The following is a 60948-nucleotide window of genomic DNA, read 5'->3' as shown; positions in this document are numbered from 1 at the left end:
TGATCCGATTAAATGTATGATTATGGATGGTATTATATTTTTCTGTAATTTTACAAAAATACGTCACTATATTTCGGTCGATGTATTTTAATCAACTAATGTGAGAGTAAAACAAACCAAAAACAAAACATAAGCAACTGCATGGATTAACCACAAAATACGTAATGGAAAATCACACAACACATTTATAATATATTTTACAACTCACGGCAATGCATGAATTGATTTGTTATTTTTAATTTTTATACCAGATTCTGTTATTTTTTTTTGGTCAAATATTTAAAATGTTTGTGATATTTTCACATATGCAAATATATCTCTTGTTCTTCATCTATAGCGCAATCTGTATCATTTTTTTTTTCATTCAATAATCCAACGTAAATAAAATAAAGTAGGGTAAACGTAGGTATTTACATACAAGTGACATAATGATATAATTTATTTTGAGACATACTCTAAAACACGGCCAGGCCCCATAGCTTGGCCTGAGGTTGGCCTTGATTTAATCATCAATTTTCGCTTGATCCGACCTGGCCATATAATTGGTAAAGCCTTAACAACTATTGTCTTTGCTTTTTGGTCTGCTTTAAAAAAAAAGACAATATAGGACTTAAAATACAGTTTATAACTTTTTCTTATTTAGCGAATATTTTGTTTTGATTTCTGTTTGTATCATCAAAATTACCTTTCCAAAGTTAATGTCTATGTAAATTTATTTTTTGCTTATTTTTGTACTGGGTACAAAATATTTTGATTTATCCTGCAATGAGGTTATTTGTTAAACGAATAAAGGTATACGGTTACTTTTTTTGCTGTATCCGTACATTAGCAGGTTATCGACTTTCTGGCTCCTTCCACTCACGTGATCGGCGGAACTACTTTTTCTGGTATGCATAAATTAATCATGGCCGCCACCATAGATACGATATAAAAAATTGGGATTGCATATCCGGTTAATCTTTTTTTCGCTGTTTTGTTTCGTTTTCACTTTTTTTAGCTGAATGAAATAAAAAAGATTTTATGTAAACCAAATAATGACTTTGTTTGTATTTTTTTCACCGTCATATATATATGGCAAATCCCAAATCTCGTTCAGATTTGATTCATTATCAGTTTGCAGACGATTTCCCCTGTCATTTCAGTCATGTCGGACTCGGAGCCAGAGTATCCGTCACAATTTAACATAAACTGGTCCCCACTTAAAGAAATTGAAGCATGACAATATGATAAAACTCTTGAAGAGACAAATGACCAGGAAACTGTTATGGTCTTGGATTTATTACTGCCTAAACCCCAAGATAACGAATCAGAGGAACACTACATTATAGATCTATCCATACAACTGCCTCCTCTTCTTCCAAAATCTCAAACAAATATTTCAAATCCCAAAGAAACTAGTGCACAAATTTCACCCCTGAAATCTACTGCCATATACTAAACAGAAACAGAAACTTCCACCTTCCGCGCGAAATTTAAACCTTTAATGTTATTAAAATCGACTTTACAACATTCAAAATTTGTATTTATTGTTCATTTTACTTATTTATCTCTTGGAATTAAATAAATTTTGATACATTGCTTATTTTCTTCAAACAGCTTTGACGGATTATATAGTGCGGATTGAATTTTAATGTTTACTGAGTCATGCGCCATGCGTATTAATTTTTTTCTTCCGGTTTAACGATCGGGGCTCCTCAGGGGATATGCATTTTAAAATTTTATTTTAAAAATGTACACAAGCACAAAACTATTAATATAACAGGATAAAAACAATATAGGTACATTGTCGAAAATTATTGAAGATATGTGTATTCGGCTTGGAACGGGGGAAATAGCTCGGCGGAGCCTCGCATTTCCTACCCGTTCCGTCGTTTGGGTTTGAGTACACCATATTTCGACAGATGTTAATAAACGGTAAATCGCCATATACATGCGTAAAGTTTGGCATCAGTCAAATGGAAAAATACCATTTGTTACAAAAATGATATACATATTAAATAAATTAATCACATGGTTTCAAGCACCAGAGGTGGTCATAGAAATTTCCACCTGTTTCATTGTTCATTATACTAGTTACAAATCATGTCCATCAGTGGAGGGGGGTGTTAGATATGCACTAAGGATTGTTTAAAGTTCCCTATAGACGAAGTGATCTATACTTATAGATTATGCCTGTACGTCTATCCAAAACTTTTTCAAAAGTCTGTTGAATAATTTGCAGTCTTTTTCCTTGATTATATAATATGTAATGAAACACCAGCTAACTGTTTTGTCCAAACATAGTATTCTTTACCTGCATAACCAAAAACAAGACTTAATCTCTCCGCTGTTTTTTAAACATTAAAATGTTGCTTGAAATGCGACTTCTCCTGTTTCAATTGATTAACCTTTAATACTTCCAAATTAGCTGGACACTTTGAAGGTATACTGGATACATTTAATCAGTTGACAAATTTGCATTAAAAGACGTTTAAGCTATTTTAATCACTGATTGTAGGACATATATACCGTATTTGATAAAGAAAACACTATACAAATGTTGTTAAATCCCCATGTGCCAAGAGATGTGTCGGGGTTACATATTATTTTAAGTCATGAAAATTTGCATCAATTTTCTGCGTACTCAATGAAAAATCTTTTAAAACCAGAACTTCTATTAAATTGTTCAAATTACGCTGTTCACTTCCGGTTTTATTAATAAATGCATATTGTGGTAGATGAAATTCTCTTAGGAACGATATTAAAACAATAAAACAAGAAGCATAAATTTAAAAAAAAAGATCATGATTTGATAAAATCGAGCTGATATAATTGCGCTGTTTCTGAGTTGCAGTATGCAGTTTTTGTATTTTTATTTCTCTGAATACAACAATAAATACAATGATTCATTTTAGTATTAAATTTTTCATTTTGTTTGTGTCAACAGACGTTAGATAGTTTCCAGGGCTTTCTCATTAGATACTAACTACTTTGCACTACGCTAAACTTCCTGATGTAGTACTTTACTAATAGTTTTGTTATAGCATGTTATGTACCAAATTCGAGGTTGTGTGAGTAATTGTTAACGAGTAATATGGAATGTTTATCGCATTATGTATTCTTTTTACCTTATATTTAACAAGATGTTTGAGTTTTCTTTATTGAACAGCTGTTCTTAATTTCCACTCTACTCACCTTCTTCACACAAACGTGATAATCTTTTCGCAGATGATTTAACTAACATTTGTTATGTGCATAAAAATATCTTTAATGCGTTCATATAAAAGTACCTAGTTTTCTTAGAGAAATTTTGAGTGAGTGTTGTATGAATTTATCTTCTTAAACATTTGAAAATAGATGAATGAATGCTACACCAATGTCATACTAGTAAATATTAAACTCCATCAAATGGCATCACATTTGTGTCCGAGGGAATTTTAACGTTACAACACCCATATATTGGCATATTACAGGGACAACTATCACATATCCCGCTTGTCCAAAAATTGGTCTCTGGATCATATTTTAACAAATTTGGTTTTTCTGACTCCGGCTGATTTTCTCGATAATTAACAACGTAAATAAAATTTTCCGAAGCAAACATTTCGAAATTGAAAAAAATAACAGGATGATTTGAGCACAAAACAAAAGTGCCTGACAGTATATCAAACTTAAACAATGCCCTTTCGTTATTACTCGCAGCAATAAATATACAGCAACCATGAACCACAGCTTTGCAATTGTCAAACCTCTGCGGAAGTTGGCAAACTACTTTGAATTGTTTTTCTTCTGGTTGAAAGCTCAATATTCCTGTTTTAACATCATTATTAATTAATATATCTCCGATTATGTATATTTTGTCTTCATATGAGATGCATGCTGCATTGTTAAGATTAACTTCCTCCGGTAAATTCACTACAACTTTCCATGATTTCTTAATGTGGAGAACATTTTTCTGATGCTTCGCGTCAAGTTCTTCTACTTCGAGTACTTTCTGGTTCCCATGACTGCCACCAAGCACGTAAATATGATCCCCAATGGAAACAAGGGATGCACCAGAACGAGAATGGGTTAAGGAATGACACGATTCGTGACGATTGAGAATCGGGTCATAACGGATAACATGCTTCCCAGAGACAATATAAATATAGGGGGCTTCTGTGTGATCTTTTTGTACACACACAGCAGAAAATCCATCTTTAATATCAGTGCTCTGAAAAAGTTTTCGGTTGCAGACAAACTCTCCTTTGCTGCCAAACACAATGGAAGTAACCCAATGTTTATGGAAACCAGAAGTTAAGAGTAGCGCATGGTATATTCTAAAACTTTCATTTGTTTCATTCTTTGAGTTCAGCTCTTTTGTTCTATTTCTTGTAATTATTTGCAGAAGACTTTGATACGCGTCTGTTCTTTTTGAAGAATTCCAATGGAGCCATTTTTCTAAAGCCAAGTATATGTCTTCATGTTTTGCTACCTTTTCTCTTTTACACAGCTCTTCCATATGCTTAAACTGAATTAACACGAACGCATCGGAATCTTTTACAGTACTTAGATTATCTCCAATGACATTCAGTGCTAAGTCTTTGAGGTGCATCAAAGCGTATTTTTCCCCGATCTCTAAGGCATCAATGCAGTTATAATTGTTCAAGGTTTCAACCAGTAACTCTTCGCAAGCATTTTTCAACGGTTGAGACATCGAGCATACTTCTAAATAACACAGCATGTGCTCGTTGATAAGATACTCTTTCTTAACATTACCGGTTTTCAATATTTCCACTATTTGTTTTCTTACTTGCTCAGGGTAAAAATGCACTAACTCTGGTTTATCCATCGCACCACCATTATCCATCTTAAATCTAGTAAGAACATGAGTTATATTACATTCCATCCAGGAGTGATTGAAGAATGACATATAATATGCCTTTCAGCAATATATATACTTTGCATTACAATAAACACAACAAAATTTGTTTTGGTGACACGTATGCGCATTTAAAAATTTAATGAATTTTAAGTAAATATTTATAGAAGTTCGAAAAAATAGTTATACTATAAGACTGTACAGTGTCAATATAAATATGAAATTATAAGGTACTTACCTTTCTTAACATTTATCAAATAAATGGACACTTAGCCAACAACGTATGCATCAAAGATCTTTTCTCTTATTTTTTTACAATTAAAGTTTTGTAAGGCTATAAGAAAAACGCAATTAACATCGTAAACATAACATTAAAACGGCATGCTTGTGTACTTGATATTTAAATGAAATAAAAAAAAATTAACTTGTGAATGTCTATTGATTCAAGGGTTATTGTACTCTTTGTTTCCTGCTATATCATAAACCCACTTGATTTTAAATTGAAAAGCTGTTTTACGCCGTTTAAATCCGTTAACCGGAACCATGAACCTATATCACTATAGCACATTAACTTAAATCGTTCCTTAAACCGGACTATTTCCTTTTCATGTCCTTTACCACGGTATTTCAATTACGTCGTGGTTAATTCAACTTGAACAAACTTTTATTATGAATGTAACTATCAAATATGATTCTTATACTGGTTGATATTTAATCACTTGTAATCCAAATTTAATGTTCATGCATGCTACTTGTCAGCCCATAATAAAATCGCTCGCAGCAAGACATATGTATTATACTAAAATGTCAAACAATGATTTGCAATGTTTTTAGCGATATCATGACGTCGTATGGCAAACTGTTTTTACAGTTATACTTATTTTAGGATATTTCATATGTTTATATACGTTAAATTAATTATATTAATAATATAGATTCACCTATGAGATAAATATAAGGAAAATGGATATGGTGAATGCATCTCATTGATCTCTCAATACTTAATTCAAGACATGTGACATATCATATGAAAAAGCTGATATCTTATATAATATATACGTTGAATTCATATAAGATATTATATAATTCCATAATTCAACATACATCCGAATAAGCCATCTTAGCATTAGTATATCTTATATTAAGGCATGATCTATCTTAATGAAACTACTATGATACTTATTTCATAAGTTGCGAATACCACAAATGGTTCATCTGTTATATGGTTCTCCTTACAGAATTATATAAAAGGGTTAGATGGCTAGTCCGTCCGGTAATTTGAAGGAATAAAACATGTTTTTGTTTTGCAGTGAAAATGTGATTTTAAAGAACCTAGAAAATACACATCTACATTCCATACCACCACTACATGTTTATTAATAGAAGACAGAGTCCTCATAACGATAATCGATACGAATTTAACAATGGACCGATTTCAGTCTGGCGGAAATTTAACATATCATACCGATTAAGGATCTTTACTAGTCTCGTATCTTTGACAAAAACAAAATGTTCGTCTGTTCGTAGCCCACTTCTTAAAGTTATGTTAAGGAAGTAGACCTAGGGTAAGGGACACAACTCTTAAAATCACTCAAACGTTTGTATTCAGGATTTTACATCAATCCTACGTAAGCACCTAATTGGATTCATTTTATTTTGCTTCAAACAAAAGCTTGAGAGGCTTTAGTGAAATTGAATATGATACAAACATATCACTGATTTCATGAGTTATGTTCCGTACCCTAGGTCTAGTTCTTTAAATTATGAAAAAACGTAGTTGATGTGAAATGTAAAAGGCATGATAAAATAAATATGCATAATCATGCTCGACCACTTACATGTTACACCTCCAAATATGTTATCTCATATTATCCCTGATCTAGGTTTGAGGTTAGTCTTATGAGTCGAGGTGGCTGTATCAATATGACGGATCAACAATTCATAACAAAGGCAATATGGAATTACCTATCTATTCACCGTCTAAACAAAATACATGCCCAACAGTTATTGCAATTTTTTTTAAAGGAGTAATCTCTTTCAGCAGCATAGGAAGAAATAAATCCTAAAAAAATAATTGTACACAAAGAATATTCAAAACCAAAGATATCGAAATAGAAGCCCAAACCTGTCGTATAACAGACACTCCCAGCTTTGTATTCGTCAATTGACATAGGCAAAGATTGTCATCGTTGCCATGCAACCAAAAATTATAGATACACAATACCATATATCATGGATAATTTTATATACATTTAATTCACACCTGGTAATATGTAGCATGCATTTCATTATGTGAAGGAATAGACTGCTTTTAGTAAATATATACATATATATCATATATTTCGATAAAAATAAAAACTTTTTTGTAAATGCATTATAAGTGTTTGTTTAAACCCGATATCGTATACCCTATATCGCATACCCTATATCACACCCCTAGACCTATATCGCATACCTTATATCATACCCCTTCACAGACTATACTTGAAGTATGTTAAAAATATATGATATAGTGAACATGACATGTTAAAATCTGTATCACATGCTTTATCAACCCTCGACCTATTTCAATCTGCGGGCTGGTGGCCCTTGGGATGATATAGAAGTCTCAGGTTGATACAGCATGTGATACAGATTTTGACATGTAATATTCAGTATTTATTACGCATAATACACATACATACAGTTCGTTTCCCTGTACTTGATATTTTAATCACTTTGTCCGAATTCTATCATATTAATTAACAGTCTTCATAAAATCAGATAGGTAGTGCTTCTAGCAGGTAAAAAAACCTAGGTATTTTTTGCACCATGGAATACCTCTATAACTGGCAATGTTTAAATTTTATTCCAATTGGTACTTAAAGCTCTTTTCGCTCGTACGTGAATTATATTTAAATATAGGTACTCTCCACTGACTTTTGATGTAATGTTTGTAGCTTAATCCATTAAACAGTCGTACTACAATGTAGAGCAGGAAAGTGGTGTTTAGTTCGTGGCAGCTAACGGAATTTGTGATTTTTTTTTCTAAATTTATTTTCATAATTTCATATATAACTTTACGAAAACGAACATCCTTTTTATTGGGCTGTAGATAAGCATATATTGAAATACAAAAAAGAAGATGTCAATTGACGGCAGAGAAAACTCACACAGACGTTCAAAGGAAATATCTGATATGCGAACTCACAATTATAGTTTTCCCGATAGTCATGCCATGTGTTTCAAAGTAAAATGCTAATCTTAAATACTATTGTTTGTTTAGTTTGCTTGAATATATTCTCCTCATGTTGACAGTAAAATGTGCTTTTGTCAAAAACATATAAACTGCGCGAAATCGTACTTCGAATGCAATCCTCGTTCGGGGAGTGGGGATAGACTGGTTGCAAACACGATTTAATATGCAGAATGAAAAAGATTATGATAATTTATCTAACTCATATATACATGCATGTTATTGAATTTATCTGCATTTTCCCCTTCTTTAAGCTTCATTATTTTGAAAGTTTTCATCCAGTTTAGGCGACACAAATAATTTCAAGTTGCACGTGACCATTACCATTTAAGTGAGATTTTGATGTATGCTACTTTGATGAAATACTGTTAGAATTAATTTCAGGTCATATTGTTACACATAAATCGTTTAAAATCGCGAAAAAGGCGATCTGATCGTACCAATTGACATTAATTATCTGCAAGGACTAAAAATACATAAATGGTTAGAAACAAAAAGTCATAGAATCTTCAAATATATAAAAAATATACTAAACAAATGGGTCTGGTTTAATAAAGAATTTCAACTTGAAAATTTCCTCCAATCCTTTTGCAAGTAAAATTTCAACCAGTTAAATTGAAATTGAAGATTTGACGAGAAAACATGAGGATTAAAGGGAAAATGTTAATTTGAGAGTATCAAAAGGCGGCGTCTCCACATATACAAACTGTGAACCTGAAATATAAATATGATCATGTTTCATGCCAGCGCAGATTTTTTTTATTTTTAAATGTTGTTGAATTATGGGGAGTTTTTCATATATTAATTTTCCCTTTAATCATCAGGTTACCAACGTATCATACTTAAATACCATGTGAATTAAACGCATAATACACTTAAAGTCAAGTTACCAGCTGAAAGTTTTTTTTCAAAATGTTTGTGTATATGTAAAATTTCAAATGAGCTATTATGTGTACATTATGCCGACCCTGAAGACCACGATCTTCGAAAGCACACAACAATAGTTAAACTAACTATTTTTTTGTATGTATCATAATAAGACTATAAAACTCACTTCAGAGGTGCGTTTAAATAGTAAATGTTCAGAGAGGGAGACAGTTTATGAAAGAAAAAAGTTATAGTAGAAATATATAGGATTAAAGACTTGAATCCTTTTATTTTTCTTCTCAAAACAGTGATGGCGTTACAAATATCCATTATTTCTGTAATCCCCCACCCAAAAAAAAAAAAACAAACCAAAATTACCAAAAAAAACGAAACAAAACAAACAAACAAACAAAATACGAACAAAAACAAAACAAATACAATAAAATAATAAGGAAGAATTTGCTATAAAAGTACAATAACAAAGTAAACTTAAGCTAATCCTTAATTTGAAATGGGAGCCTGATGATGAAAAACGGGAAATTTCAGATGTGTACTTTTCATTTTTTATAGTTAATCTTTGTTCCTGTAGACATATTTCCCTTGAAAAATGCGTAGTTTTGGTTGTAATGTTACATTTTAAATTTCTGATCATTTTATTTAATACAGACGAAAATGAGGAAAGTTAAATTCTTTCCTTTACTATTTCATTTGAATTGTTGGAAGTTTTAGTAGTCTTTATTTGGAGAAAATTCCGCTAATACATGTCATTTGTAAGGAAACTTTAATCTTATTTGAGTTTTAGCATTTGAAACTGAACTAATAGAAAATGTTTTAAAGGCAAATACTTAGAAATGTCGTTGTGGTCTACTTTGTACTCTGATTTCCTTCACGACGTTGTCCTTCTTTGTTGGAAAACAGGCAAAATTATATTTCTAATGTTTCGGCACGCTACCGAAATCGGCACATTGAAGTGTAATAATAAAAAATTACATCTTTCGTTGTGGTAGAAAAATACAGAATGTGCCATTAATAGCGAAACGAATAACCAATACTCCTACCAAGTAAGCACCCATTATCAAAGCAAACGTTCATGACCGTTAAACAAATAAGGAGCATTATTGGCTATTCTTATGGCACTTCAAAAATATAGAATAAGACACAAACGGCAAGATGCTAACAACGTTCTACAAAAGAGCAGATTCGAGCGAAAATCATAAGAACATACTTTAAAGACAAAACAGACAGGAAAATCTGACATTCATAACAAAGAATATGAAATAACCGGAGGAATACACACACAAAGAAACAAGAGTAAAATGAGCAACCCGGAATAATGTATTACTTGTAGAAAAGTTTCTACTTAACCTTACAAAGCGCCTGGTCCACCGTCGCTGCATAACTGCATTAGGAATAGACGTCATTGGTCCATTTTACATGAAAGGCAACACGTTTTCCTGAGATTTACGTACTGCAAGTGAAGATATGTGATAATGCTTCGACGTCATGCCGCATCGAACACTTCGAACAAGTGTTACATATCATGACAACATAAATGTTTATTTCAAAACGTACCGCTTGTACGAGGTATTTCAATTTGTTAGTTTAGTTGGACTTACTATGTTGTTTAATAATGATAGTAATAATAATAATAATAAAAACACTTATGACTTACAATTAACTTATCAAAATAATTTCTAAAGTTGCAAATGTAATTAATGATATCACTCTTTTTAGATGTGTTATCCCATCTCAAGTTGAAAAGTAGATAATTTAACTCTACTGTTTTGTTAGGTAATGCAGGGTAACATAGATGTACAGACACAAGTGACACGTTAACAATACGTTTTGTGAATGTGTGAAATAAAATGTTCTTACCCTCTATCAATGTCACCGACACAAATAAAAATACACAATGTATTTGGCCTTTAAGACCCATCTTTAACATATCCAACTAATTCATGGATTGCATAACCAACTAGTTCATAGAAATTGAATTCAACACAACTTCAAACGTACACAAGACACGTTACTGCCTAATGCATAATTAGTACCTAAAACATATGATGTTTTAACCTGTCAATTCCCATTGTATCTTTCCTTAGAAGTCATTGGTTTATTTATGCTTTAAAAGCAAGAGAACTTAAGCACATGAATAAATTATCAAGTCTAGTTCATTTCAATTAAAACATTATAATGTTAAAAAACTTTATTAACGGTATATTAACGACAACAATGTTATTAGCTTATCAACAAATCCATACAATTTTCAGATACAAAAATATCAATCATATTAATATTGCAAATTCCGATGTTGTACACATGCTTCAAGGAAAAAACCTCTCATCAACAGAACTAAATTGTATCAAAGACATACTTCATAAATATCGAAATGTGAAGTCTAAACCAGCAACTAATTATGACATATCAATAGAAACAAAATGTCATTCAGTAATTTTAAATTAAAATTATTTGTAGTTAAATGTTCCATATGACAGTCTACAATTACCACGATGATATCATTTTTTAAACACCAATGACATAATCTATTAGAAACAGCATTTAATGAACTCTCTTTTTTTCTGATAATCCTCTTTCTTGCACTTGGGTTATTGTAGCCTAACAAGGAAAATGGGATGTAAAAATCTTTTGAAGAGCTTAGTGCTAATATCAAAAGTAATACACACCAATCAATAAGGGTAACAACAAAATTACCGGACACTAATCCGATTTATAATCGAGTAAAGTCCAAAATAATTCAGACAAAATAAATATTACATCACCGGAGCAGCTGGTACCGAAATGGTCCTGAATAAGTACAGACACTTCAGCACGCTAAATCTCCCTTTTCCATTGCAGCGTGACTATATCAGTAGTGATTAAAAATCATTTGAAGCTATTGCTATGTAAATCAGCGGTCACATCAGCACAAAGAACATTTTACAAAAAGCAATCATAACTCATTGTTTTTGAAGAAACTAAGGACTGATACCTAAAAAGAACTTTGTACGAGACCTTTTAAGGCGCATTTCCTCATACCCCCATTTCAGGAGTCTGTTAAGCAGATATCTATGGCGTTCAAGGAAATCAGATTAGTTAGTTCTTTCTCTAGCGTAACGAATCAGTTATGAAATATAAACGCCATACGCAGGAGATGAAGGAATATTGCTGCACCGGTAAGGAAACTTTATTATATTAGAATTAAAGTCGTTCCTTTAATTAATTAATTAATTAAATTAACTATAATTCTCAGTGCTGAAAAGATCACTGTTGTCAAAGTCGAGATGTAAATCCAAAAAAAGATGCAGAACGGGCTTTTTCTGTAGTCTTCTTTATCTCGAGCTCTGGTGGATATATTGACGGTAGCCATTTACCAAAAGCAGGTTGTTGATTGACAGTACGTCATCAATAAATCTGTATATAATGTTAAAAGATTTAGCATCCATCTTTTAAATTTTTATTCTTTACGAGGTTTTGAAAAAAATTCAGACTCGTATGAATATAAAACAAATCGGCCTGGAGAGGAGTACAGTTAGTGTCCATTGGAATGTAAACTTGTTGTTGAAAAATATCTCCTCCGAATATGACAAATTTGTTATCAATGAGGAATTCAAGCATGGCGCAAACCTGCCTTCCGAAAAACTGCGGGATTTTATGTTTTGAAGTAAATTTTTAGATTTTTTTTAATATCCACATATGATTAATGCAACTACGAGAGTACGTGGTATTAAATAATCTTGCTCTCCATCTTTCACTGTAGACAATATCTTTGTAAGATGAATAGAAATCTCCTTCTTGGAGCAAGATGAAGACCCAGCTATATACTTTTCTTTGTATTCTTATGATGTTTGGGAATCCAATACAAGTAAGGTAAGACCTTACATTTTGTTTCGATGTTGAGAGAATGCACGAATGACTTGTGGTTGTTTAGGATTTCATCTTTATCAAAAGTAGCACGTTCGCATGTAGCATAGGGATGTTACTATCAATGCCCAATCCCTTAATAAGGCAAGGTAATGCGCTTTACAAACAAATACAATATTGTTTGAAACTTTGCCGGAGGGACGATAACACATTTCTCGTGTAGTGCTTGTGTATTATTATTTATCAAAATCTTTTAAAGTAATAGTAATCTATGCCGTTCTTGTCTTACGGAAAGTTTTTTCCCAAGCAGTTTCATTATTTATTCTATCGTTTGAAGTAAGTTTTGTAGCCCCAGATACAATTCTTGCTTGTGGCGTCCAGTTGAATGTTTTCAACTTTATCGATGAGAGACTGGATGTGACAATCCACAGTTTGGGTGGCATCTGCCAAAAACAACTTTATGCAGGTACAGCGAAAATTGCTTTTAGATATGCCGTATTAGTTTCTATGTACAGAATGGTTTTTTTGAATGAACGGTGTTGTACAATTAAAACTACACAATACGAAACATGATTGGACAAGATACATGTAAACATATTCTTTGAACGATGAAAACCTCCATTTTAATCACTACCAAAAAAAAAAAAAAAAAAAAAAAATAAGTATTCAGACCTTTTGGTATAAGGAATAAACGGCATTTGTTTTTTGAAAATGACATTAAATACGACAAAATTACTATCGAAAGCAATAGCCATATATTACCTTTAGGGACTACAATTTCATTTCTGCTGAAGTTATGGTTAACTAAAATAACAACAAGAAAATAAAACGTACTAACCGAACATCAAATATAAAATAATATTAATAAAATATTAATAAAAATGTCTTTATTTCATTGTGGTATCTAAATGTATTATTGTTCTACTCACTTACCAATATTTTTTCTATTGTTGCTCTAATGTCAAAATCTTTTATAGTAATAATTCATGTTAAATATATTGGATTTTATCATGTAACACTTAGTATTGCTGAAAAGTAATTTCACTACATGAAACACATTCAAATTTTCAAATTTAAAATGTGTTACAGAAAACTACACATGTAACAAAGCTAATAAAAAGGTCAAATACTGACTGATTGTCTTTTTTCTACATTTTACTAGCTATTGATACATGTATACGGCTTTCTTTAATGTACGAACTCTACGGTTATAGTATTGATGCACTGCTTCAGCCAAATATGGTATATGATTGAACGGTCTTGTATGAGATCGTATATGAGCAAACCTATGGTTATATATATAATTCATTAACAGGCATGTCAATCAAAAGTAAATGTTTATCGAGTTTTCAAATAAATTTGAGAATCTATTTAAAATTTACAATCTATTAATATTAGAAAGTACAAACAACTATGACAACGTTTTAAGTTTTTGCAGAAAGTGCTGCTTGTTAATTATTTAATCAAAATGAGGCCAATGCAAGCATTTTGGTGTATAGAAATAGGTAAATATCAATCATTTTTAAGAGTACTCAAGGGAAGCAAGATTATAGCGGTAGTCAAAAGAATGCAATCCAGGGACAAAGACCAGACATGGAAAACAGACACACAACAAAGAACATAAAGTAACCAAAATCATACATACAAAGTAACAAAAGCAAATGAGCAACTCGAACTCCACTAAAAACTCCGAGCATGGACCAGGTGCACCGGTAGGGTAAGCGTCCTCTGCTTTTCTAGAAACACCCGCCGAGTTTCTCATTAAAAGTCAAGTCCAGGGGTAGACGAAAGAGGAAAGGAAGACTATGACATGTTGAACAAATCAGTTTTCATGGCGCAGATGGATACACCACAACGAGTTCATGATGACGACCATAAAACATTTTTAGTGATGACTTAAATCTTGTAGCAACATAACCCTGCTCCAGAAGCCTAGCGCGATACAAAAAGTCTGCGTATTTTCGGCAAGCTCTGGTATAACTTATGCGTTGTGATATGAACATTCCATACGCAGGTGCTGAAGGGATGTTGCCACAGATGAAAGGAAAGTTGACAATTCTGAATGAAAAGTCACGTTTGTCGTAAAGTTTGGTCAATAGTTTTCCTTTACCATCAATTTCTAAGTGTAGGTTAAGATATGAGGCTGACTTCACAGTGTCTATAGTATCCTCTATCTCAAGTTTTCTGGGGTAGATGCGATGTATCAAATCCCCAAAGTTAGGATTGTTTAAAGATAATACGTCATCCATATAGCGGCAACTGAGATTAAAGGATCTAGCTGAACAATATTCATTCTTTCAGATCAGATCAGATGTAAAGTCAGCTTCATAAAAGTGAAGGAATAGGTCAGAAAGTAGAGGAGCACAATTTGTTCCCATTGGAATGCCGTCCACCACACTGGACAAATATGTTGTCGATTAAAGATTCCAACATATTCTTCTGTATATTTGAAATATGATTTGGAATTATTTCTTACAAAGTATGAGGAATCTCTACCAAGAACTACATATTTTTTATCTAGGTGTACAATCTTTTTTTTTTTGAAAGTTAACGAGGTATAATGTTTTTAAGTCGGGATTTTAAAATTTTCTCAGCAACCCTTCATGCAATTATTTTAAATTTGGTATGCAACTTCATGGCGATGGATAAAGGCGCATATAAGATTTTTTATTTAATTTGCTCAAGAATCTTCTTATTTTTTTGTGACGATGTATTGCATTTTAGGGAATTAGTCCTCTAAGTTTCCATAGATTAAAATCTCTGATACCTATCATGAGTATGATTTAAAATCGGCATGCAGCTTTGTCTTGATAGGAAATAGCCTTTTTGGTCTGGGTCATAGTCTGTTGACTTTTGAGAGATAATAATGTACGAAAGGTGACGTGCCATGGTGTAAATTAATTTTTAAAAGTATATTGGACGGATAAGAGGAAAAAGTCAATCCATTATCATATCACATTGAGTGTAACTGACAGATTACTATGGTGCAAAAGGGCAAACAAAGTATATAATAATAAACTACCATACATTTTGACTAAACGGCAGATCTTGTCAAGCTAAGAATAAATTGTTTGTATATTATCCTTAGAGTTTACATAATTAATTTAACTAAGCAAACAAAACAGACATTTTTAAATCATTAATATATTATTTGAGGAAAATAAAATAAGCCACAGATATAGATTTCATGCTTGCATAAATGTGTCGACTAAATAATTGTAACAGTCTTTCAAAAGAAAGGGAACGAATTTCAAAATGATTAAAACTGTTGGAACGACATCGCTAATATTTAAGTGTTCATAGGTAAAAAATATTGTTAAAAGTCTTGATTTATTATTGTCCACAATCCATTTCTATGTAGTAAGGGACCGGCTGCTGTACATAGTGTATAGAGTTTACATTTCACAGTGGTTAATGAGGTAACTAGTTCCCTTCCGTATTTTTGATATAAAAATTGAAAAAAAAATCACTTGAAGGTAACTTCACATGGCCATTTAAAAAAAAAATAGATTAAAGCTTTAAATTATACCAAGCTTTAAGAAAATCACATCTTTTTTTGCAGAAACTAATTGTCTTGCATTCTTTATATGTTACAGACTAGTCCTGGCTCCTATAAGTTCCTATAATTTAGGTCGATTTGAGGTTACCAATATTAGTTTAAACGTCGATTTAATAAGGTAATCCTAGAAAGAGACTTGTTCGCAATTTTAAAGGAATACAATTTATCTTCCCTCGGATCAGAGGCTGATGCCTGTCTTATATTTTCCTGTATTGATTTTTTCAACACAAATATTCTATCAGCTTATCATCAGTAGTGCAGAAAAAGAAATCGTTAAAACTTTACAAATATACATAACATGAATTACTGAGGATGCATATAGATGCCAATTGTTCAAAATAATTGTCATGATTCCTAAAATGTAATACTATATGAGTCTTGTTGTGTTAAATCATTTTTGTAAGAACTAACTGATTTCATACTTAATAACGGCAAGACAATGAATAAAGTCGATTGTGATATGATTACATTTATCTGGCAACATCCAGTCATAACATAGTAGGAAGGAAGATCTGGAATGATAGCGTTTAGGGCAGGTGAAAGGGGGCATTTAGCGACAACATTCCACTGTAAAGGCATACAATTTAATTCAAAGCCGGCTTAAAACAAGAGGGAAACTACAAATGTATGTTTTACAACATGTAATTGGGCTGATATTGCCACAAAATAACGTGTTCGCGACGCGACCTTAAAACTATTGAGTAAGGCTGGTGGCAATATCACATTGTTCTGATACCATATTTATAGGTAAGCTCGTTACACACACTTCTGCATGAAAACAGAGGATTTTTAATGATAAGGAAAATCAAAGACACTAGAATTGGAATGGTAATTAAAAAGTAAAATCAAGCGAATACGAATAATAATAACTAAATAACAAGCACATAGAAAAGTAAATGATCAATCCGGATTCCACTAAACTCTGGGAGCGTGGACTAGCTGAACCGGAAAGGAAGGCGGCCTGTGCTTGTTAAGAGTAATCAAGGGAACCAAGGCTATAGCTGTAATCAAAAGAATGTAATCAAAGGGACAAAGACCAGACATGGAAAACAGACATACACAACAAAGAACATGAAGTAACAAAAATAATGCATATAAAATAACAAAAGCAAATGAGCAACTCGGACTGCACTAAAAACTGGGAGCATGGACCAGGTGCACCGGTAAGGTAAGCGTCCTCTGCTTTTCTAGAAACACCCGCCGAGTTTCTCATAAAAAATAAAGTCCGGGGGTAGACGAAAGAGGAAAGGAAAACTATGACATGTTGAACAAATCAGTTTTCATGGCGCATATGGATACACCATAACGATCCACGAAGTCTTGGTAACAACCATAAATATTTTGTAGTGATGACTGTATCATTATAACAACACAACAAAAGCCTTATTGTCTGAAATGTATTACGGTATCAAAGTCTGTGTAGTTTCGGCATTTATAATGTATGAATTGTGACATGAACACTCCATACACAAATACTGGAATGATTTTGCCGCAGATGAAAGGAAAGCCGACATACCGGAATGAAAAGTCATTGCGTTTGCCGTATAGTTCAGTCATGACTTTTCCTTTTCGATCTATTCTGTTCTTCCGTTTTTCAAGTTGAAACAATTACTTCCAAATTTTGACAGAACGATATAGAGAAAGTTATGTTACCGATCCCCTACATATATCGGAAATAAACGTGTGCTTCGATCATGCCAAGGTTATGAAGACAAACTGGGTATTATTTCGTATCATCGAAAAGCTACAAAAAAAACCAAATGATCTTTCTCAGATAAGACTGTTGCCTTTCTATAATAATTCGTTTATCACCAATAGTAGTAATAGATTCTTCATGCGATCAGACTCCGACGTCGGACTGCGAACTCTGACAATAACATGATACTTAAACTACTTTTTGTTATAGAAATCGAATACATCTTCATGCAGACGAAAAGATCGGTTCTATAAAAAAAATCCAATTGAATACGATTACAATTAATTAAGTTACGTATTATAATTATTACGATACAACCACCGTATTTTTACCAACTGTAGTCCACAGTCAGCATTCGGAGTCAGATTGCGTGAAATTTCTTACACGATGAACAATTCGTATATGACGATTACACAAAACATCACCAAACGACACGTAGAATGGTATGAGGCCAAACCTTTTAAATATTAGACTTTGTCATACATTTAGTGTTAAACTGCGCAGCGTACAGTATAGAATTTGTACGCTTCTGGAAAGGGGAAACAGTAAACATTTTCTTTGAAACTTATAATAACTAATGGTTTGAAATAACCAAACAAAAAACAAAACAAAAAAAACAAAAAAAAAAAACGCAGAAGTTACAACAGCATGTGCCCGGAAGTATCAACATGCTCCGCAGGGGAACTCATCACTTGTAAGTGAGTAAAATTCATGAAAGTTTCATGATCGTTGGGTTCCTAATCCGGTCAGACATGGAATCTAAACAAAGATATCTTGACTTTTCAAATGATTGCATACTCCCTATAACAGGTAAACATGACAGTAATTATTGCGTTCAATATTATGGCTGAATTTTGCAACAAAAGAATGACCACTCAGGACATTTCAAATAAATATCCTCAAAATATCAATTGAATGATTTGTTGAAATGAAATAGCTTCATTTAATTGTCCGAATCTATTTGAATGTCTTCCTCGTTTTGTTTTAATTTTACAATCTTGTATGCGAACGAATGTGTCTTTTTCCTATCCATTTCATGTCCTCCGTTTTTATATGTAATAGTAAGAGTTTGCTTCTTTCTTTTACTCATTCCAATGATTACTGATGTTATTGTTGCTACGAGAAGCAACCCTCCAACAGCAATGATAATTATCATCCAAATGATATCATTATTCTAGAAATTCAAACGTGTTCAATTAATGCATAAGTCATAGATTAAAAATCAAAACAACTGTAACGATATGTATTTAAGATATCAAGTTATTAAGTTAGAATATATCCATTATCGTAATGTTATCGTTTTTTTTTCATTTTACATAAGAAGTAGTACACAAAATTGTTTTTAAAGTTGGGATCAATGACCAATGGCTAGGTTTTCTGGTGGTTCATGCTAGTCTGTAACTGTTTTCTCAATCAAGACGAAATAAAAACATCTGTGTACTTCGTCATCACTCGTGGATCGTTACGTGTATCCATCTGCGCCATTAAAACTGATTTGGTCAACGTGTCATAGTTTTCCTTTCGTCTACCCCGGACTTGACTTTTTATGTGCAACTCGGCAGGTGTTTCTAACAAAGCAGAGGACGCTTACCCTACCGGTGCACCTGGTCCATGCTCCCAGTTTTTAGTGGAGTCCGAGTTGCTCATTTGCTTTTGTTACTTTGTATGTATGATTTTAATTACTTTATGTTCTTTGTTGTGTATGTCTGTTTTCCATGTCTGGTCTTTGTCCCTGGACTACATTCTTTTGATTACCGCTATAAGCTTGGTTCCCTTGATTACTCTTTCTATCACATGAACGTAGTGTTTTAGTTTGCTGCATAATTGTATAACAATATCACGACGTCTTTTTAATTGACCTTTTACGATTGTCAATAAAACTAGTGGCAGAGGGTAATGTTATGTTTTTGTTGTTGTTCTATAACCCCCTTTTTATCAATGAAGCATGATACTAATTCATATTCATTCAAAATACAAACCGAAGAATCGATACTTTTGATTTCAACTTCTTGGACTTCGGTTTTCACAGGCATTACAGGTCTACCATCCGACAGATCCAAGTTACACTGTGATAAAAACCCATCAACATCCAAGACACTCACGCTCACCATTGGAGAACAACAATCAGAGCTAAAAGACACATAATTTTACTTAAATTATTCTATTGTTTTTAAAATGCATTAAAATGTCAACTTCTGGTGCAATTTTATAAAATAAATTGAATTATATTGTCCAGTAGCTAAAATGTTCTGACCATCATCAGTGAAAACTCAGCTTAAATGAAAGGGTTATACATTTCGTGGAACAGATAGATTTCTAAGAACACATTTAAACAAAAGGCTCCTTTGAGGTTAAATCTCTCACCTGGTTAATGTTTCGTCTTTCAAGAGCAATAACTCTAACAAGAAGTCGTCCCGCACCTTGACCTAATGTATATTTTAGGCCTAATCATAAAGGATTATTTCCTCAGATTTTCATAGTTTTAAATAGTTTTTAAGACTTAAAGGCGACTGGGCTGTGATCACGCCAAAATACTTTAACGTCGCCGCATTTCTGCGCCTGTCCCAAGTCAGGAATTTCTGGCATCTGTATATCATATTGCGTTTTCACCTTTGGTTTATTGTCATGCAACGTGAGTGTACCTGTGAATAATGATGTTTTAGGGCCAGTTACAGCCTGCCCTGTGGTATGAAGGTTTATTCGTTGTACATTGAAGACAAATGGGTGGCCTTGCACTTACAGTTTCATCCTGGTGTTGTTTGCTCTTTGACATAAACACCATACCTATTCTCGTTAAATTCAAGATATAAACTGAAAACTGCAGAACACCTCATTTTTCGCATTTCAAGGGCAATAACTCTAACAAGGAGTCGTCAAACAACTTGAATCTATAGAGATTTTAGGCTTTATCTTAAAAAAGTATTTCATCAATTGAAGGTTTTGCTAACTCTCATAGTTTACAATATATGGATTGAAATCTGCAAAAATAATTTCTTCTTTCAAAGGCAATAACGCAAATAAAGAGTCCCCAGACAGTTTTAATCCACTGCAAACGTTTGCAGGCCTAATCATAAGATTCGTTTTATCAGTTGAAACTTTTTTCCTACCTGATTTAGTTTTCAAGAAATTGACTGAAAAATGCTAAAATAGTCATTTTAGCCATATCATTACTGGAGACCTTAACATCGTTGAAGACCGAAAAATTATAAAGTTTTTGAAAAAGGACCCAAATTGTGTCCTCAACTAAAACTGACTTGAAGGAGTGTTGTAACACCATCAAAGATTCATTGAACACTGGGTTAGAAGAGAAAAGGCAGATAACAGATCCTTGGACAATTTCATCAATAAACTCGTGACTTTCATTGATATAACAATTGATTCCCATAAAAAGAACTATGATTCATTCGACACTTATCTTCTAATGTGTAGAATAAGAAAAAAAATGAAAGAACTAGGAAAGAAATTTGTTTTTGGACTGGAAGATAAAGCGGCTAACAACGTGGTTATCAAATGACGCAAATATTATACAGAAGTATTACGTAACGAATTTCTAACTTTAGAATCCACGTAAAATACAGAGAGTGAAATAACTAAAAAATATACATCATAAATCAACTGCTTTGTTGTGTACTACGACCGATAATATGACAGTTCCAACCTTATACTGGATAACAAAACTTCATTAAAAGCCGTTCAAATCACGTTTTATTTCGTCCTCCAGCAAGTGTCCTACCACTTACATTTCTAAATGATTAACTTCTACTTTTACAACTTCGTTATTAGTTATTGCAATAGATGTTATGAATATAATGGTGTTAACAATTATTGTAATATCAACAATTCATTTGAGAAATAAGATAGGCTTTTAATATTGAAGATTCCTATAATTCTGTAGATAGTTATGACTTTTCTACCATATATACAACACTGCCACATAAACTTATGAAGGTAAAAGCTGTTACATTTAATTAAATGGTCTTTTAATACTTCTGGCTTGTAATGACTACAATGTTTTTCAGTGATTTCAGACGGGGATAAATTCACTAACTGGACATATTTAGATATGATCAATGCATTAATTTTTTGTTGGCAATATTTATATTCGTTTTGGTAATACTCAGGTTGTCGTTATTTAATTGGAGATCAATTGTGCTCCTCTCCGATTTGTTCCTCTACTGTTACAAATCACAGTTCATAGCTAAACTCTTTAATGATCCTTCAAAATATGATATGTTGCGTTAATTTAATAATACTTTAAAATATATTGATGATATACTGGCCGTAAATAGCTTCCTTAGATATGTTCAAAATATCTACCCAAAAGAACTTTTGTTGACCAAGTCTTACATATACGGTACTCCTACACATTTTCTTGATTTAGATAGAACAGTAGAAAATGGAAGCCTTCCACAACAATTTATGACGAAAGAGACAATTCTAATTTTTCTATTGTTAATTTTTTATTCCTAGATGATGATATACCCGAAGCACCCACCTACGGTATTTACGTTTCACAACTGGTCCGTTTTGCTCGTATTCGTAATAAGGTGTCAGACTTTAATGAACGCAACAAATTCATTACAGAAAAGTTTTTGCACCAGGGACCGATTTCACATACTTCTAATAACATTTACTATGTTTTTTTCACCGTTACAAAAGTTTGATACAAAATTATAATAGCACTTGCAGGTTCTTAATTAAAAATGGTGTTACTCACCTAGTCTTTTTATGGAAATATTGTCTATAAAGCACATTCGTATCAACAAATCCGATGGATTTATCAACTGTTATCAATAGATTTATTCGTAAAGGATACGATTTTCAAATCATTATCTATTCGTTAAACCTTGTTTTCACAAATACGGATATTCGACCCCAAATTGCAATTCTACGTTAAAACTGAGTCGTTTTTTCAGTATTGCGCTACATGAAATCTTACCTATCTAGTAATAGACGTTACTACTCCAAATCCAGTCCACTGGAATTGTAATGACCAATTATTTGTAATGCTAGTAATTATTTTAATATTGTCATTCCTTAATATGTTCAAAGCTAGCTCTAAATAACTGCGAGTGTTCTTTAATTTGATATCTCATTTTGTCTATATCTTGTATTCCATGAAGAAGAATAAGATATATAACTAAATGTATTTTATGGTGTGTTTATTTGTTGCTTCAGTTTGATATTTACCTTACATAAAAGAGGGCCTTATAAAAATAGTTTAAGAATTACACAGACATGTAACTGTCCACAGTAAGGAAATATTTGTTATCATTGTGTTTTCATGTCGTTGTTTGACTTGTTAGTTTATATTGATGAAGTTTCATTGTTCTGTTACCATGGATATTATTTATTTATACTGTTTGGGACTTTTAGAGCGTACTTAAAAGTGTATTTACACTTATTGAAGACCTTTTGGTGATCTCTGTATTTACTATTTTTATAAAGGGTAAACGATGGTGTATTTGTTGCGTTTCACTACATCTGTTCCTTTTTCTACCCTATGGATGCCGGTGAGAAAGTTTGGTAATAATACTAACAATTCTCCGATTGATTTCAGAGGAGATAATCTTTAAAGAAAAGTTAACGACGACGACGACGGACACTAAGTGATGACAAAAACTCACATTGACTTTTAAACTAAGTGAGCTAAGAATGAAATAGTTAATCAACATTTTGACGTTGTCCTTACACTCGTTTCCCCATTAATCCACTTTTCAGAAGCCAGTAGTATTCATGTTGAAATAATGTGGAATTGTAAGAAACAAAATTGCATGTATAAGACAAAACCTTGTAACGTAAATATAAATGGTGGGTTTTGGGAATAATATAGTATTATTGCGTAAGGTTTTAATATTGGCTTAGTTTTTGGTCCGAGGCTAGCCATATTGGACCAATAAATCAGCTGATATGGAAAAACCTACGAAATTATACCTTTATTGCATAACTTGTCCAATACGCTAGGCCGATATGGATTTTAATCAGTCCAATAGGACGTATTGGACGGCTAGACCTCATATTGGCGCATTTTTGTATTTTTGTATTGTATTGACAGTTTTGATCACATTTAAGCTAATATTCGAACGTTAATCAATAAAATGTGATATTATATTAGTTACATTTGTTATTTACTATTTTGTACGAAAAGTATAATTACCCATATAGTTACCAATAAAAATAATTTGATTGTGCACTTGTGTGGCTTGAGAGGAAACTATAATAACGTAGTTGTCTTAAAAAAAAACAAAACAAAAAACAACAGAAAATAGTATTATACGTACAAACAAGTAAATACACATAACTGACCTTATGTTGATATTGACTGGACCGGTTTGTGTTGATGCGATATCGTCATGAGATATAGTCAAATTACTCGTTGCAGAAATACTGCCAAGTCGTGTTTTCTTGAAATTTACTTGTAGAGTAGCATTCCATAAATATGATGAACAGTTACCAGTATTTAGTGACGGAGTCTCACATTTCTCTGTCACTGCTACAATAATGCAATTTGGCCTCTCTGTCTCTGTTACCTTAATAAACAAGTAAATAGCTTGCTACATAATCTTAGAGTGTTTCATCGAATCCGGTCGGGACAACTTCATGAATTGATCTTTAGATGTAAAGTTATCTGAGTATTAAGAATACCAAAACAGACGCCCTTGCTCTTATAGACGACAAAGATAGGGTAATGTTGCCTGGGATTATATCGACAAAGGTATGAGTATCAATAGGAATAAGTCAGTGAAACAGTAAAATCAGTTTGCAGGTTCCTTTATATTATCATATAACCTGGATTTTAATCTTTAAATGAATTATAAGTATTACTTCATTCTTTCATTTAATTCATTGAATGATGGTTATCAGAGAGAAGTGATTATGGCTTTTGATGACTTGTTCTGGCCAATGCAGATATTTGTACGATTGCATAATAGAGTGTGAATTTTTTAGGGCAAATTTTGGAGAAAAATGGACAGATATATCTCCATTCATTATTATGACAACACATACAAGTTGAACATCTGCAGGTGTAATGAATATTGTGCATTCGAATTAATCGAAACAGTGAAATTATGTAAACTGAAATAAATCAATCATAGAGACAGACTGTCATTTACATTAAATTAGGCAGTATGTAACTACGATATAGTCAACTTACAACTAAAAATCTTGTTATCGACTGTTTTATTTCATTCGAAGGTTGTAAAGACAAGCGTACATTGTACGAACTGGAACATAAAGACGAAAAATAAAACATATTACTTACATTTTTTAATATTGATTGAGATAATTAGAAAGTCCTTTTTTCCATTACCTTATAAAATAATAGCTTATTGTATAAAGAAATTATCACAAATCACAAAATATTCTTTTCTATTTCGTAGATTATAAAGCTAAAATTATTCTAGAATGCTGTCATGCATGCACGGTTGACAGTGGGTTAGTAGGGTTGGAGATTCAAGTCGAGGAATTGAATTTAATATTAACAGAAAGTCCGTTTATTAATTTTCAATGCTTAAGGAAAACACGCAAAAGTTAAGTTTTTCACAATTTCAAATATAAAAATTTAAGATCGCTTAGATTTTTAATGAATAAATCTGAATTACTAATCTAATCAGTTTTATTTTCTCTTTACTCTGACAAATTTATTTTTGTTTGTTTGTTGGGGTTTAACGTCCGAGCAGCAATATTTCAGCTATATTCAGACAATGAACATGAAATGGATGATAAAATGAACATGAAATGAAAAAAAAGGATGGGTCACAAGGATAATAGGGTCGACAAATTTTGATTGCCACTGGAAAAAGGGAGATGGGTAAGGTCGGGCAATTTAGCCTCCTGTGGCGGAGCGCAAAGGTTCCTACTCCTATCGAATACCACAGCAGGGTTCTTTAACGTGCGAGGAACGTGGCATCTTTCCCAACACGGTGCACCACTATGGTTTGCGGTCAGGTTTTCCTTATTATAGCCTGACAACCCCAGCATGTATCACGCCAGGGGTACCCCATTCCACCACCTGGGGCACACATCCCAGTTGCTCTGTGGGCAGAGCGCCTAGCCCCCGGCTAGGTTTCTGAGCACTATTTAGTCGCCTTTTACGACAAGCTTAGCGCTGCTGCAGGCCTATTCTTTTAACACCCGGACCTGCACGGGGCCTGACAAATTTATCATCAAAAGTCAGAAATACATTTTATCTCTCAGAGAGGTAATTTAGTTTGAATATTTGTTTTACAGTTATGCATGAACTATATATAAAGCAATTATGACGCCATAAGTATGCTGTAGTATATGCTTCTGAATAAAAATACACATAGGCTTACAACATTCCCACTGCTCGTTTTGGGCGGATCTTGAAGTATCCATGAATTGACTCCCCCGCTGCGATGTTTAGGTTTAGAGATCGAGGGCGTAGAGCAAAAGCGTGGTCATCAGTGATATCTATTTTGTAGCTGTCATTTGTAGCACCAGTATTTATAACAAGAAAGGATACCATATTTTCTTTATTTACAGGTATATCATCTATTAAAAAATAAAAACAGGGTTGAAATTGCTTAATGCACCTATCCTAAAATTTAAACGAAAACAAAGTTTTAGCTCTAGTACGAATCTCATCGAGCTCATTTTCATAGACTTAATAGAATACTTTTGCGATAACAGCAAACTATAGAAGCAACAATCAATTTTGGTGTACAAAGTCATAACCTCTCAAATACTAACGATAACAGTAAAGGATTACTTATTTTATTAATGTGAGTACAGATAAAGGAAATAATGAATTAAACCATCATCACTAAAATTGAAAAAGCAAAAACATTGAGACGCTGCCCCCCTCCTCAAAAAAAAAAGAAGATAACAAAATAAATAGATAACAACAACAACAGAATGACCGAAACGCAAAGTATGTATTAGATACGCAAGACGATCGGTGCTAGGTAAAACAAATTATTAAGTAGAGGCGTACAACTTACTAAGCTGCCAACCCCATGATTATATAGGATCCCCATGAAACTTTGGGCCCCGTGCAGGTCCGGGTGTTAAAAGAATAGGCCTGCAGCAGCGCTAAGCTTGTCGTAAAAGGCGACTAAATAGTGCTCAGAAACCTAGCCGGGGGCTAGGCGCTCTGCCCACAGAGCAACTGGGATGTGTGCCCCAGGTGGTGGAATGGGGTACCCCTGGCGTGTTACATGCTGGGGTTGTCAGGCTATAATAAGGAAAACCTGGCCGCAAACCACAGTGGTGCACCGTGTTGGGAAAGATGCCACGTTCCTCGCACGTTAAAGAACCCTGCTGTGGTATTCGATAGGAGTAGGAACCTTTGCACTCCGCCACAGGAGGCTAAATTGCCCGACCTTACCCATCCCCCTTTTTCCAGTGGCAATCAAAATTTGTCGACCCTATTATCCTTGTGACCCATCCTTTTTTTTCATTTCATGTTCATTGTCTGAATATAGCTGAAATATTGCTGCTTGGACGTTAAACCCCAACAAACAAACAAACAAACATGAAGCTTTGGTTGAAGAAGAAAATGGCGGCAGCTAGGTTCTTGCTTGTTATCGATTCAAAATGCTATTAGTTTTTGACTAAAAGAATAAAGAACGAGTTATTACGTGAAAGCATCCCGTTACTACGCAAAACATTTCGTTATTAGGATTAAGTTTCGCATTATAACGCAACAAAAAAAAATCTTTTCGTCTATGAAAATGAGCTTGATGTGGTTTCACACTTTGGTTGCTGACAAAAAAGCATTTAAAATGAAAAAGTCACACATACTTTTTCTGAATAAAAAAAATAATTAAAGAGAAAAATATAATAACTAATAATCTGTAATGTGTATAGTTTTCATTCGTTTAACAAATTTATCAGAACGTAATATAAAGCTTCTCACATAAAGTAATTACAAACATTTTCCCGACTTTTCCGACTAAGATATACCTGCCGCTGACGTAACTACCAACTGAACACTTGATGGTCTGTACAGTTCCGACATGGTCCGATAAAACGTAACCCCTGTTTTGTCTGTGACGTTAACCTTTATCCTGAATGCCTAAAACAGTATTTTTAACTGCCGATGACCTCATCTCCAATAGAAGTTGTTGACTCATACAGGCTCATAGACATTTTTTTACATTTGGTTAGAAGTAATAGGTACATGTATCGCTAGTTTGAACAACGTTTGTTTAAAAAAGGCACAGAAGAGGAAAAGTCGAATGTTTGTGTACTTTTTAATCTCTCCAATCAATACTAAGGCTGCTCCCTCTCTTATAATACAACTATTCTCCAGCATATTTACTTCTTAAACTTAAAATGGGTATTACAAAACATACTTACTGTATTCGAAATACATATTGAAACTGCTTAAAGACATTCTTAATAAGTAATGGAAATAATTGAAATATTCAAAATAAAATTTTCACGATCACTTTTTTCAGGCTATACACATTTTTTGTAGTTTTTGTAGTTTGTACTTATTGGAAATTGTCTAATAAGAACAACTGGTATATACGCAATGTTACATACGATCACGAAAAACACCTGGAGAAAAAAATTACTGGCATCTTAAGTTGATCGAAACGGACGAGTTATTTTATCATTCATGATAAGATTTAGTCATTGTCAAAATGAAAATCCAGCAAATAAAACACTGGACACAGACATACACAAATACAAATACACGCGCTCTAAATAGAACGTAAATGCTTAAGACGTAGGACTAAACAGAGGTTCTCTACTTTATTAATTTATTGAATGTCTGGACACTTGTAGGTTATATAAATAGTCTGCAATCAACCAGCATAGAAATATAACAACTCTCTTACAATACTAAATATTGAGCTTTTTTGGCAGCGTAAGAAATGAAAGAGTAATCAAGAAAACCAAGGTTATAGCGGTAATCAAAAGAATGTAATCCAGGGACAAAGACCAGACATGGAAAACAAACATTCACAACAAAGAACATAAAGTAATTAAAATCATACATACAAAGTAACAAAAGCAAATGAGCAATTCGGGGACTCCACTAAAACTGGGAGCATGGACCAGTTGCACTGGTAGGATGAAAAAAATGCTTTGTGCTTCTGGGTAATCAAAACCTATTTTACGGATACTTCTGTGGCTATACAAATACTCTCATTAATGTTACACGCAATATATAGGACATAAGTTGTCGTGCGTAATACACCCGATAAGTTGTCGAATAATATCAGTAAATATTCTTCGCAATAAGAACTGAAAAAAATCCCTTCGCAATTGCATGCAAAAGCTTTAAGCTGAACATTTTATTGAATTCTCAGAACAAGAAAGGAAATGGAATTTTTGTCCACCTATGCATACTTATGGATTTGGCACAAACCTGTGAAGGAATTTGGATACGAGCTGTATACGTTACATCTATATCTGATACAGTTTCCTTTGTTTCTACACTATAAATGTCTTCTCCATTCTCATCGGTAATGATAAAATTATTACATGTACCATTTACAAAACTTGTCGTTGTTACAAAATATGTATAGTTTTTGTCTGAAGAAAAAAAAGAATACAATCAATATAAAAATAAAAAAATGGGTGATGGCAGACCATATTTATATAAACGTTAAAATATTTCTACGAAGGAAAAAGTGCATCTACAATTTTTTTATGAATAGATTAGATAATGGTAACGATAGTGAAGAATTTCATAGACTGATGCATATATGAAGTGAATACCTGCAAACCAAGACGTAGTTTCTGATAAAAAGAAATAAAGACGTATACCAAAGTAGATTCTCTTACAAAATACCAAACAAAAGCTTTACAATGAAATAACATGCATATAACATTAGCAATATAACTTTAAACGAAAGATCCATCTTTCAACCTTTACAGACAAGCAAGTTTAGGGCAATGCAATTCTGACCTGTCACGTAATACCCTGTCAATATTGCAAGAGATAATGATATAAATAAAAAGGGAAAACACTGCTATATATTTTTTTAATCGTATTTTGAAACATTCCATTTTTTTTATTTAGAAGAGCAAAAATGCTGCAAAAATGACACTAATTTCCTCTGTCCTATCATGGCTCTTTGAAAGTATATGTAAGTGATACTCCATGTACCTATTACACCGAATACGTCCTTACAGCAACGCTTAATAGATAATAGATAATTGGTAAAAGATATTGAAGCTTCTCTTATTTGTTTAGTTACTTTGTAAAAATGTGGAAACTTGAACCACTTGATAGATAATTAATATTATATGCGACCCTCTATCTTGCAATCCGCAAATGCCTACTGTAAAATTATTTTTTTAATGCGATCAAACAAATTTTCTGATATTTTGTATGAAAAGAGAAGCAAACAAAGAGAAGAGAAATCAACGAAAGCCATACCCGCAACTGGTGATCCTGTAAGTGTAACTAGGGATCCTTTTGATGTATGTTGGTACATTGTTCCCTTCATATCAATATAGCTCTGGGCTGTTATATTTACAAACAAATCGTTATCAACACTTCTCCGCACGTGGTAAGTTCCTGGTTTCAGTTGCTAAAATATCACATTTTCAAATATTATCAAAATGGCAAAATAAACAATTTGATAATTCTGATAATGAATAAATATTTCATTATACTTCATCATGCCCGACTAAATACTATAATTCATACCTGTAGCGACATAATGATCTCTCTATTTCTTGTATAAATTCGTTTAGCTTTTGTTTCCGGGAATTTCTGTACTTGTCCTGACAAAGTATAAACAAATTTCCGTGAATGAGGAATGGAACATGATATGTGAATTTAAGTGGTCAATATTTGCATCTCTATTGTTCAATATGTTATTATTAGGTTAACATACATAGAAAAGAAATGTTGGTTTAAGTTGAAAGATTCGATAAAAACATATTTCAGCAGATATTATTAAGCCTACTTGCAGTGAAGTTTTAGTGTAAGACTGACGGAAGACATATTTGAACTCTAACCTTTTTTATTTATGAAATCGACATCTGTGACGCGAATTCCACCCATAACACTTATTTTTAGGACTTGCATCGATTCGTCTACAATTATATCCTTGTCACTTTTATCTGTTTTCTTCCATTTATATGTATCAAGTAAAACCTCAGACACTGGAAAAACATCCTTAAATACATAAAAATGACACATTAGATTTCTTCTAATCGACGAATTTCTATTTATTAACACAACGCACATATCTTACAATATTAGAGGAATAATGTATAGTTCATTAATTTACACATACCAGGATTGTCTCTCTTTAACAACAGAAATAAATTATTTTGGTTAAGTTAGGTCATTATCTATAAACCTAGCTAAAGGAATGAAACAATAGAAGCTTTGATACTGCGAGGATATTTGAGTTAATGGGAATCAATTTGGAATGTTTGACTAAATATCGTTGTAACATAAATTCCTGAATTCGTGCAATTCATAAGAACATGAAAATTTTCATTTAAAATTAACATTTTCGTTACCATCTTGAATTCGTGGTTACCAGAGGATTTCGTCTTATTACATGTAAAGACAAATTTGTTCTTTCAGTTAAATGTATTAATAGAGGAAACGTTGCATAAATGAAATTATCTATACTGAGAAGAAGATAATCAAGTGTAAGTCTATGTAAGAATCAGGCAAAATGTGAAAAATCAGAAACATACATATCAAGATCCTACCAAACTGACAATGTGATTTCACTCAAGGATACTTTCTCTATTTGAAAAGACCATTATTTGAACACTGCATCACTGTATTTGCTGAGATTTTTTTCAATAGAACGTTTTCTGACAGAGTTATTTGCCATTTTCAGTGCATTCCACAATAAAATCAATTTACCAAAATGATATGGAAAAATCTTGTCTTTTTATCTTGATTCTGATGGTATAAATAGTCAAATTAAACTTTCAAGATGGTAGGTTGTTCATACCATGTTTTACCCGCTGTCTGATTCGAACAGAATCTGACACTTTAAATTATCGTCGTCAATTAATTTTATTCATTGGTTGCACTAAAATCGGCAGTTATAGCTACAACACTTTCTTAGTTTTATTTTTATCAAATCCAACATATTCGAGTAAAGAGTATCTAGGGAAAGCTTTTGGATGAAGAAATTACAAACATCTTCTCCAGATGGAATAAACGAGAAAAAATAATTCATTTTTAGGTCTTGGTCTAAGGCTGGTACAGTACTACATGCTATACATCAATACGCCGTACTACTATATTTGGATCTCTTTTTAAAAAAAATGTTTTTTCACAGTTAATTTTGACTTTTAATTTAGATAAAAGACCCCCTTTGTTATTTTCATTCAGGCACCTTATCAGTTGCTTATGTGTGCTTTTGATAAAGGTACAATCACCCACAGCGTACGCGATTCAGCTTCTGAATCTGTTTTGATATTGAACATTGTGAGGTTTACGCTCGTGAAGTTTTGTGAGTTTTACGCTCGTGAAGTTTTGTGAGTTTTATGCTCATAAAGTTTTCTGAGTTTTATGCTGAAGAAGGACATCAATTATTCGAAATATTCAATTTAACTTTTACCATATATATATATATATATTTAAACGTCTAAATATGTTTACCATCACCAGAAGATGGTAAAAGTTAAATTTATATATATATATATGTCTGAAAAATTCCCAAAGATGTTAAACTGTCAAATTTGCGATGCAAATTTTTGGTCGTTTCCTCCGCGGGACTCGAACTCGTACTGCTGTGACATCTATGGCAACACCGCCTGCACAAAGTCCAGCGCCCTAGACCACTCGGCCAGCTAGGCTATATAAAAATATAGCTTTCGCTGGCCGGGTCATTCCTCCTCGTAGGATTAATCTAGGGCTGTAACTTAGTACACGATGTATGGTGGTACGGGACAGTTCATTTAGATGTTAATATGTAGGATAGAGGATCAAATTAATGACGCATGTCACAACAAATCAATATGATACAACCTCTCAGAATGTGACGACTCTATTTGCTACATTGGATCAAATTGATACAGGGAAGACATATAAACGTATAGAAAGGTCTGAAAAATTCCCAACGATGTTAGAACTGTCAAATTCGCGATGCAAATGTTTGATCGTTCCCTCCGCGGGACTCGAACTCGTACTGCTGTGACATCTATGACAACACCGCCTGCTCAAAGTCCAGCGCCCTAGACCACTCCGCCAGCTAGGCTATATAAAATATAGCTTTCGCTGGCCGGGTCATTCCTCCTCGTAGGATTCATGGAGCAGTGTAGCGAATGGAGTCGTCACATTCTGAGACGTTTGTATAATATTGATTTGTTGTGACATGCATTAATTTGATCCTCTATCCTACATAATAACACCTAACTGAACTGTCCGGTACTACCATACATCGTGTACTAAGTTACAGTCCTAGATTAATCTTACGAGGACGTTTCTATACGTTTACTTTATCTTCCCTGTATCAATTTGATCCGATGGATTAGCCAATAAAGTCGTCAAATTCTGAGACGTATATATATATATTTATCATATACATGTCTTTCTTTGCAGAATGTTTATGAATATGATTCAGCAGAAGATTTCAAATAGACACATCTTCAATTGTGGTGTGGGCGGTTGTGATCCTAAAGCCTTTAATAATTGCTTTAAACATTTATTCATTTAATCTTTGATTTTGATTTATTTAAACTCTATGTTTTTCCTTATCCACAGGATTCTGGAGCTTAATCCGACATTATCAACATGCTATTAGCATTCATCAAATAGTGCATAAGCTGAATTTTCTATTTGAAAATAAAATACTGCATCTCTGATATTGTATTCACATTTGAATCCTAAAGGTTATCTGTAAAATTACATTAATTAGCTTATGTCATCTAAAGGTTTAATCGGATTGGTCATTATCTGACAAGATTAGCTGAACTAGCTGCAAAGTCGACATATTTATCCAACAAGTGGAAAGGTGGACATGCCTGATTAATCAAATTAATTTGACATGTCAGATATTTTGTAGACTTGCTGGATTTTTATATCGACATTTCATGTTATTATGTCGTCTTCCCAGAAGTGATAAGTTGAAGATTCCGACAAATATTATCTGACAAGTCAAATTAAGTATCTTGCAAGTTAATGGCAGAAGTATGACACCAGCATTTATGACTCGATAACAATGATCTAATCCGAGGCAAAATGAAGTGCTTATTGCACACGTAGGCTTGTATTTTTGTACTATGGAAAAAATGAATATTCAGACAGACATAGTATCCACAGTGATTTTTACCCTTAAAGACTCGAACTCAAATTACTGATTCTGTGAGTCAACGGTAACGTAAAGAAAAAAAATATTCACACAGACTTGTGTCCATGCAAGTTTTTAATTGAGCCCGGGTTGCCCATTTACTTTATCATATAACAGTTATTTGATGTATCTTGTTGTCTGTTTCTATTCTCCCTGTCTAGTGTTTATCCTTGGAATATGTTCTTTTGATTTTCGCTTGAATCTTTGTTTCCTTGATTACTCTATAATAACAAAACTGTATCTGGTGATTATTCAGACAAGCTTAATGCCATTAAATGCTTTTTTGTATTTTTGTTTGTTGACTTTATGAACAGAAAATAAAGCTATCCCAAAATGCAAATTTCGTTGCGTAATATTAAGCCATTCTTTTAACCATAAAGTGCAGAAAACCCTGAAATAGCATCATATTGCAGAATATTTACTCTACGTTACAATTTATGTTCCGTAGTATATTAAGTTGACTTTTCTAGCTTTTCATTTAATCATCAATTTATCGGTTTCCTAAGTACATTAACATTTTAGTCACAATAAATGTTTGCTAATGTAATACCTTCATTACTTCTACCAAAGTCTCTCCTATTTTATCCTTTTTTGCTTCGTAAACTTTCCCTCCGGTTTTTGAAGCCAGCTTCTGGAACAGTGACAAGGAACTTCTTCTAAAACGAACTGAAAACAATCACAACTATAAACATTGTATGAACAGTCTCAAGTGTGAGTCATTGAGTGCAATATAAAAAACAAGAATTCTTTATTTCAATGTTACTTTGTATGTATGATTTTAGTTACTTTATGTTCCTTGTTGTGTATGTCTGTTTTTTGTTTGTCTGGTCTTTGTCCCTGGATTACATTCTTTTGATTACCGCTATAACCTTGATTCCTTTGATTACTCTTACAAAACTAAAAAAAATGAAACGTTCATACCTGAAAGGTTTCATTTAACAGTGTCACCTTTTGACAGTTACTGTCATTCCAACATTAGTAGTCTTATTGTACCGAATATCAATAATTCTCAATTAAGACGTGCCAAAGGCTTTTATTGTTAAATACAAATAGATAGAACAATTCAATTATATCCTAAAAACAAAATCATGCACAGAATAAAACATCACATTTTAACTGCATTCGAAGCAAATTATGGCTACTTCATTAGATACCATCTGCTTAATATCTTTAATTACATGTTCAGCTTAAATAATTATTCTTTATCGTTATGCTTTACCATCTATATTTTACAAGCTTAAGTCAAATAGTTTTATTACTTTCAAATCAATAGCCGTGGTTATTTTTGTCTTTAAATATCCTTTTATGTCATTTCAAGACTAGAGTATATAATGAATATACCACTGATGTCACGACGTTTTCGTCTGGAGCATTGGCCCGTCATAACCAACGATATTTTAATATTCTTAGCTGTAGCAGCATCAATCACTTCCTGTTCTCTGTCAAAGTCTTTGGCGTCTGCGTCGGTAAAGACCATAACTGTTGAACCTGGTCTAGAATACTGAATAGCTGAAAGATAAGTGATAATTGAGTATATATAACTTTGCTCGGCATATGTGCATGTATCTATTGACAAAGTAGCATGTATCATAAAACTACACTGTTGTCAACAATTTCATTTTTAAGCCGGAAAATTCAAGCTGGTTCAGAATGTAGATTGTTTGTCTCTAATTGTAATCTCATTTGCTTTGCTAGAAGCTATCACCGTTACACGTATTCTTTTCTCTATGTATTTGTTATGTTTGTTTTGTTGATTAAAAGATTTGTTCTTCGTCTTTGTCCTTTTTGTTTCCACAGACTTCGTCTCGTATAAACCTCTAGCATTTCAGAATACGTTTTTATTCGGTAAGACTCGTAATATGAAAGACAGGACTGTTAATAAAATTGCCTCACTATCTGAACTCAATGTATAAACGTAAATGGAATAGTATTGCTTCGACAATATTGTTACCAGTGGATTTAAGATTATCACAGACAACGGGACCTGTCTAATCCTAAGTCTTAATAAACCAGTAATTTGTTTACAACGGACAGCTCCTGAAGTATGTTAACGTCAGTTCCATTGCAATTAAACCTTTGTAAACCAAACACATGACACTTTAGTTAGGATTTGGTAAGGTATCAAGAATTGTTCAACACTAAGAGTGCAAGACCCATTAATTTCAGACAAAAATGGTTCCCTAAGGAAGCTCGTCTTTGCAAAGTGTGTCTGAAATTGCTTTCTTTTTCATTTTCCGTCGGTTTTTAAATCTTTTCCCTACTTTTTAATTATTATTTTTAAACGACACAATTTGTCACTGCGGAAATTCTAGCAACCGTACGTCTATGGTGTCATCAGTTGTTTTGTTTGAAACCAACGTAACAATAATCTAGTCGTCCAAGGAATTGATAAAACGACCAAATCATAGAATATACTTAATCAACATCTGATGCACAATGCAATACTTTGTTTTTTGTATCTGTGCGTTGTTGATATTGTAAAAACGACAGTTTAAAATAAAGAGACAGAATTACCATATTGAAAGAGTAATCAGGGAAACCATGATTATAGCGGTAATCAAAAGAATGTAATCCAGGGACAAAGACCAGACATGGAAAACAGACATACACAACAAAGAACATAAAGTAACTAAAATACAAAATAACAAAAGCAAATGAGGAACTCAGACTTCACTTAAAACTGGGAGCATGGACCAGGTGCACCGGTAGGGTAAGCGTCCTCTAATAATAATAGTTATGGTTATTATCTATTATTGGATATTATAGCAAATACACACCGTTAAGTATGCCGGCACACGCCAACTCTGGACAGTCTCCGCCGCCGTCAACCACGACGTTAGATATTGCCTTGATCATATCTCCTCCGTCGGTGTAACGGTTGACATTATTTAATCTCGCTAAAAGGTAAAAAAAATGTTTATTGCCATCCGGAATTTTAAGTGGTCGTATACTACGCCATTTATACGGGCTTAACAGGTTTAGTCATTAAATCTTTTTTTTTTCGACGCAGTCAGTATATCTTCGCTTTTTACCCATTGACCTTAAGGGCGTTCTTCTGCGGAAGCACAAGTCACCTGATCGCAGCTCTTTTTGCCCATTGGCCAAATACTGATTACGTAGTGGCGTTCGAAGAATCTGTATCGAAATTTTGGAATTGCGTTCGAAAAAAACTTATCGGAACCTTAAAAATTGCGTGCCATGTGTTATGTTCTTGAAAGAAATGTAGAAACTTAGAAGTAAAAAAGAACAAAAGTTTAGTGCGTCGGCTATCTTTTTTTTAAAGACAGTACTAGTTTAGTTTCATATAAATAATCAATCGAGTTTTGATACACATATACTGTCTAATCTCGCACTTTTTTGTAAATTATAAGTATTTATTAAATTTACTACGAAAAGTTCATCATGAAAGCAGCAGCTTAGATACTTTGACAATAATTTTATTAGCTAAAGCATTTAAAAACGTTTTGGCATACTGCATAATAATTATGCTGTAGGAAAGGTAACGTCAATAGAACATACCGCAGTGCTGAAAGGTTAATGTAAATAGAATTAACCAAAAAGGCAAAAAAAAAAAGAAAGTACGAAAGACAAACAATGTAACTACACCACATGGACCCATCGAAACGGGGGTGAAATCAGATGCGTTCGAAGGGTGGGCAGTTCTTGATTTTTACAAGACAGCTGCCGTCATGCTCGATGAAGGTAAAACGTATCGACCAGAAGAGGCACACATTTGGTACCAATTGGAAACCCGTTGCTTGTCAAAAACTGAACAAATATATTTGTCTTTTAAATAATGTACTATAGCGTTAATTTCATCAACAGTGTATTTGTTATTCAATTTTGAGTGATTTTGAACAAGGTATATCTTATTGTTACCTAAAGGTGTTGATACATTGAAATCTGTAACCTGTCTTTTATATGTTTAGATGACCAATGGTAGTATGAAGGTAGGGAAATAGAATATTTGAATTCTCTTTCATTTAGAAAGGATTTTGAATGATTTCTGCATTCGAAAGCATTGTACTTGGATTGCTTAGTGTCCCATCAATTCATAAATCTTTACCAAGCGATCAATACTAATATCTTTAAAATATTATCGGGTGCTTTTTCTGTAGAGTCAAGAACATATTTGTCATGAATAGTAGTTAATGTCTTAGTAATATCAAGATCTTTAAAAAAACTGACGTTCCCTTTATGTTAGTATACCTTTAAAGAACATTGATTCTTTTTTAAGTCGCTAATATTGTTTGCGACTTCTTGCACTCTTGCTTGTACAAGAACGGGAAGTTTACATGAAATGATCGGTAAGCTTTGAACATTACCCAGTTTCCGAATCAGGCACTGAGGTTCGTTTCAAGACTATATAGGTCATATACATTAGCATGCCCCAATATTTATGAATATTCATTGCCAGCTGCTCAATCAGGTTCATAATCTGGTTCACTGGTCAATATCATAAGCGACCCAAAGATCGCTACAACGTACCTTTTTTAACATATGATACACATATCTATGCGTGTTTTTTAAAGCATGTATTAGAACGGGAAGTTTACATTAAAAGATAATTATAGGTTAGCTTTGAATTTATGTAATATTACCCAGTTTCTGATTCAAACACAGGCGTTCATTACAATTTAATATATAAAGGTCATATATATATTATCAGAACACCAATATTTATATATAGCCAGTCAGGTCATAACGGTTAAGAAAGAGGACACAATAATATCAAGGGAACCAAGATTTTAGCGGAGGTCACCAGATTTTAGAGCATATCGCATTTGTTATATTCCGGATGTTGAAAGTATGCCAAAATCAGTGACAGTGAATATTTGACGATAAGCGAGTTTGAAGACTTCCGTCTTTGATTTAAATCAGGGATTATATAAATTAGTTTTCATTTTTACTTTCGTTTGATAGTGTAATTAAGAGTACAATTTGCATAAACGGTACATTTTTGATTAACCTAAAACAATCAACTCAATCTTCAAATATAATAATGATATAGTTACTTAAAATGCAACAATTCACTTCTTGCTGACTACGGTCTTTAAATAAATCTCAAGCTCTTTGGGGTAGATGCGATGAATAAAATTTCCGAATTAGGCTTGTTTAACGATAATACGTCATCAATACAGCGGAAGCTCAGATTAAGGAATAGCTACATAACGTAATTGAATATTTCTGTCACCACTTACACTTTTCACAGAAGGATCTTCATATATTGCGACATGTTTTATTATAATGGGCTGTGGTGGTAAAATAATTTGTACTCACCAGGATCGTTGAATAGCGACAGAACATAATCAGACGGCTCATTTTCTGAATTCATTGTACTGTAAACTAGTTGTATAATCTGTTCTTTTACGCCTTCTATCTCCGCACTCATAGAGCCTGAATAGTCCACTGCGAAGGCCAAAGATATCGGTATCTTTTTAAATACATTAAACATGGAATCAAACGTATCATGTCCCAAACGGCTCAATACTCCATCTAAAACAGTACATGTACATATAGTTATAATAATGTGATTAATATCATTTAAAATATTCAAAAATGTTTTTGTGAAACTGAATTAACAAACAGGAACTCTTTCAAGCATTTAAATGTAGATAGATTGTATCAAACTTATTTGACCGGCAAAAACAATCAGAATTAAATATATGCTTGTAACCTTCTCCAATAAGAAATTGTTTTGTTGCCTCCACTGCAGCATCATATGCGTTGTAATGGAGATGATAATGTGGGGAAAATTCCTTATCTGTCGTGTCCTTGTTGATTCCACACTTAGCTACAAAAAATCTGCTTTCGTCTTCAAGTCCACCATGACTACATTTGCCAGCTGTTGCCTGTGGGTCCCCTGAAGATATAAAATATAAATTGATAGAAAAGATTTGCATCTGCTTTAAATTTACAAGGATAACTTAAAACTTGTGCATTGTTTTTCTTTTTATTCAGACAACGCTTAGTTTATTTGATCAATTTTGGTTGTTTGAATAACGGAAGAAACAATAAATGCATTTGTTTGCATTTGTACATTCATATGCAATTTCAGGATCGCTTTTTAAAAATAAATTATATACTGGTATTTAATTATTTTTATTGATAACACAAAACATGTAATTTCAACAAACATCGAGTCAAACCAGAATAGAAGTAAGTAATGAAAAATAAACGAAAGTACACAATGTGAAAAAACAAATAAATAACTCTCTCATTTTTGGAGAGAACGTTAACTTCTTTGATTAAATAAACAACATATAAGCAGATATTCTTATAACTTTCCTTCATCAAACTACTTAATGTAACAGAAACGGGAAAAATAAAAATTTTATACTGAGTATTCTTACTAATGGGTTTCATAGGTCCCCGTCCCTCGTAATAGCCACCAGTCAGCTTATCGGTGAGAAGGTTGTCTTTACAATTAAACCTGAATTTGTTTAAAGAGAAAAACAAAGCAACAATAATAATTTAAAATGATAAAAAAAAAACAAATCGTATAAGAAATTATAAAGATACTTAAAGGTAATTTTGATGTTATTTTGGCGATCAAATGCGTTGATGGGAACAACTTAGTTATTTATACCACAATACATTAAAATGCTTCAATATTTAAGAAAAAAGTGTAAGCCAAGGTTTACCCATATATTTTTCTTTCTAAAACATCTTTTAAATTCATTGTGTTGGTGAGGAAATCCTCAATTAGTACTTTGTTCCCAATTTAATTCATATTTGCCTTAATAATCTCAAAACTAATTTTCGCCTTTCGAATTTTACTAGCAGTGATATGACCTTCATAAAAATGATACAATACGCCATAGTTAAAGCAAATGCCCCATTAGTGAACTATTTCAGAAACACTCTTAATACTTGAATAATAATATGGATTGTTTATCTTTACCAGTATAATGTTTTACATGTGTATCTTGTATGTATAATCCGTAAGTGATGATGCAGATGACATTAATACATGACATATTCAATTTACATTAGTATTGAAACTAACATATCAGGCATATCTCTACAAGTATCTTCGCCTGGTGATTCGGCAACTGGCATCAGCTGCTTATCTTTTACTCCTAAAGAAATACATGTATATTAATTTTGAAATGACACGAAACTACTTCCTGGTAACAGATAGCATCAAGGTGATATATAAATGATGAATAAATACCATACATAGTTGTTCTTATTGACTACTTCCAGTCATATATTGATTGTTTAAATCATAACCCTCTTATACAAAAAGATTTTAAAATAAAATATACTTACTCCGTTTTATTTTCAAAGAATACTTGAAACTAGGAACATGCTACGCTAAAAAGCATTAAAGATAGTTGAATTTAATTTACTTACCAAAATCTAAGTATGGAGTAGTGCCGTTCAACTCTACCCAGTTTGTATTGCTGTAGAACGATTGAACAGTGTACAAACATTCTCCAAGCTGACGTCGTAATTCAACTAGGTTTTCCTTTCTCTCAACAAGTTTCTGCTTGCACGAAATAACATGATTGTGAGCTACAATAAAGATAGAGAACCTAATATATTTTTTTCTCTCGAATTAATATATTTAAAAGTAATGTTGCATATGTCGTATCAAATATGTACATTATCAAATTAATTTGTTTTATTTTTATATTTTCAAAAGGTTTAACATTCAACTGAAATATATATATTTTTTTATCAATAATTGCTATTTTCTCATCCTCTCCATTTAAAATCCCCATCCTCATACACTATTTCAACCCCCATCTACTAAAAATGGGAAGTTTTTACCCAAACAAGTACTTTAGTTTCAAAGTTATACACGGTTCTATTACATTTGTGAAAGGTAGATGTAGACATATCTCGAGAAGCAAAGAAAAGTATTTTTCACGTTTCTCCTCGATTGACCTTTGCTTATGCAAGATGCTCCATACAAAAGATATCAAAAGAAACTAACCAAGTCTTATTTGATCTGCATGGCAATGGATGTACGCTAGGTTGGCTTTATAAACTTGTGTATCTGCTACTGATACTCGTACTTCAGCAAGAGCATTGAACATTTCTTTAGTGTGTGTGGAACCTTCGGGAATACAAAAAAGAATTTATTGAATATATTTAAAAGCGTCTAAAAAATATATCTCAATGATAAATTCACTGATTGATTTTCAAGGTGTCACGATAAGTATGCATTTAACGAACTTGATATCGGCAACAACAATAGTTGAAACTGTTTTTTTCTTTTGGGGAGGGGTTTGGGCTTAATTTGCCATATTTGTTTTCAATTCAACTTTAGGTCAAAAATTGCCCTTTTCAACCATGAAAATGTGTTTTGTTTTTGTACACCAAATGCTTTCAGAAAAAAAAAATCGAAATGCCATCATCAAGGCGACCAAGATTCCAGCGGAAGAGTAATCAAGGGAACCAAGGTTATAGCGGTAATCAAAAGAATGTAATACAGGGTCAAAAACCAGACATGGAAAACAGACATACACAACAAAGAACATAAAGTAATTAAAATCATACATACAAAGTAACAAAAGCAAATGAGCAACTCGGACTCTACTAAAAACTGGGAACATGGACCAGGTGCACCGGTAGGGTAAGCGTCCTCCGCTTTTCTAGAAACACCCGCCGAGTTGCTCATGAAAAGTCAAGTCCGGGGTATACAAAAGATGAAAACATAAGAATGCAATCCAGGGATAAACAGTGTAAACAGACACACACAACAAAGAACAAGAAACAACCAACACAACACGCACACAGAAAAAAGTAAATGAGCAACTCAAATTCAACTAAAAACTTGGGGATGTCCCGTTGCACCGTAGGTAAGCGACTTCTGCTTTTCTAGAAACACCCGCCGAGTTGCTCAAATATATTCAAGATGATAACAAAACTATGATACAGTGAACAAATCAGTTGAATAAACCGTAACGATCCACAAGTTCATGATTACGACAATAAAACGTCTGTAGTGATGACTTCAATTTTGTAGCAACAAAACTATATTCCAAATATGGTCAAAATGTGATGATATTAACACTGTAGACTAAAGCATATTTTTTAATGAATTTAACAAACGCATCTAACCAGCAAAAAAGGGGACGCAAACTATTTTCTGCTTCTTAACCATCTCCATAAAAGTTGGTTTGGAAAGTAAAAAAATAAAAAAGCAAATTTGAATTTCCGATATTAAAAAGACATGATTTGCTGTTCAATTATTGTCTCCTACAGGAAATAATTTAAAGAGATGAATTGATTAAAAAAAAAGAAAAATGGGTTTCACAATACATATGGTAACAGTCATAACATATCAATTTTGTTAACTATATAAGGTTTTATAAAGTTTTTACATCTATAAACGAGAACATATATTATTCTAAAGTAAACACGTTTTCTTATACTTATTGGGTTGTATCATTACCATAAATCACTTATGCTTATGAATGTCTAATTGCACAAAAGGCACCTTGTATCTGTCAAGATTGTTTGTCTGTATCTGCTTGATAAGTGCATGGTAAATCTCAAAAACATCTTGTTATCAAATTCATATATTCCGTTATAAAATTTCAGTCTGATGATACACAAATGCATGCTAAAGAATTGAACCTATCCTACACAGTCTTACAACTAATCCATTTACTATATCTTCTGGGGATGTATTCAGACTGTTATCATTAATTATGTGAATTCTCTTATAGTTTTAAAACATGCTTCATGTAATCATGCAATCACATAATCTTACCCATCCCCCCTTTTTCCAGTGGCAATCAAAATTTGTCGACCCTATTATCCTTGTGACCCATCCTTTCTTTTTTTCATTTCATGTTCATTTTATCATCCATTTCATGTTCATTGTCTGAATATAGCTGAAATATTGCTGCTCGGACGTTAAACCCCAACAAACAAACAAACAAGCAATCATATAAATGGGGCATGTTTTTCATAAAAATAAACTTCAGCAACAGGTATAACCTTGTATATATGCTTAGCCCCCAAAACAAGGCGTAAAAAGCCCTCTAAGTCCATCCATCCGCCAGAGCATATATCTGTAAGCAAAGCGTCCTTTTCACGACTTTCGAAATGGCTTCCTTAATTGCTTGATTCACTTTGGCCTATTGTAAGGCAGGTTTTTACTGTAAATTGTTCACGTAAAGGAAGAAAGTGAGCAGAGGGAAATTGTTACCCATGTGATGTTTCCGCTTGTAAAGTTCTCTATATGTTTCTAGTTATTCATAGGCCTGTAAGTCTCATTTTCGTACAAACCCATTCTCGATTAATTGTTATATATAGTAAACATCAATATTTAATTTAGTGTAGAAAAAGTTATATTCTTTATTCATTGTATTTACGCGTAAGATGTTTTATTAAAATATATTTATATAAATAAAAGCTAATGCCAATTTCAGTATCAATCCATATAAAAGTCGGACACTGCCAATAGTAGCGGAGAACGGAACAAAAGATAATTTTAAGTCTACACTAAACATGCTATATATTGATGTTACAAGAGTTGTCGCATTTCTTATTGCCAGTTCAACACGATCATATAACTTTCACGTAAAACATACAACTTTACATTGAAACTATGTGTTGAAACTATACCTCTACTTCTATGCTTATTTTTTTTAAATAATACATGTATAGCAAACAAGTATCTTGTTTTCTCCATTTCTGTCAAATGGCTTTTGTCCGAAAGTAGTACAATAAGCCATTTCTAAAATTCGGCAATCAACGAGAATACATGTGTGTACCCTTGAAAACGGAATCAAACGAGATTTGAGTATTACCGTTGCATCTCCAACTACATGGAAGCACTGTGCAAATGAAAACAAGTAGTTAGACGTCATTGATATTTCTTGTGCTTAGTTTACGCTATTAGAACAAGTACTACATCCGTGTTCGTATGAGTGTCATATTATCCAGATATGTACCGTGTTACGGTAATGTCTACACACATGAACATGAGTTTGAACTCACTGAGAACGCACGCTTCTTTATGTGGTAGTAAAAAATAAGGTAGTAGAGGTTAGGTACGCAATGATTGGGGTTTATAACAACATATTTGTAAAAAGGGTGAATAACATTGTGCTATGACAGTACAAAAAACGTTACTATCTCTGTCAGATATCTTACTAGACCAAAGAAAAACCCCTCAACTATTATATAAAGAAATATAGATCAATGTCATCACTCAAAACAACTTGACATCGCCAGATGTATAACCTAATACCACCCTTCTAATAGTCATGCAAAACTTAAAAGCATATTGACCTTAGTTGTGGTGTAGTCATAATGATCATATTATATATGTATTAAGCGCCAGAATGTAAGAAAAAATCTGTAGACTTACAATATTGAAGATTTGTGGTAAATATCGAATTGATATAGTCTCTACATAAGACGGGTTTCGCTTCTATCACATTATCGTGCCGGGCTCAATCACCAAAATACTACGGTAAATATCATAGTTTTGATACTGCGCAAACTCGGCGTAAAAAGGTATGCTATATTTCATCACAGAGTATAGGGTTATAGACTGCTTTTTTTTATGTCGAGCCGTATTATGTCCAAGGACAGTCGTTCAGCTGTAATGAGTAGCTTTACTTGGCCAAATACGACCTCTCCGAGGACATAATACAGGACCAATATGAAAAAAATATAAAGAAAAAAAAACATTCTAAGACTCCTGTATTATATACTGAAGTGCAAAATAAGAAATTCATTATTGTCAGAGTTTCTCAGTATAATATTTGTTAAATCGTTGTTTCAGTTACATACACATAGTAACATAATTTAATAATTAACTACTTGGGGCATATTTTATAGGTATATTACCATTCCGAAATAACAACCAAAACCCGCCATATTATTTTGTTGACTACCTAAAAGAGAATAAATATTGTTTGTTTGTTTGTTTGTTTGTTGGGGTTTAACGTCCGTGCAGCAATATTTCAGCTATATTCAGACAATGAACATGAAATAGATGATAAAATGAAAATGAAATGATAAAAAAAGGATGGGTCACAAGGACAATAGGGTCGACAAACTTTGATTGCCACTAGAAAAAGGAGGGATGGGTAAAGTCGGGCAATTTAGCCTCCTGTGGCGGAGCGCAAAGGTTCCTACTCCTATCGAATACCACAGCAGGGTTCTTTAACGTGCGAGGAACGTGGCATCTTTCCCAACACGGTGCACCACTATGGTTAGCGGTCAGGTTTTCCGTATTATAGCCTGACAACCCCAGCATGTAACACGCCAGGGATACCCCATTCCACCATCTGGGGCACACATCCCAGTTGCTCTGTGGGCAGAGCACCTAGCCCCCGGCTAGGTTTCTGAGCACTATTTAGTCGCCTTATACGACAAGCTTAGCGCTGCTGCAGGCCTATTCTTTTAACACCCGGACCTGCACGGGGCGAATAAATATTGAGTCCGTCCGTATTTGGTCTGTTAATCCATATTGAGCCTATTCTCCGTATTGGGCCTGTTTTCCTGTATTGATCAAGTTACTGATTTTTACTTATTCTGGACATATACCAATTGAATGGATTTGTTTATCATATTTTACACATCTGGTTAATGATATAGCAGCGAGTGTTATATCATTCTCAAGCTAATTCCCACGATGAAAAAGGCGACACAAATTCAATGGCAAATACCAAATTTTCATTAGAACATTATGATTACGAACAGTAGTAAATCGAACTGGGAAATTTGGAAACAAATGGTCTCTCCGCTTAAACGCATAATATGATGCCATACCGGGTTTTTTAAAACTCAATCATAAATTCTGACCTCAAATGGTTTGCAAAATGGTTTACTTATATAACTTGACAACTCATATAGCTTTGTCGCAAATGCCCACTCCTCCCCGATCCATCACCTGGGACACGCCTATGTTTTTCAACGAGCGGGTAACAATTCTAACGTGTTCGCAGGATGCAGCTGAGTGAAATGAAAGAGAAATCCGTTTCACACAAAATTCAGATCTAAAAATTCGGCAAATAGCTTAAAAATAACCCCTGAGAACAACTACACGTAGCACGACAATACCAGTACGCAGTATTATAATAAATCTGTCAAATTCTGACAAATGAAAGACAATTAATCCGTTTGACACCGAATTCAGACGCTGAAAGACGGCAAAAACCTCAGAACGATTAGCACGACAATACCGTTTTCGCCAGTATTATAATAGACCTGTGAAATACTTAAGCTAGGCTATTGAGCATATTAGATATTTACGCATAAGCTCTGAATATTTGCCTGCATATCAATGCAGGTGCGAAAAAGTAATTCTGCAGTGTACATGGAGATATTTTTCCGAATAGAGAAAACAGTGTTGAAAGTGATTTTGTTAGATAGGACTGATCTTAATTATTTCATAAGAAAAATACACAGAGCCCGAATGTTTTTTTTTTCAAGCAAACGAAACAAGTTATACAAACCATAAAAAGTTCCAAGTAAAGGACAGTGACACGGTTTAGAGATATATGCATGCATGTTCACAGCAGGTGGCTAAATTGTATGAATAATTCATAATTTTTTAAACGTGTGCCTTGCAAGACATTTCCTTACACATGTGGTATACATACTGTGCGTTATATAGTACATCCTACCTGGTTTAAAACATTCACGGAAAGCCGTTTCTTCGTCCTGGTAATTGGAATCCTTGTTGTTTATTATGTAATATGCTAATGCTTTGAATATTCCCTTATTTGTAATGTCTGTATGGGTTTTGGCATAAGGATCAGGCTTCTCTACAGCATTCGTGTAGAACGCCATTGTAAATCTACATAACAGCAGCGTGACTAACGATGACAACATTTCCGGATTAAAGCATCCAAAAAACAAACAAACAAACAAACTTAAAAAAAATGGCATCCAAATCAACAAACTTTGTCTATAACGTTTGACTTGTATTTATACAATCAAGTAAACAAACTAAAATTGGTAATATGTATATGTACATTGTCACTATACATCTGAGACGTGACTAAAGACATAATTACTTGCTGTATTTTTCTTCCGCTTTGTATTTCCTATCATTCTATTTTAGTCAAGTAGGTGAAGGACGCCATGAGTACATGTCAGCTTGATTTACCGAGAGAGTTACAATATTTTATCATGACATGGATTTTAAGTACTTTTTTAATGAATGTTGGTTGATGAAATTCAAATGATTTCTAAAGTCGAGTCCTTTACATGTGCGTAAAAAGGGGGTATACTAGAAGGTAAAAAAATGAACAAGTACTTCTCTGTCTAAGAGTCAGGCAAAATGTATATTAGGTGTGGGCATGAAGAAAACAAATATAGAGATTTTATTGCATTATTCAAGTATCCATACCTCATAACCTCCCGAAACAACCATCATAGTGTTGGTAAAGTTTGTCTTTTTAAGTTATTGATAGATCATATTGAATTAAAATACACTTTGGACAAATGGAGGGAAAGTTCTCCCGCACTTTTTCCCTATATATCCAGTAAAAATGTTCTACGTCACAGATACTTCAGGATAAATTCAAATAGGTTTTCGGTTGTTAACTAGATATATTAATTATATTTGATGCAAAAAGACCAACTTGAGAAAAATTATGTGTCACCCATTGTCTAATTCTTACATAGAATTGTAAATAAATAAAAACAAATGTACAGTGAAACATTTGCAATTACTTATCATTTATTCATAGTGTCAACACATAGTAATATTTCAAATAGAATTCAGACAGATATCATTTAAAAAAAATGGGTCAAAAAGGTATTTTTTTAAAAATAAAATACAAACCTGCATACAGAAATGACTATATCAACGTAAATAATATGGCATATGAAGACCGAAAAACATTGTTTGTTTGGTGGGTTTTCTAGCCATTAAACACCTCTACTATTAGCACTGTGTAAAGTTTATGTGGATTGGTAATTAATCTGCATGTTTCAAAACAATTGACCTTAATACAAAACACTTTTAGAAAAGGTTGCACTTTTTGGTACGGATGAAGTGAAACAATTTATGCAGCTACAAATATGATGATGATGAAAAGCTTCCTCTTTGCAGTATAATATTTCTCGTCTGATTTGTTCAGGTTTCTGCTCAAAATGCTTTTGACCTCAATTTGTAACACATTCTATATACGAACAAAGTTACTTTTGAAAGGTCATTTAATATAGAAACTTGTAATCTAGTTTAATAATGCGTGTGTTTGGCAGATTATTCACTTAAACAAAACAAGCACTTCAGTGATAATTTTCAATTTATTTTCAAATTATTCTAATGCATTTAAACTCCTCTTCGTACATTTATTTTCCATAAAATAGATAATCATACAAACGATAAAATCACCTTATATCATATATTTAGATCAAAATATCCCTTTTTGTATACTCATTGTAATTGTTTGTTTGAACCTTTTTTTATCGTTTACCCTATATCATATTTCTAGGCCTATATTGCATACCCTATATCACATCCTTAGACATATATCGCATACCCTTCATAGCATCTCTACATAGAACACACTTTACTTGAAGTATAGTTAAAGTATATGATATAATGAACATGACATGTCATAATCTGTATCGCATGTGGTATCAAGTGTTAGATTGACAAAAAATGGAAAATAATGTCTCAGCATCCCCTTTTTATGAGGAACTCGGCTGGCACCCCTCCTTTTAAAATTGTCTGGATCCGCCCTTGGTAAAACAAAGAAGATCAGTTACTAGTACCGTATGTTTTGTTTTTGTTCATCATATTCATATCATTCAGTAAATGCAAAACAAATTCTAACTGAAAAATGTACTCTGAAATGGACCTTTTAAGTTTTATGCCAACGTCGATAGTCGTTTATATGTACATATCATAGCATAAAATGAAGGACCTGATTATTTTCAATAATGATAATGTCAATAGATATACACAAGAAACGTACCATAGAATTATTAAAAGACACAGCATGTACATGTATATGTATGGAGCGTAGGAACTGGCTACGCTGAGGAATTTACAGTAAACGGATGGTCTTTATCAACAATTAACTAAATTATATATATACAGCGTCTCAGAATGTGACGACTCTATTCGCTATACTCCTCCATCGGCTCAAAATTGATCTGAAAATTTCCCAACGATGTCAGAACTGTCAAATTTGCTTCAGTATCACACAATAATTATTAATTGTTATCGAATTTAAATAAGATTTGATAAAATGAAATGAAATCTTTTTAGGTAAGAAATCAATCATTTAACATATATGAATAAATCAGGTATTTATAGTGTCCAGTGTCGATCTCTTGTTTCATGTTGCGTGTTTTCCCGCTGTTAACAGAATATTCGGGGAATCCCTTATTAATGCAGGCGTAGCTTAAAAAGTAGAACCATATACTTGGAAACATGATCCAGCACATCTGTAATTTATACCTCGTACTTGGGAGAGAAGATTAAATTAACACTTTTGTCGTATATGCATTATAGATGGTTACAAGATCTGTATAGTAAAGTAATTAGAACATTGGCCAACATAGCCACCCCACCCCTTGGGGGAATTTCGTAGACCTATATAACGTTTAACATAGATGTATTTGAAGCACATTTCTGCCTGTTTGCTAAAATATAAGTGGAGCTCTAGCTCATGATTAAAGATATAGCGAATACGTAGCGTGAAAATGATGACAAAATTTAGCAAAAACTGAGTTTTTCAATAAAGTAAAACAGATACAAAAAATTGTTAGATACATTTAAAAGCTCACTTTTCAAGCTTGTGAATGAGTATATGGTTCATAATTATGAAATTAAAGTATAAAATTGAAAAAAGTAATCCTCTTACCCAAACATTTTCCATTGAAAATTATTCGAATTTTGAGATAATCACGGGATTATCATAATAAATGTTTGTTAGTAAGCATAGTTTTAACTAGTAAGTGCATCGTATATATGAAAGTAATTGACCATTATGTTTTATGTTTATCATAATAAAATTATTAAACTCATTTCGGTACGTATGAATGTTGGCTAACTGTTTCTGTGAGAAATATGTTATGCTAGAAATTTATAGGATTGAAGACCTGAGTCCTTCCATTCTTCACAAAATTATAATAAAGGCGTTACTAATTTTGATAATTAACTGTAATCGCAAAATAAACATTGATATCAAGGATATCATTGAACTTGTCATGAAATTATCAGTTACAAAGCCTGTAGGCAAAGTAAATTAGCCAAGGCAATTCTTTTCCTTAAATATACATTTTGTTGGTTGTAATGTGACATTTTAAATTAATTTCTGATCATGAATATGGACGAAAACAAAAGACAAGTAAACTTCTGTCCTTTACTAATGCATTTGATTTGTTGGATATTCCAATAGCATTTGAAACTGAACTACATGTAATATGAAATAGTCTAGAAAATATTTACAACTTAAATAAATCCCACAGGTATGATTAAAAGAATATTTCTGACATAATTTACAGTCAATTAATAAAAATGGTGTACTGGTTTTTATTGCGTTATAGTTAAATGTAATTCAATGCCTACATATTTGTGCTTGTATTAAATGATGACCAGAAAAACTGCCATACCAAATTATTAAACAAATAAATGTTACTTAACATAGTGGTTTGACAATATTGATAAACAGCTTGCTTAGTTATTTTTTATTTCAAATACTCTCATATCTTTCACAACCACAGGGAAAAATTGTTTGCAACTGATAATTTATTCTCACGACTATTGAGCTTTTCCTTTTTATTTTTTTTATATAAAATAATTGTTCTCCTGTTTAATCACTTTGGAACACAGAAACCTACAAAATCTTGCTCCAAGGTTGGTTAAAAGGATGACTCTATATCGTAATTTGAAATCAGAAATGAAAATTAGTTTTATGCAAATCAGAAGGTAACACTGTAAGAATTGGGCACAAATTGTAAATTGATATAAAATGAAACTCTTGGCATTTCTCCACATGTTGATAGTAATGTACAATAAGTTCGCAAATTATTAATTTTCAATTGTTTTTATTTTAAACATTTTTTATCTCTGAAAAGAAGGAAAATGATAATGATGAGGACTAACACATTAGATATTTCATATGTGAGTCATATATCACTACCCTGGTTATACATATTTTGTTTTTAATCTTAGAACATTAACTCAAGTGAGTTTCAGTAGAAGAAATTAAACTCATTTCACGTTTATTATATATATCAAAAACAAATATCACATTGAAATTAGAAATAGTTGTGTCGAAAGAAAAGGGTTTGAGCTGTATTTGGTCAAGGTTATCATTTAAGACGGACACTGGTTGATTTTGAGATGCTTCATCATTTATAACGATAAAAGGATTTTTATTTGCAACAGATGGATACAAAACAAATTGTTCACTAATTATCGGATTTTGACTTAAGTTTTTCCACTAGTATGTGTTTACAGACTTTCCCAAGTATTAAGAATCCATTGCAGATGCTTTTGAATTGAACCTGGTGATTATTAAGAATGTTTTTCACAATTATTTGCTTTGAAACCAGATAACCAACAAAGAAATTCTAGTATGAGTATTGATAAAGTCCGAAATTGCCAATCCGATGAGGAATTCCTTAAAAAACAGAAACATATCAATTAATTCTAAAGTTTCAAATTGAAAGCCATAAGGAAATATTCAAAAAACCTTTAAAAAGAAGTAAGATTGCGTTGGCGTGTATATATGAGTATCAACCATGTTGTATCGATAACTTAATGTTATTGTTCAATATTTATCAAAACTGAGTGACGAAATATGTAATGTTGTTTCATATTATATATGTAGTGCATTTTGTGCCTTTTGATAGTTGTCAGAAAAATAAGAACATTTGGTGACAGAAAATTAACCATTACATTTCAAAATTTAAAAAAAAATCTGAAAATATCCATTTTATGCCCTTCAATAATTTTGTACGTCATACCATTTTGTTCAAAAGGTAAGCGATTTTTTTTCTATCCTAACAATAAATGAGAATGCCTTGTCTTTTTCTGATGCCATTTGTATTAATAAAGAGAATTTGTTTTACTTGTATGGGAGCAAAATGTTTCAAACACGAATACTATTAAAAGAACTTGTGGCCTACTTTTAAACCTTGGTTTCCATGACAACGCTGCACTTATTACCTGGCAAACAGGCAGATTTACCTTTCAAATGTACATATCTTTCAACCCATATAGGTCTACAAAAATACCTCTGGGGAGGGGAAGGTTTCGTTTTCCGGCCCAATTGGACTATATACAAAACAATGTATATATAATATACTTTGAGCTGACCGGTTTACTTTCCCAAAACTACTTTTGTAACGTGTCAATCACTTTATGTCGCTTTCCATTTATTTTGTATTTATTTCACATATAGTTCAGTATCAGAAATAGGTATTTTTTCTTCAATATTTATATGTAATGCAGCAATAATCTTTAAACTGTTTACTTTTAAAACCCTAGTATTATTTGAAGATTTGATGTTATTCTATAACTTGATGTCACAGGAAATAAATCACTCAATTTCTCTAGAAGTAGGTCATGCTTTAACAGAAAGATCAGAATGTTATTCCATGGTAAAAATCTCTGCCCATTACCAATGAAAATCGTCCTCCGTGTTACTTTTACTGACAACCTGTTAACGAGATCCTTTCTCAAGATCGAAATGACTGTATATTTACGTCTAGCTTTATTATCTACAGAAAATATGAATAGGCCCAAATTGTCAAATGTACATTTATGTCGTCTGTGAGTGTATGACTTTGTTTAATTGTACAATCTGAGTAACAAGTGAATTTTTGTCATTTATTTGCTAAGGTAAAAAAGGGCATCGACATTCGAAAATTGTCCATTTAAGGCCATATCTTTCGTTTATTTTCATGGAAGCAAACTTATTTTCTGGTTACGTTTTCTCGCAGAATTGCAGCTGAAGATGTTCACTTTTATTTGTGTTTTTTAATAAGTAGATTTTGTTTGTTGGGGTTTCACGTCCGAGCAGCAATGTTTCAGCTATATTCAGACGATGAACATGAAATGGATGATAAAATGAACATGAAATGAAAAAAAAAAGGATGGGTCACAAGGATAATAGGGTCGACAAATTTTGATTGCCACCGGAAAAAAGGGGGGATGGGTAAGGTGGGGCAATTTAGCCTCCTGTGGCGGAGCACAAAGGTTCCTACTCCTATCGAATACCACAGCAGGGTTCTTTAACGTGCGAGGAACGTGGCATCTTTCCCAACACGGTGCACCACTATGGTTTGCGGTCAGGTTTTCCGTATTTAATAAGTAGATCCAGATTGTAGCATAAATAACAATTCGTATGTTTTTGGTATAACAAACTGTGTAAAATAATATAGAAAATTAACCTATGAAGAACAGCAATTTTATTATTTTTATGTTCAACTTAAACAATTGTATTATCAACGAGATCAGTCCCCTGCGAGTTTTTGAATTTATGCTAAGTGTATTTTTCACTTAAAAACAGAGGGTCTACAGTCCTACCACAACATTTGTTACTCCCGTAGTGGTATTAATTCAATGTGGATCCTGAAAAATTCGAAAGATCTTTTGGAGACAATCAGTTCAAGACTATTATCTGAATCTAATAGCATTAAAACCTATCATTTTTCAACACTGTATACTTCTATTCCCCATACTCAGTTAAAATCCCGACTTAAAAACATTATACATCGTTGTTTTTCCAAAAAAGATGGTACACCTAGATACAAATACATAGTTCTTGGTAGAGATTCCTCATACTTTGTAAGAAATAATTCCAAATCATCTTCCAAATATACAGAGGAAGATGTTTACAAAATGCTGGAATTTTTAATCGACAACATATTCGTCCAGTGTGGTGGACGTGTTTTTCAACAAACGCTCGGCATTCCAATGGGAACAAATTGTGCTCCTTTACTAGCTGACCTATTCCTTCACTCTTATGAGGCTGACTTTATAGCTGATCTGATCAGAAAGAAAGAATATTGTTTAGCTAGATCCTTCAATCTCAGTTTCCGCTATATAGATGACGTGTGATCTTTAAACAATCCTAATTTCGGGGATTTGATACATCGCATCTACCCAAAAGAACTTGAGATAAAAGATACTACAGACACTGTGAAGTCAGCCTCATATCTTGACCTACACTTAGAAATCGATGGTAAAGGAAAACTATTGACCAAACTTTACGACAAACGCGATGACCTTTCATTCAGAATTGTCAACTTTCCTTTCATCTGTGGCAACATCCCTTCGGCTCCTGCGTATGGAGTGTTCATATCACAACTCATACGTTATGCCAGATCTTGCCGAAACTACGCAGACTTTTCGTATCGCGCTAGAACTCCAACAAATATGCTTCTGGAACAGGGTTATGTTGCTACAAGATTGAAGTCATCACTATATAAGTTGTATGGTCGTCATCATGAACTCGTGGATCGTTATGATGTATCCATCAACACCATGAAAACTGATTTATTCAGCGGGTCAGTTTTCCTTTCCTCGTTTGTCTAACCCGGACTTGACTTTTTATGAACAACTCGGCGGGTGTTTCTAGAAAAGCAGAGGACGTTTACCCTACCGGTGCATCTGGTCCATGCTCCGAGTTGCTCATTTACTTTTGTTACTTTGTGTGTATGATTTTGGTTACTTTATGTTCTTTGTTGTGTATGTCTGTTTTCCATGTCTGGTCTTTGTCCCTGGATTACATTCTTTTGATTATCGCTATAACATTGGTTCCCTTGATTGCTCTTGCAGTCATCCATTAGAATTCACTCTCATCATACCTAAAGACATTTGAATTAGCTCCCTTTTGTTACTGTAGTTGATTATTTTTCATGCTATGCTTTTTAAATGACTGTAAATGATCGGAAACTTTGAATCTTTGATAAACTGAGACTTTTCAAGTATTCTACTTTTGGAATAGTCCTCATGATGTTCATTATATCTAAATCTCAGATGAGATGAAGATATTTGTGGATTAATATTACTTTAATGCATAAATTGACCTTTTTATGGCATAATTTATCAATAATTATCGTGAAAATCACATGAATGAATAATGCATCTTAAATGTACATGTATAGACAATATGTTACATTTAAGTCCTGAAGAATAATACATGGTTAAACAATATTTTAATTTCTGATCTCTAAATGTCAGAGCAATCGTTATTCAATTGAACCGAATCATGATGCAAAACATGTTTTGTCCCTCGAAATTTCTTCATTTGACACTTCAGTATTAACACTTTGTTTGTTTTATAATTTTTTGTAAACCTATATAACGCAGTAAATTCGTCATCTCTCGCAGTTACTGCATTCAAATTGGAAAGACATTCAAAAACATCCCGTCCTGGCATTCCGTAGACCCAGGAGCCTAAGAGATAACCTAGTAAGAGCAGAGATGTAAGACCTGTACCCAGATTCTGCACACCAAAACTTTTAAAAGCTACTGCACTGGAAAGGAATTTGCCATTTTTTGCGACGTAACTTGCAAAACCGAAAATACCATATACCTTCTCCAGTGCCGATGTGGTATGCAGTACGTTGGCGAAACAGATCAACCTTTCAACAGAGGTATGAATGGTCATCGCAGTGACTACAAATGCAAACCAGACCCCCCCTGTAAGTCGCCATGTTAGATCTGCCGGACACACCCAGGAGGATCTCCACAACATTGTTGTGACGATCATAGCACATAATAAAAACTGGTCAAAATGTAAAAGAGTATTTCGGGAAAGCTTTTGGATGAAGAAATTGCAAACAACTTTTCCGGATGGAATTAACGAGAACAAATAATTCATTTTTAGGTCTTGGTCTAAGGCTGGTACAGCACTACTTGCTTTACATCAATACGCCGTACTACTAGATTTGGACTTTTTATTTTTTTAAATTGTTTTCCACAGTTAATTGTAACTTTGATAAAAAACCCTCTTTGTTATTTTCATTCGGGCTCCTCATCAGTTGCTTATGTGAGCCTTTGATAAAGGTACAATCACCCACAGCGCACGCGATTCAGCTTCTGAAGCTGTTTTGACCTTGAACTTTGTGAGTTTTATGCTCATATAGTTTTATGAGTTTTATGCTGAGGAAGGATATCAGTTATCCGAAATATTCAATTTAAATTTTACCATCTTCTGGTGATGTTAAACATATTTACACGTTTATTTAATTTATTGTTATGCTTCGCATCGTTTTTAACGATCCATCACCCCGTAAGAGTGATTGTTGACTATTGTTTAGACGATTATATATATATATATCCTCAATTCAAATATGTTCTCAATAAATCTGTAGAGGGTTGTAACACTATAAACGTTATTGTTAGGTTTTAATTGTTGTTACGAACGATTTGGCACTTATTGTTACAAGGATATAATTGTAAAACCTCCTGAGGACTATAATACGCCACTGAACCAAACTCATAGCTGTTTTTTTTTCAAATCTATAACACTGTATCCTTCAATGATTCTGTTTCAGGTATACCTTGACAAGAGGAGTGCGCTACGCATAATCACAAAGAGGAAGAATTGTTTTCTACATGTATATGATTTAATTGTATAACATGGAGTATATATATTATGCCTATCCTGAAACACTAACACTAAGAAATTCAGAAATTGAATACATTTGTAGTTTTGTCACATTTACAATAAAACATCTCAGTAGAGTAATTGTGGACCATCAACGTGGCATTAATTAGGTTAATAAAGAAAGTAAACGACAACTAGGAGTATGGAAATGGTTAAATGAAATAACCACAAAGAAAGTTTCTTGCTTGGAGCGGATACATAAAAATACAATGATGACGCATGTTATGAGAACTATCCTATACTTACTGGCATGTACAGATTTAAACAATAATTTCTTCTCCACATAATTATCTAATAAGCAACATGATGTAATAGGTGGTTTAATTATGATCTTGTTAATCAAGTCAACACCCAATATAGTGATTTCATTATATCTTGCAAATTATATCAGAAGAGAAAAAGCCTGGAAATAACTTACAAACTTTAACACTTTAAACGTAATTATCCACAACGTTCTAGTAAATGCTCTAGAACTCAGTGGATGGATATCAAGTTAGACAAGATTATAAACAAAGAGACAAAACAAGTATTAGTAGCAGGGTCGTTGTTTGTCTTTCCGTATATGTAATATGATGTAAAATGTTGTTTGGATGCAACAAGAGATTTTAGTTTTTTTTTTTCAGCAATTACGAAACTTCTTGATTATAATCAGTGATATCCAACATCTATTGAGAAGCATAAAGTAAACTAACAATGAAAAGAAACTTTTCGTAAGTAATCTGCACTTTATTTTGATAAAACTATATGATGTGTTTTTTTTATATTTTCATTCAATAGGATTAGATTCAAATTTATATTAGTCTTGTACAAGGTCATATACTAGAATGTAATTATTCAACAGGGCAATTAATATATACTTCTTTTCCCTCTCTGAGCAATACTTCGATATAAATTATAAATTAAGATTGCAGTATGGTATTTACTTTCGTGAAAGCGACATAACTAACGAAGGAAAATGATCAATGAAAATCTATTGCTAGATTGCTCATGACGTTATTTATGTCTTGAGCCTTTAGTTTGTCATTGTGTCTGTATAACAAAATATGTACGGTCAAATTATATGGTATTTGTCGAACAATTACATGTATGTTTGAAGTTATGAGTATTCCACATGGCGATACTTAATAAAAGGGATGGCTTAAAACTGATCCATATGATGATATGATGTAATTAACCCGAAACCTAGTTTAAACCATATTTGAACAAAGAGTAATCAAGGGAACCAAGGATATAGGGTAATCAAAAGAATGTAATCGAGGGACAAAGACCCGACATGGAAAACAGACATACACAACAAAGAACATAAAGTAACTAAAATCATACATACAAAGTAATGAAAGCAAATGACCAACCCGGACTCCACTCTTTACGAACTTTTTTCATCTATATTAAGAGTAAAGTTTTTTTTACAAATATATTATATACTGGCTGTAAATAACTGCCTTGCTTTAAATTTTATCTAGATTTTCAGATAACATAGCCACAGTTACTGTTTGAATTTCACTTTTTTGGCATTAATAAAGCTGACACCTTTACGAGCAATGTTGTTAAAAAACTCCTTCATCTGTAGTATTAGACTGTTCCAGTAAAAAAATATCATAATCCAAAAGGAATTGAAAGGGTTAGTAAGATGAAATGAAAATGTGTTAGCAACTTTTTTTTCACTTTGTCATTACCATCATTGCCATTAAATTAAATGTTGGCGATGTTACACTGGTTGTCAATTTCTTGTCTCTGAAAAACAAAAACATCCATTCGTACCTAGAAGTAAAGCGGTTGACCTGGACAGGAAAACTGGATGGTTAACTTGATATTTATCTAGCTATGAATTAAATACATACGAAAATGAAATTGAACGCAAATATTCATTCATACCTTGTTGAAATGCATTGACATTGTCATTCTTACAGAAATATGTACATACCGTTTATATGTTTATTTGAAGACAAAAACATGAAACATAAAATAATAAAAATAAAAATAATTGTTACAATTACCATATTAACTGACTTGGAAGCTGTTAAGGAAGGTGCGTAACAATTATGAATAAGGTGTTCAATGCAAATCAATTGATGAAGATTAATTTTATAGGGGTTGAACATAAAAATAGTAAAGATTCGTTCAAGTAACTATACAAAAACAGCATACATCCATTTAGTTTTGTATTTAGGTAATAGGTAAGCTGTCTTTAAAACATAGTGGTATAAAGTGGATCAAAATGATATCTTTCGGAAATATCATTGTTAGGTTGCAGGAATCAAAAGGATATAATACAAGGATAATGACCAGGCAGGTAAAATAATGAGACGATAGAAAATTCAAAATGTCAGAAGTAATCGTCAAATTGCAAAAAGGGATAAGATAATTAAAAAGAACCGGAGTCAACTTCAACGTATCTAAACTCTTTGATTAAATTCACCATTCTGATTACAAATGACAATCAAATTATCTTTAAAATATCACAGAAGAAATCATGTGGAATTGTAGCAGGGCGCAAGATTCTAAATTTTCATGTATAAATGCAATTTAGAACTCTAGGTCGCCAATGTCTGTTAAATCATTCAAACTTTTACCACAATTGTTAAAATTATTCCTGCCCTTAGATATCAGTACCTCTCATCTAGCTACAACTAATTCTCAGTTGATATGATATAAATTTATTACAAACAGAAATAACAGTAGACCGCAGATCGACATTGTTACTGGGAAAATGGTACGATGAAAGTACTATAGTTCGTGGGGGTACTAATTTTCGTGGTTTTGGTGGGTAGGAAAAAACCACGAAATTTGATTCCCAACGAAAAGGAGATTTCCGTTGATGGGTATACGGAAAACCTCAAAACCACGAATTTAAGAGTCCACCAACTTGTGTTTCTTCCCTTATCCACGAAAATAGGTATCCCCGAATTTAAGTACTTTCACAATATTATCAAAATTACTATGCCACCGTCCAAGCAAAGTTCTATTTTTATTTGTCATCTTATTTCGACGTCACGAGGCGATAATCGCAAAAAAAAAACTGTTCAAATTAAGATCATTACGAAATTTATTTTTAATC

The 60948-nt window shown here is 32.9% G+C and overlaps 2 protein-coding genes across 14 annotated transcripts; both read right to left on the bottom strand.

Moving 5' to 3' along the window:
- Window positions 1-1090: 1090 nt before the first annotated feature.
- LOC148613527 (kelch-like protein 25) lies at window positions 1091-17862 on the bottom strand. The gene is made up of 3 exons (XM_088586889.1): window positions 17734-17862; window positions 5079-5883; window positions 1091-4835 (listed from the first exon to the last, which is right to left on the bottom strand). Exon 3 carries the CDS (start codon window positions 4826-4828, stop codon window positions 3374-3376), a length of 1455 nt encoding a protein of 484 aa, XP_088443015.1. The 5' UTR covers window positions 4829-4835; window positions 5079-5883; window positions 17734-17862; the 3' UTR covers window positions 1091-3373.
- Window positions 11134-48384, bottom strand: LOC148613526 (von Willebrand factor A domain-containing protein 7-like). 13 transcript variants are annotated; one of them, XM_088586877.1, is made up of 22 exons: window positions 47925-48311; window positions 42263-42385; window positions 41677-41838; window positions 41327-41399; window positions 40671-40750; window positions 39995-40180; window positions 39598-39813; window positions 37095-37214; window positions 35659-35826; window positions 34868-34983; window positions 31010-31169; window positions 30696-30772; window positions 30423-30576; window positions 29949-29963; window positions 29406-29572; window positions 27989-28100; window positions 26377-26575; window positions 25215-25284; window positions 24365-24588; window positions 20038-20188; window positions 13566-13607; window positions 11134-13246 (listed from the first exon to the last, which is right to left on the bottom strand). In XM_088586877.1, exons 1-21 carry the CDS (start codon window positions 48187-48189, stop codon window positions 13575-13577), a joined length of 2871 nt encoding a protein of 956 aa, XP_088443003.1. In that variant the 5' UTR covers window positions 48190-48311; the 3' UTR covers window positions 11134-13246; window positions 13566-13574. The 13 variants fall into 13 exon arrangements, 11 of the variants coding, with proteins under 11 accessions (XP_088443003.1, XP_088443002.1, XP_088443004.1 ...); XM_088586876.1 differs by having other exon boundaries at window positions 11134-12353; XM_088586878.1 differs by having other exon boundaries at window positions 11134-11558.
- Between the last annotated feature and the right edge of the window lie 12564 nt (window positions 48385-60948).

The sequence above is a fragment of the Perna viridis genome, chromosome 6 (genome assembly GCF_037379345.1).
Source record: "Perna viridis isolate PV_CMFRI_1.1 ecotype Kerala chromosome 6, ASM3737934v1, whole genome shotgun sequence".
In the NCBI taxonomy this organism is placed as follows: Eukaryota; Metazoa; Mollusca; class Bivalvia; order Mytilida; family Mytilidae; genus Perna; species Perna viridis.
This window is presented reverse-complemented; position numbering and strand designations above follow the sequence as displayed.

Excerpts from the sequence above, each read along its gene's own strand:
- LOC148613527 (XM_088586889.1), bottom strand. The coding sequence starts at position 4,828 with ATGGATAATGGTGGTGCGATGGATAAACCAGAGTTAGTGCATTTTTAC.
- LOC148613526 (XM_088586874.1), bottom strand. The coding sequence starts at position 48,189 with ATGCCATTTTTTTTAAGTTTGTTTGTTTGTTTGTTTTTTGGATGCTTT. Across the intron at positions 42,386-47,924 it reads CCGTGAATGTTTTAAACCAG|GTTCCACACACACTAAAGAA; the intron begins GTAGGATGTACT and ends GTATTCCCGAAG. Across the intron at positions 40,181-40,670 it reads GGGACCTATGAAACCCATTA|GGGACCCACAGGCAACAGCT; the intron begins GTAAGAATACTC and ends TTATATCTTCAG.